Here is a 51,584-nt window from a genome sequence, read left to right as displayed (position 1 = left end):
CTTTTATTATTTTAAAACTACAAAGTGCTCAGAGGGTAGGTGATTATTAAGGGGAATCCCTGAATATATTCTCCAGCAAAGAAGGCAGGGCTGCTGGGGCTGCTCAAGAAGAGAGCCAGCAGCCTCCTATAGCACCACTACAGGCACTGAGAGGACATAACATCAGAGAGCGGCTCCTCTGCCCTCCAAAACAACAACTTTCCTACCATCTTGGAGGTAGTAGCGAGGGAGAGAGGGAGGGGGAAAAAAGTACAGAAGGTTTTTATAAAGTGTCAATTTGGGGGAGGGAGAGAAATGGCCAAAACAAAATATTTTATCATGTGTGTGACTTTTTTTTTTTTAATAAAAATAAAATACAAAGGCTCGTCGCTGAAGAATTTTTTTTTTAATAATCTGTAAAGATCAACTCTCTGGAAAAAAAATTAAAGGAGGTATGGTAAAATATTTTTAGTTACTTCGTTGTTCTTAAAGCTATGTAATTTTTTTCTGTATTTTAATGTTGATAGCTTTTTTGTCATTTTGTGATGGTTCTAAAAATTAGTGTGTAATTGTGAAAGTTTGTGTAACTTTTTTTTGGTATTCTTAGTCTTAGTAAACAGCTGAGATTGATGTCGGATAGTTTGGTGTAATTGTACCATAACGTCCTTCTCTCTCTCAAGGCATTGTAAATAAAATTGGATATACAGGTATGAAAAGCCCGTATTTTTTAATTTTTACTTTTATTTCTTTCTAGAGTAGGCTACATAGAGAAACAATGAGGGATTTAATGTGAGTGAGAGGAACCTATGATAGATATCTGAGGAATTGTGCTGTCATAAATTTAGCATTGTCTGCCCGTCAGGATGGGATGTGAAAAAACAGAACTCATAGCAAGAAATTTGGGGGCAACAGTTGAGTTTTGTTCTTAATATTTTCAAAGCATTTTGCACCCTTCTAAAAATCTGTTTCAGTTCTTTCTAAGTTACTGTTTTGATTTAGGGGCTTTGTTCTTCATATTTATGAATATTATTCCTAACTTATAGTTGAGAAATGCTATAAATTTATACTACAGTGTCTTATAATATAAATTAATATTACTTTTCTTTGTTGCAGATTCTTTTATTAGATTGTAAAAAATATATTAAATGCTGTCAAAACAGTGTCAGATGCTGTGGTGTATCTGTAGGTGAAGACACTGATCACTGTATTCAGCAGATCTGTGATAATGTTTCTTGAAGTGGTATTATGCTCAGCCCTATTCAGAGATGAACTGCAAAGATGCCTTTTTATTTGTCCCGAAGGAAGAGGAAATAATTAGGAAACTAATGAGCTATACATTATGTTTTTTCCATTGTAAAAATTATTCAGGTGGTATAGACTAATTGAACTGCAGTCAGACTAAGGTCATAAGGACGAAGTACTGAATTACTTAGTATATTATAACCCTCCTCCTCTCCCCTGCCAAATCTGAAATATATTGGTTTAGTTCAGTTCTTGTAATCTTAAAAAAAATTCCCATATTTTAGGTACATCCGCATTTCAAAACATACTTTGAGTTTGCCCAGCCTGCATAGTGAGTGTAGCTTGTGTGTTCATAGTGGGTTTTTCATTTAGATAAATAGGTTTCAATTAAAGTACAAGTAAAAGTCAGCTGGTCTTTGTGTCACGCTGTTTTTGTTTAGCAGGGTTTTTTAGATTATTCTTAGTCTACCTAGCTCATTTTTAATAATCTGGAGTGTTGCATTCAATGGAATTATTGCATGGGAGGTGTTTTCCTGTTCTTTGATTTTTTTTCTGTTTTTCAGTTATTAATCTGTCAAATAGATAGTTTTGCTGATGTTAGAAAACAACAACAACAAAAAAACCCAAATATGTTGCTCCCATATTGTATTCCAAAAGAGTTTGTATTTTGTATAGAAGTAGTGCTATAATTGGGGTCCTTCATAATTTTACCAGTCATTATTGTATGCTTTGGAGCATGAAGTATGATTATTCTCTTTGTAAGCTGTTTCAGCAAAAACTACTTTTATATCCCATACCTAGAATTCATTACAGGAATGATAGGGATTACAAACATTGGTCAGGTATAGGATGATTGAAAAACCGCAAACCTTTTGAAATATTGCAAATAAATTATCTTAATTAATTTGGGAATTCAACAAATGCAGCATAAACTAGTATTTCCTTTTCTTTTATTCTAAATAGATAGATAAAGGGCCAAATTCTCAGACCCCACTTTTGCAGATGCTTGCAGGCCTTACTAACGCTTGCTTATTCAGAAGTGCCTGAAGGATCACTGTAGTTCCTGGCATAAAACTCTTCCCAAGTCGGTAGGATTTTGCTCAAATTTAAGTTTCTGTACAAAGTGATTTCTTGTATTAACCATTGTGTTAAACAAGAGAATTGCTACTTTCAACTTAATTCAGTAGTTCAGTATAGTTCAACTACAGTTCAGGTTCTCTTAATTGGAACTATTTAGATGGTTTTTGTGTTTTAGGAAGAGAGGCATACCATGAACAACTAATCTATGCCACATCTCTCTGTGGTACCCTTAAGAATATCTGTACAGCACACTTAGTATCTTGGAACTGTATTTTTTTAATGGGATGCAGGCAATTCAACATTTTAGAGAAATAGCTATGAATGCACTTGAGAAGCTGAGCACAGAAACAATATTAAACCTTTTCTTGGGCTTATGTGTTTGACTTTAATCAGATTACTTGCCTGCCTAAATTTAAACATGTGTCATGGTAGCATTACACATTTTGGTGACATCCTAAGATCTATCTGATGTGTTTTAATTGTGAAGCCAGAAGCTTAATGCCAAGAAAATGAGAAACATTTTGAATCTGGAAGTTTGGAATAGGAAAACTTGAAATGGAATACTTCTGGTATCTTGTACAAAAAAAAAATTAATTCAATCTTTTTAAGGAGGAGAAAGTAAAGAGGAAAAATTTGCCAGATCTTGGTTCTGTGGACTATTATGTAATCATTCAACAGAGAAATTAAAAATTTGTACTTCATGGATGGATAAATTTATTTAACAAAACTTTATTTACCTGAGAGTAATTTGCTTTTCACTAACTTACTAAGAGATAAAAATATTATTTTAATTTGCTGAAAATAAAATGTTACACAGTAACAAGCTAAAGGAGAGTCTGCTAGCTTTAGTAATGTAGAATGAAATTTTTTTTAAAATATTTGCTTATCTTTATGGACAAGACTCTTAGGCTGGGACATACATTATTTTGATGGGTAGAGCAATGCTCTGAAATTACACTGGAGGACAAATTGGACACTGAAACTTCTGTACAAGGACAATGTGTCAACCCCAAGCACAAAAGGTCCCCTGTTCAACATTCAGAATTGTATTCTGGAACTTCTGTTCTTCAGAACGGGTCTGTCTGCCTTGATTTAAATCAGCCTCATCCCTAGACCAACTGCTCCATCCAGTAAACTTATTGTACACTTGAGCACAGAGTGGTCAGAGAACATTAATGTTCTGTAAATCACACGTTCTGGCTAACGAGGCATTCTGTGCTGATGTGTCTCACTTGTGTTAGTAGTGAGACAGGGCAGTGATGCAGTGAATAAGCTTTGTGAGTCTAATAAAGCAATGAAATAGGTGCTTTAACTTGTACACCACTTACTGGAGGAGGCTGCATCAAGAAATGAACCTTGATTCTCTCCCAAGGTCGTTCACACCCTGAGCGCAGACCACAAGAATTTCTGGACCATGCCTTAGACTCTGTGCATGTGATGAAGACTTTCAGGTTCTCCACAAATAGTGTTACAATGTCGGCATCTTGGTATTATTTCTTGAAAGACACATACTGAGGAAACAGTTCCAAGGTCTTCAAATGCTTGCTGAAGGGATTAGCAATTTATTTAAAATGCAAGTAAAAGTTGTGAAGGGGAAGAAGAACTCTAAGTGTATAGCTGTTAATTCAAGATTTTCTTATTTGAAGAGCCACATTTGTATAGAAGATCTTGTCTTTAGGCATTTAAAGACTGAAAAGGGTGAGAAATTAAGTAAAACCCAAAGTTATGATACACTCTTCTAAGCAATATCTTGAGCAGCTGTGATGTGGTATTAGTTTGTGTAATAGTGGCAAGTTCTGGAGTCAAGCTAACCATTAAATCCCAGCATATTAACATTTTTGAAAAATGTTAATTCTTATTTTTCACCAATTCTTTAACATGAAAATTTTATAGCAATGGTTGTCTCTTGCATATCTGGGTTTCAGTTACTCTGCTGCAGTTGTATGTATTTGATAACCAGCATGCTCTTTGCCACTTTTCCAAACCACAGAGTCCTTATGTTAAAAACACTGCCTATGATCTGAGGATTTTTCTCTAGGAAATATACCCAAGTAATGCCGTAAATTGAACTTCTTACACCAGCTGCTAAACTCCTTCAAACCCATGCTTTAGTGCACTCCTGTGTGGCAGATAGCACAGCTGAAACTATAGGACAAGCCCTATATACAACAGAGTGACTTTGCTTTACTTAGTTTAAAGCCCCAAATGCTAGCAAAGCAACATGATGTATACATGACTAACCTTGTTTTCCTGAGTGTTAGGAGCTTCATTAAAGCTTTTTTCAGCAATGGGAATTTTCCTGTGGGTTTCAGTAGGAGTATAGCTGAAGAAGTATTTAACCAATTGGGAACAGATGTATGCTAGCTATTACATGATAATATAATTAATTGATAGTAAACTGTACTGAAAATAGTAATTAACTAAGACTTCACTAATCTGTTCTTCATTATCAATGTGTATTTTAATCTGCATTAAATAAATGGTATTGTCCCCTAAAGCTCAGCAAAGACAAAACAGTAAGACTGTTAATTGTGGGAAGGTTGTCCAGGGTATGTTGGGCATCTGTGGAGACCTCTTTAAATAGAGGACAAATTAATGGAATAAGCTGTCCCAGCAGAATGCTGTAATACCATCCCATTTTACTGGGAAGCCCTTCGTTAATTCAAAGTATACTATTGTATTTTACCTATCTGCTTCTGTCTATGGATATTTCATTAACTGCAATTGTAGTGGTAAAGAAGCTCCACACTTTGTCAGCAGTCCTCTCTGCTATTAGTCCAACCTTATTCATTTACATTCAGGTTGCAGAGGGTCTTGGTCACCACTGCAGGATGGAAAGATGAGAATTCCCGCTCTGGACCAAATCAACGGTCTCTTAAGTCTTCTGAGAGTAGCTTCCAACAAAGGTGTGAAATATCCTGTGATGGGTAATTGAGAAGTAAAGGGCATGCAGGACAAGAATTTTCTAAAATAGTTGGAGCAGAGCTAACATCAAAGCAAAGGCTTAATTAGTGTCTAGGGTCATGGGATTCCAGTGGATTTTGAAAGTTTTTTGTCACATAGGAAGTTTTTTGCTCTCAGTATGTTTCTTTTTGACACATGGTTCTCATCTCTGATCCATTTCAAACATAAACACAGGTGTACAGATGATGACAAGAAGAAATAAAACTATTTCTTTAAAATATTAGTTAATTATATTCGAAATTCAGCATTGGCTGAGTGAGAAGATGTCTCTGCTACCTCTTCTGCCTCTAAATCTCAGTAGGCTTCTCAGCATTAGGCACTGTGAATAAATGTGTACACGTAGCTGGAGGAAAACATAATTATTAACAGTGTTTAGCATAGTAAGGCTTTGCTGATTATGGAATCACTAATTTTGTTTGAATTACAAGGCTTTATATATGTTATTTATGTCTTTCTGGGCCATTTTTCTGTGAGCTATGGAGAGTTGGAGCCACCTGGGTACTTTGGGACAGTTCACTGACATCATTCCATCAACTAATATGTGTTACTGTAAAGTGTCTTTTGGATAAAACCTTACACACAGAAAGGGCCATGACTTGTGTAAGCCCACATGCACAGTGAAGGATTTGGTGTTCATTTCTGAACTGAGTTTTCTTTGTGACTCTGTAAACTTCAGTATTTTGTTCGCAAAACTACTTGTGCCCATTTGGCATTTTATGAAAAATAATAATAATCTATTAATGTCTATAAATAAATTGAAAATTGTGTGTTGTGTATGGCTTTGGTATTTTTTGTTGTTTTTAAATCAGAATTTTAAAACTTCTCAGGTAATTCTAGGAGAACTTACACATTTTGACATTTTGTGGGGTTCTTGTATTCTTTATAAAAAGCTTACTGCTGTTGTCAGGGAAGTCCTTAGCTTTTAGCCACTCTCCAGAGTTCCCCATTTACTTATTACTTTTTTTCCATTCTGGTAGTCACCATGAAGTCCTCTTCTATTTGCTTCTCTTGCTTTCTCTGTTTGTCCTGTCAGTGCCTTGAGAGAGTCATCTTCTAACCCTTCAGCACTAAAGGTGGTTTCATTTTACTGCATATTCGAAGAACACAACAAATTATTAGGAGACTGTCTTGTTTTGGAGAGGACATTTTGGCTTAGCCATTGTTTGGAGTGTTTTATGAGGAGTGGGGTTGTGGGGACAGAGATGAAGTTATATTACCTTTCCCCTTTGGATTAAGGCTGATGCCAGTCTGCCATGCTACTTTTCCTTTACATCTATGACCCTAAGCTATTTTTCTGTTGGTTTCACATTAAAATACAGCATATCCCCCAATCAAGCATGCAGCAGACTGTCTTGCAAGAATCTCATCAGCTTCAGAAGAGGCAGTGATCCAAAATCTTGTACTTCTTGGGGAAATGCTACAGACACCTTTTCTGCTTTGAGCTGTGCTTCAAAATACATTAAAAAATAAGTCTGTTCCAGCTATTTTTATGACTGGCCTAATTTTGCTGGACATGTCAGAGTCTTGCTGAGGACATACCTGTTTGACTTGAATTCTGTTATGTTTCTTTTTATTGAAGCAGCTCACTACACTGCCCAGGGTTTTAAGCACTCTCCCTTTGGAAGTACAGAGATGCACCCATGGGATTCTGGTGCTTTCAGTAAGGTGGCTATTAAACAGGGTTTGAGTTTTGTTTTTTGGGGTTATTGTTTGGTTGGTTTTTGTTTTTGTTGGGTTTAAAGTCACAGCATTAGACCTCGATGCTTAAATCTGTCTGCAGTTATAGTTTCTCTTTAATCTGAATGCACCTGGCCTAAACTTGCTTGAAAGTGTAACTGCATAGTATGGTCTTACCTTGAATTAACACACCCTTTGCCTTCTCTACTCTCCACGTGCACCTGCTGAAGACAAGACTACAAAAATGCAAGGTTTAATCCGTCATGCTTGGGGTTAACGGTTTGCACACAAGAGTCTCGTTTACACCGGGCTGTGCTCAGAGACGAAGATACTTATTGACCACCCCCATCCATCTCTCCCCAGACACACTGCTGTTCTTGGCAGGCTGTACAGGCAGGAGTGCACAGGAGCAGCGAGATGAAGGCTACTGCACCTGAAGGAGACTAGCAATGCACCCGCTGAGAAGTTCTGCCAGTTGGCCACCAGGTGGAAGCAGGGCTGCACTTGGGGAATTGCAGGAATTGCAGCGCCTCCCGGGCTGCGCTCAGCTCCAAAACAAAGCCTAACAAAGCCCCTGCCCACCCCAGCAGAGTCGGGATAACGGCACCCACCAGCCTCACATGTGGAGTGAGCTGCATCAGCACGCTGACGGCTCAGGCAGTGTGAGCACCTGCCTGCTCAGCCCTTACCGTAACACCAGGAACAATACTCAGAGCGTGGTTATCTCCACATCCCACTTTTTCATAATTCTCTAACCTGCGGTTGCAGCTTCAAGTAGCAGCACTGACTGTGAACTTTTTCTCTTAAATGAACAGAGGTAAGTTGTGTGAATAGCCCTGTTTCTGTAATTTTTGTTCAAATATTTTGCCCAGCCTATGTCACTTCCCTGCCTTTGCAGACCCCTATTATGCTTTTGTCACTAGCTGGGTAAAAGTCTTCATATGCACCAACTGTTCAGCCACCAGAGCAAACAGAAGGAATAAGGGGTGGGCTATGCTCTGAACTCAGTGGTTAAGAATGCTAATTTAGATTTCTCTTTCCTATCTAGTTTCCAACAGTCAAATTTATAGAGAGAGCCTTGTTGCTTCTACCAAGTTTGGCTGAAAAATTTTGTACTTGACTAGTTAGATGGGAGAGTAGAAACAGGACAGAGAGCACCACATGTACTTCTTCCCCTTCTTGCCTTTTTTGATAAAGGCTGGACAGTTTTTGAACAGAAACAACACTCTACTATAAATATTAATTGAAGGACATAGAACTGTCAAAAAACATGCCAGAGCTCCCAAAGTAATGCTACAACATTTAAGGGGAAAATAATCTAAAGCTTTTGAACCTTTATAAATTTTGAAGTGATAACTGACTTGTTGCACAGCTGAAGTTGCTCCTCTGTGTTTGTACAACATGGGGGGGGGTGAGAAAAGGGTTTTCATCTTAGGAGCCTGAGAACCAAATGTTTTTCTGAATACAGGATTCAGCTACACCCTTTCTTCCTATTTTTGGCATACATCACACACATTTTTATTTTGCTATGTGCCAATAAACCCCTGCTCCTGCTAAAGAAGTAACATTCCACAAGGACAGGAGGAAGGTTTCACGCTGCACTTGGGCCTGTGAACTGACACATTAAAACCAGATTGCATTGCAGTCTCCCTCGCTGCCTCACTAACATGCATAGCAGTACCTCAGCAAAATGAACAGTTAGCCTTTGCTGTACCACCATGAGAACTGTCCCTATCCCTGTTGGTAACTGGAGATGGCAGGCTGAGTAAAACCAAGTCTAACACTGAAGACTTAACTCGTGTGAGGACACTGTGATATACCAGGATAACCAGGAAGAGTCTTCTTCCTGGGCAAAAGGAAAACAATGTTTTAAAAAGTTATGTGTTTGTTACTGAAAAATTTTAAGCATGGAAGAAAAAAGGAATTTTATAAAACTAAAGACTTCTACAGCAGCACACCCATACACTATTATTCTACACTGAAAAGTATACCTTCTCCTCATGCAAAATTAACACTTTTTTTTTTTCCAAATAATACAGTTGGAAGTGATGGCTTTATGGTAGTGTTCCCATTTTCACAATTCCTGGAAGAATTATACTGAACTTTAGTAGCCAGTTGAAAAGGAAGTTATCCTCCTTCCAAATTTATGTTAACCAGCATAATACAGAGGAGACAGTCACTGTTCTGAAGTTATTCTAGAGCATAAAAAACTCCCAATCACCCAACCAAAAAATACCACATACAACCCTTTCCCCCACTTTGCTATATAAAGATCAATGCACAGAGAAACTATTCTGAGAATTTTTTTCTGCATTTGAACTGGTATAAAAGCCCTTAGTCTTTCTGCTAATTTTTTAAAGCAGTTCAGTATGAGAAAGCTGTGTGAAGGCTGCTTTTTTTTTCCACAACATCAAAATTATTTGTATTTCCTCCAAGAGTAGTCTCAACTGAAACTAAATGAAGAAACATATAAGTATCCAGAGCAGAGATGGGTCTGAACATTGGCACAAACCAGGTATGAGGGACAACTTGCTTTAAAAGTACATTACAAAAATAGCATGATCACATTCTGACCAGGGTTTAATATTAACATACCTGGATACTCTGGAAGGAAGTGCCAATCTAGTATTTTTGCCATGTAAACCCCTTCCTAGAAAAATCAAGATTTACTGAGTTGCTTACTGAATTCTTTTTATGGAAGAAGCATGAGCTACATGAATTACACAGGTAATGGGGTGGCTTGGTATTTATAATTTATTTGTATACAATCATCATGTACCCTGCCTCTGGGTATAATAAGTTGAGTGCTGCATGTTCCCTCAGACACAACAGTCCTACAGTATGATGGGGCTATTTGAAGCGATGAAAATGTGAATGAAGGAAGAAAAAAAATACAACAGCCTGTCAAATAGATTTTGGAAAAAATGTATCAGTCACAGCAGTTAACTGCAGCAAAAACCTAGAAGAAGGTGGTGGAAGTCTGATTAGTCTTTAGCAGATGGATGGCTCTTCTACTGCATGGGCTCCTTCAACAACAGCTTTCACACACTTGGCCATTGTCTGCGATGCTCTACTGATGGAATCTGTAAAAAAAAAATCCAAATATTCAGTGCACAGACACAATACAAAATAAATTTAGTACAAGACAGGATACAAAGAGGATAAATAAAATCACCTAGTTGAAAATACAGTCTGTGCTTTATGAAAATTCCAAGTAATTTTACTGAAAAATTTTGTTTCTTCAAAAGACTCAAATCCTATGTATCTTAGTGGAAAGCTTTAAACTAATCATAAGAACCTTACTGTAAAGCTAAGTAAAATGTTCTGATTTCAGAATGGAAAGACCACACTATACATACCTGTCATATAGAAGTCTTTTATTGTGAGCTGAGGTGGAACAAGAGGATCAGCAAGAAGCTGTTGCTTTGCTAACTGTTGTAAGAAAGGAAAAGAAAGTCACCTGTATAATAGGAGCTTGTTACCAAAGCATTTGTTTAGTAAATTCTGCATTCAGTGCATTCAGCGTAGGTCAAAAAATGCAAGATAGGAAGATTTTTCAAAGAGGCATTATGCTATATAACAGCACTAAATCATGCCAAGGTGCTTTAGTTTTGCTTACCTTTGCCAACTCATTTGCCTGGATGAAGTAGTTTGCTTCTTCCACGTCATCGTATCGAACCAGATTGGGCGATACTTCTTCTAAACGCTTCCGTATTTCATCGAGGTTCTCGTAAGGCAAGGTCAGACCAGCCAACTGAGAGATTCACAGAAAGAAATGCCATCAGCTCTAGGGATTTAACTCACAGTGGTTTAGATTACCAATCCATAAACATCTCCAAAGTAAAATAAGGAAAAGTCTACACTCCTGAAAATACAGGCAGTTAGAATGCACAAACTGAAGCAAAGTCAGTGCTCTGTTGGACTCTGATGCCTACACAGCCAACACTTCCCCCTGCTAAAAACCAGGCTGTCCTGTTTGCATACAAAGGATAAAAACAAAAGGAAGTACTTGTCTCCTTCCATACGTCCATTTTCCTTAGCTTACCACCAAATGAGACAAAAGTTAATGCAATTATCAATGCATCTTGCTCCTTTTAAGTAGTGAGGACATATTCAACCTCATCTAACAATACCAGATCCTGGCCTCAGAGTCTATGTTGTTTTCTTTCTAAAAAGCAAGAAACTGCATGCTCCCACCAGCTTCCCCTAAAGCACTTCACAAAGACCTGCAAAATTTGCAAAGCTTCACCCATTATGCATTCCAGCAGTATACAGAAACTGCAACATTAGAACAATCTTCAAAAGGGAAACAGTATGATTTAACTCACAGAATTAACCTAAGATTCAATACAGAACATTACTTCTTAAAACTGTGTGTTTTCCTGAAAATCTACCTCTTTTTACATTGGAACATGTTTACAAAAAGGAACTTAACCTCTCAGTATACTTTTATTAGAAGCAACTTATAACAGCAACAGTACCTCAGAGACAGCTCTAATAATTTTCCAGTCTTCCCTTGCCATCCCAGGAGGTGTTACTGCTACTCTTGTCTGCTGGGCCCGACCTTCAGTATTCACATATGTGGCTGCTTTCTCTGTATATGCTGCTCCTGGGAGAATAATATCAGCCATGGGAGCTCCCACATCCCCATGATGCCCTAAATACATAGAAAGAGGAAACAGTACACAACCATGAGACAGAAGTAAGTCAAAATAAAAAGAAATGCTTTACTAAGACAGAATTTGTGTGTTCCCAGAAAAAAAAGGATTTTGTAAGCTTTGCTCAGCCAGTAATCTGAAGTCCATGAGGCTGGCTGCTCTGAGGTCTTACTTGGCTAATACTCTGGGGAGAATGAATGGACTACAAGCAGGAGTAAATGGTAATTCAGTCACTACAGTCACTCAGATTTGGGAGGTTCTTGGAACAAGGATTCTTAGATTAACATAAGATCATATTTTGGTATGACAGAAGAGCTGGAAACTAATGCTGTTTTGTCTGCCAGGCCTGAACCTATGTTTCAGAAGCCCTATACTGGTTTATATTCCCTTATTACTCATCAATAGTTTCCCATCTTTACCTAAGAAATAGGTAACCAGTGTCTCAGTTATGTGTTAGAAGTTCCCTTTCCTGGCTGAAAACAAAAATTCCTCAAAGGGATTTATGCCACTGTTTATGCTTTTTCTCCAACTATTAAGATAGCAACATTTCTTAATTTACATCTACTGATTACCTTGATAGATGATAAAACAGTACTCTGGCAAGTCTTGACGTGTTATAGCACCTGCATCTGCTCCCAAGAGATACAACACTTTGGGAGCACTTTTCCTAATTGCCTCCACTCCTGGTTTGAAACCCAGGTCCAAAGCAGCAACTTGGCTTGCAACCCTGTAGGAACAAATACATCATGACTTTAAGTAATTTCAGAATTCTCTCCCTCCCATCAGAACAGACCTAACTTCTTTTTCTGACTAAATATTTTGAAACGATACAAGAGGTTCCTAATAGTAACAAGACAAACATGAAGCTCAAAGGCAGGTGAAATTTTTCACAGAGTATTGAGTTAGTTTTGCATTTTGACAAGCTGACACTATTTAAAGTTTTCACAAGGAATCTCACCTATTTAAGATGGGATAGCAAAAATAAAGGCAGATATTGAAAATCAGGACCTAGTGGCAGGCAGCTCACTGGTGAAGCTCCAGATGACATTTCAGCTATGAATGGAACTCATCAGGCCTTTAATTTAGGGCACTCATTTGGAACATGAAAGACTGGGGCCATCACCTACTCAAAATCATCCAAGACTTAAGGCCACTATTTCATCACTATTCATTTATTCATACATAAAAATACTTTTAAAAGAATGAACTAATAATTGCATTTTCTGGCAATCTTCCTTTTCCAAAGCAACAGTTTTGCATAATCCTCCATAATCAGGTGCCAGTCTTATTTAAAAGAAAAAAGATTCTCTCTAGAGTACAGACCTTCCAATTTTGTCTGATACAGTCAGACATAGAGGTTTCAGTAAGTTAGGTTGCTTTTTACACTTAAGGTTGAACGGATGGTGCACCAGAAGTATGGAAGTCAATATGAAAGACTGCCAAACCACATGGGTGTTCTTTAACTCATCATTATTTTGGTACTAAATATTTCAGTTTCAGCAGCAAAATGTTATATTCGAGTTTCCTTCAGAGGCCCAAGCCCTGCTCTAACTATCCTATTTTTACATCAGTGAGGCTGCTTTTGGCAGAAGAAATTTTTTGAGTCTCCAGAATTGAGAGCCATTACATTTGGTAAAATAATTTTTCCTTTACAGAGATGATCAATTTCACAGAATTTTAGAAAGGGAGTGGTGAAGGACTGTTTAAAGAGAAGTTGTCTATTAAGAGGAGTAATATCCTGACAAACTGAATAGCTAAGATTAAAAGCTCTCAAATGGAAATCTTTGAAGCATTTCTGTTAACTATTCAGTTGAGAAGCAGCACAGTAAAAGGAATATTAGAAAAACCCCAACAAAGAAACCATATTATTTAAATACTCTTGCCATTTTGTTTTTCTTCCTCTAGATAAAATGCAGTCATTTAGCAAGCGACACTGGTTCGCTGTGCATCCTACTGTGGTAGATGTTATTAAGCCCTCTTGTATTCCATGTCTAAATCTAGAAATTGAAATTCTATTGATTTATGATATTCAAATGTAGAATTTAAACATTCCATGTTTAAATTCTACATTTGAATATCATAAATCAATAAAAACTCATAGAGAGCCAGGTCAAGGAACCCACTTTTATTAAGAAGTTTTTGCTAGCTTGTATTTCTGGTTTTTACATTCCCTTCAGGTTTTAACCCAAAAGGCTGCTTATGTGTACACGAAGCAATCTGTACACATACATTGTGGTAACCTGTGTAGCCCAATGTGCAAGCAAGCTGCTCCCAAAGAAGTTTTTAAGCAAACCTGTGTAGGATGTTCATGACTTTCCAATCAGCACCAGCACCGCTCGTGGCCCTGCTGTTCTGTGCAATGGCGGAAACAGCGGCGAGGATGGCAGCGCCGTCACTGCGCTGCAGGGCTGTGCTGCCCACCACCACCATGGGCTTTTTGGCATTGTCGAGGACCTGTGCAAGCCAACAACCAGACATTCATTCCACAGCCACAAAGACAACTCTTGGGACAGATAATGTAATACATCCCTGATTTCTCCATAAGTCTTTCATGTAAACCTACGGTTCCAAAATGGCCATTACTTCACTAAGAGATAAAGCCAAGAGAAACTGCTGTAAGCAGGAAACTATGTTGTCAGTACACAACTGTACACTCAATAACCACACATTTAAGTGGAAACAGCAGCACCTGGAACAGCCTGTTTTATGTCAAGAAATATCCCAGGAGCTTCCTGCACTGCAAAGTTTTACACACCTGAATATATTATACAGTTTATACACACTTGGTGCACACTAATCATTACTTCATCTCTGCATTTGATGAAAAGCAAATAACCCCATCTACAAGATAGTACTTTTCTTCAAATCTGTCTCTGGGGAATTCAGATTATTACTCAATACCTGTGGAATTTACCAGTCACACTCTTAAGTTCTGTGTACCTTGGAGAAGGAATGCTTGCCAGAAGCAATCTCCTGAAGTATCTGTGGGGACTCTCCCAGATGTTCATATCTGTAGGTCAAATCCACAGGAGAGCCAACAAGGGCCACTTGCAAGTCATTGTGAAGCCAGCTGAAATTACAACAGACATTTTATAAAAATTAAAGAAATGCAAAGTTTTACCCAACTAAACCAGTAATTAGAACTTCAGCAGTAACTTAAAAGAGCATTGCAAAGGAATTTAAATGGCATTTAAAGGAATTTAAATGGCAATTTCATTGGTAAGATGCATGGTAAGATGCAGTTTAGTTTTATTCTGGCAGTTACGCAAGCCTCTAGGTTTTTTAGAAAGATTATTTCTCTAGATATATTCCAGAAACAGTACAACAACACACCTTACGTGACAAGTTCATAACTCAATTCCCTCCTCCCTCCAAGCTTCTGCCAAGTCAGTTTTAGAAATCCACTTATTTCTTAGATAAACAAAAAATTTAGCTGGTAAGAATTTTTTTCTTTTTGCAGCTTCTCATGGCACAGACGTATAAAAATAAATGAAAACGCACATTCAAAAGTCTCATTGCATTTTCTCCTTTCAAAATTTCAACGCCATTACTGTTTAAAATAATGTCTTTTCAAAAATCCCAGCATTAAGGACAGGGCTTTTATAGACCTCATTTGCCTTGTACTGACATATCTTATGAAAATTGAAATAGCTATGTTCAAAAGTTTGGGAAAGCCACACTACTTGGCAAAGAAAATGTTAAACTGGAATGATTGCTTCTAAACTCAGCACATCTGATTTGTTACAGGGCAAAAAGCAATAAACTGATGCTGAAAATAAATCTTTAAGGAATATGCTTTAACAGACTTCTATAAAACAGAAAATCTGAGGTGTCTGTGTAATGTAACAAAGGAATAAATGTCTGAGTAGATGAACCTAATGCAAAATGTCAAAGTGAGAATGAACTAGCTCTACACCACAAGGTACTACCATTTTTCCACACATAAATCACCATTCCCTTTACTAAAAGGTGAACTAAATCAAATGATCCCATCTGAATGAATGCTCTCAAGTTACTGCCTGCAGCTCCAGCAGAGCACCATATGAAATCCAGATGGATTCACGTGCTTATTCACCCCCAAGGAACACGAACCTCTTCCGAATCCTAGCATTAAAGAGCGGTGCCTCAAAGCGTGGGTTGGTGCCAACCAGAAGGAGGACATCTGCCTCCTCCACCCCGGCAATCTTGGTGTTCAGCAGGTAGTTAGAGCGTAAATCTGTGCTGTAACAAAAAGATGTAAGAAAGAGAATAAGAATTCAGTAGAGGGAAGGAAAGAAGTAAAGACTGTAAATGCTGAAAATACTTTTTCATCTCAGGAAAAGATAAAGAAGAGATTTCTCAATCCAAATTACTAATCATAAATGTACTAAAGTTTTCACACTACAAATAGAAACAGAATAACTTATCCAGCTCGCAACAGAGTGTAACTGGCTTTCAGTGACTGACTCTTAAAGTGCAGCAGCTGTACATTCAGTAGAACATGGGGTAAGTGTGCAACCCCTGCTGGAGTAGAGTCTACAAATCAACTCACAATCCATAAATACTCTCTGTATGTGAGGACTGTAAATTCAAATAAATCCTGCTAATGCATTAACAATTGTTATTCCTGCTATTTCAGAACATTGCCATGAGATGATCCGCAGACTGGAAAGTTTATTAACATACTAATTATAGACAGACATTGCCTGTCCTCTTACCCAGCTCCAGCAGTAGGAAAGATCTCTTCAGTGCAGAGCATATCACAATTCAGTCTATTCAGTAGGTCTTTCAGAGCTATTAGTGCTTCTGCATCCACCAGCCCTCCTACAACTGCTGCTATATCCTTACCTTCCACTGACTGGAGCTGCAGAGAAAGGAAGCATAAACATAAATGAAAGAAACCGCTGAAACAAATTCTTATTTAGCGCAGGTAAATATTTGTTAAATTAGGGCATGCCAAAACCAACAGTGCTACTGCTGGCCTGGAGTAGCACAAACTGATCAGTGATGTCTGATTCCTGCCAGGCAGCAGCTCCAGCTGCTTCAGAAGCCATGATAAGCAAAGAAGAGCTCTCTGCATTCTGTGCAGGTCTCTCCCACTTGAGTTATCACTTAGATGTAGCTAATTCTCATTTGGTGTGGTGAGAGAGGAAGGCTGGTGAATGTTTTTATTTTAAAGACACCACAGTGCAGACAGAATACAAACTTCCGTAACACAAGCTCTGGTAGTAAACTTAAAGGTATTATCTGAGAAGAAATAGCTTTTGTAACAAACTCTGCTACTGTACTATGGGCAAAAACATCCTTGAGGAAAGTTCAATTACAGTTATTCAATTCTACTTCACCCACATAAAATTTTTAATCAAAATCCAGAGCAGTCATGCAGCACTTCATTTGAGCTGCAGAATCAATCACCACACAGAGAAAGCACTGAGGAAAGCACAATTCAGATATAAGTAATATAGACTTAATGTCTTTAATAGCACAGTTTAAATAAATTTAAAGATGTCTTCAGATAAGTCAGAGTATTGGGAAAATTGCTTCCTCCTAAATTTCTGAAGAAACAGTTTACTTTCCTATTTAAATAAAAGTAATTTCTCTCCCAATGCTCCAAATGAAATCATAAGAAAAAAGTTCTTTAAAAGGTCCAATCCATGAAACAGGAAATATTAGTCAAAATAAGACATTTACATGGAAACACAATGGTTCCCCTCTAACATTAAAGAAAAAATCCTTTTAAATAGAATTAATTTGATATTAGTATTTGTAATACATCCAGGTTTAGAAATTAATTTTAGACTACTTATATTGAAAACTGCTCTTACCAAACCAGCAACACGAGGTAATACATCCTCCCATGAGGTATACATAAATACTCCTTTCTCATTTTTCACCATTGGCTGAGTAAGTCTCTGACGCTTCAGACCATCATAAGCAAACCTAAGTGAAACACCAAAAATATCATTAAAGAGCAAAGCCAATGATAATTGTGTATAATTCTGTGAGTGAGTTTTCCAATTGCAGGCTTTTAGAAAAGAGAAAACCAAGAACTATTTCCCCTGAAAGTTTAACTTTTCCTTCTCAAAAACGATCAATAGAGTGAAAAAATGTTACAAAAATCAGAAAACTTAGCAACTTCAATTACAGAATTAAAAAACATATTTTACAATTATTCTTCTTCACTGCAGCTTTACAATGCTACCAGCTGAATACCAAAGTTGGTGCTACTGTGCACATTCCTGGTTCTCCACACCGTGCCTTTAATGCATGCGTGAACACACGTGGGCACAAGCACATCCACACACCTGGTTTTGTCAGATATCCACTCCTCATTGATATCTTCATGCAGCCTTGGCAAAATCCTCATCACTTCTCCGGTTCTCGTGCTCACTACAATGTTACTTCCAACTGCATCAAGAACATCAATTGACTCTACCTTCCTGTTCAGAAGAACAAATAAACCACTTTCAGTTTTTCATATATAAGCAGTCAGTGTCTTATTTTTGGCCTCAATAGAGACAATTTTCTTCCTAGTAACTGGTATAGAGATGTATTTTGGATTTAGGGTGAGAGTTGTGTGATAACACAGGGATGTTCTAGTTGTTGCTAAGCAACATTTACGCCACATCAAGGACTTTTCAGCTTCTCCCACCAGTAAGGAGGCTGGGGGCACAAGAAGCTGTGGGGGCACAGGCAGGACAGCTGACCCCAATGGGACAATGGGATGTTAAGCACCACACAGCAGCAAGCTCAGCATGTGAATGAGGGGGAAAGCTGGCTGGGGGCTGCTGCTGGGCAATTGCAGTGTGCACCACTTGTTTTGTACACTCTAATTCTTTTATCATTATTGTAATTTTCTTCTTCTGTCCTATTAAACTGTCTTTATTTCAGCCCACAAATTTTACACTTTCCCTCCCCAATTTTCTCTCTCCTATCCCACATGAGAAGCTGAAATGAGCAACTGGCTATGTGGTACTTTGCTGCCTGCTGAGTTAAATCACAACAGTCTTTTAAAGCATCCAGTGTGGGGCACAAAGAGTTGAGGTAATCTGCTGTTACCTCAACAATCTGTTGTTGAGAGAACAACAGATCTGACCAGAGTGTGTGAAAACAGATTTGTTATAAACGCTCATTGTATTTAGTTTAACAGGTGCTGCTCTCAGAGTCGCTGCGCACGTTCTCAGAGCTGTGTTATGTAACACCCTGCTGTCTACACGTGCTCCTTGTTTGCTGTTTATCACCTCTTGAAGGGGGGTTCAGGATGTCATTCTGTCACGGAGTGCCACTGGTCTATGACAGGACGGAATCGCTGCTGGAGGGACCGAGCCGGGGCTCGCCTCAGCACCGCCGCCGCTCCGCGCTTCGGGCGCCGTCCAGCGGACACGGCTGGTAACGACACCCTCCGCCTTCCCGGAGAGCCGTCTGCGGGGAGAGGCCTTCCTGCGCCTTCCCCTGCTCCTCCACACTACCTACAACAGCTCTCGGGATTTTGAGTATCACTGGGATGGTCAAACCAGCCTGTTCCTATGTTCGAGGCCAGGCTGGATAAAGTCTTGACCAACCTGATCTAGTGAGGGCATCCCTGCCCATGGCAGGGGTGGATGTGACTAGATGATCTTCAAGGTCCACTCTAATCCTTAATGTTCTGTGATTCTGTCGCCTGAATGTGTTTCAGGTCTTGTTTAGGGTTAGACAACTACTTAAGAAAATCCCACAGAGATCTGCTCTTCTGCTCTGAGGCTGAAGAGCTTAGTTGCACAAGATATTTTAAATAATATCCTCAACAATTAGTGAGCAAATGAATTTGTGTTTTCCTTTATATGCATCTCTTACTAAGCAATCAGCGCAACCTACAAGTCCAAAACATTTTAGGGTAAAATTAAGGGAAGAACAGTCTGCAAACTATAATGTTCTTACTTTTCTTAAATAAGCTGTAAGTAACAAAATTTGTGTTAGATTCAGTCTATGGAAAAGTCTACAACAAAAATGCAAAAAATAAAAACCAGAGAAAACCCTTGGTATCACAGATGGACATATTCTAAGATAAAGTGTACAACAAACAGAGAAAGCTGTGTCTTCAGCAGAAGTAAAGACACCTACCTTGTCTCCCATGGGCGTGCAGTAAAGGCATATGGCTTGGAGGTAAGAGCACCAACTGGGCAGATGTCAATAATATTTCCTGATAACTCAGACATAAACATTTTCTCAACGTAAGTACCAACTTGCATTTCATTTCCTCTTCCGGTTGTTCCCAAGTCATCTACCCCTGCAACCTCACTGGCAAACCTGGTGGGTGCACAGAGAAGGAGAAACACGTCTGGCATGTACAACTGCAACACAACATTTTTCAGCCCTCATCTCATTTTCTTAAGATAAAACATTAGTTCATACACCTGAAAGAAGAAAACAATTGTTTAGGTGCATTGTCAGCACCATCACATACAGGACCATCTGCAGAATTTCCTTCAGAAAGGGCTACAAAAACTATGGGGAGGTATATCAAAACCACAGCAGTTCAATACTCACTGTACTACACTGAGTCCAAGATTAGTCCTAAGTAACAAGTTCTTTCTAGAACTAGTTGGGTACATAGTACTGTTTTCCACCTGGCTGAAGTTGGCCACTACAGCATCTCAGGGCTACAGAACAACATAAATATAGCTACCAGAGGCTATCAAAAATAAATAAATCTTACAACTGTGGCTGAGGAAGTCACATATCCTTTCTGGCACCAACACCACAGGACCAGTTCTGCCTTGCAGAACTCTGATTTCACTTTCATGCAGTGCCCATCTTTCTCTATTTCCTGTCTGGTAGCTCCAGGAAACCAGCTATCAGTCACTAACAGAAATAAAATTTTTAAGTACAATCAGAAAATAACTTTTTAAAATACCCCTCATGGAGTTTCTTTCACTAGTAAGAAACTGTCACAAGTATGCCTGTTTAGTACTCTCCTGAGTGAAAGTAAAGGACTTTACCTGATGCATCGAGTGCACTGTATACACCGAGTCATGATGGTTTTCACCAAGGGGCCGATGTTCTTGTCCTCCACAGCACGTTTGCTCTCCCTAAATCTGCTCCTATCACTGCCAAACATCATTGACTGGTCCTACAACAGACAACAGAATACACACATATCCAGGCTGCTGAAAAGCACAACTGCACCTAAGATAAGAGCATCATATGTAAGTCTACATAATTTAATTGGATGTTGTACCTGCAGATCACATTCTCCACCCTGATCACAGATAGGACAGTCCAGTGGGTGATTTGCCAGCAGAAACTCCATTACACCCTCTCTGTTAGGTTCAGAGAATGAAGTTAATGTCAACATCATATAGCAGATAGTACAACTAATCAGTCAAAGGAGGCTAAAAGAAAGGTACCTTGCTTTCCGGGACTTCTCAGAGTTTGTCAGTATATTCCAGCCCTTCATAACTGGCATGGCACAAGCAGCAACTGGCTGCAATCACCATAAAAAGCAAGCATGAACACAATATATTTCTTCTCAGCATGGGCACAAACCCCCATCTCCTCCCCCCACAATTCTAACATAGCTATCTGTTATAAATAAATAGAAATAAAGAGGTCTGCATGGAAAAAAAAAAAAGAGTCTAACTGATAAAGTCACTAGAAGCCATATTTATTAATAATCTGCTATATAAAAAGGTAAAATGAGTTATGATTTATTCAAAAGATAAAATTCTACAATTTCCAGTCCCCATTTGAGCAATTGCAGCATTAAGAATATCAGTTGTAATAGATACAATGCAAATGAAAGAGCTTCAGCAGACATCTAGAAAACCTCTAGAACTGAAATTCAGAATAAGAATCATTTACAAGACATTTATTTACACAAAGCCTGTATAAAGTCTTGGAATAAAATTCTTCTCCAGATTACTGCAAGAGTAACAAAACCTCCCACTCTGTAAATAAATCCCTCTTACTTTTCAATCACATAATGACTTCCACCTTTAGTGATAACCCAACATATCCAGGGACACAAAGCTCAAACTATGGAATTGAAGTTGGGGTGAGTTAAAAAATTTTATGAGTGAGTATAAATGTGTAATCCAAGACTGAACTCCAAAAGAATGTGCATAGATTTCTTAGCACTGCTCAAGAAAGTGTTCACTCCTGAAATCAACTATTTCACAACAGTGAAAATATAAACTACTAACTAACTGCAATCTTTACTTAGAATGAACCTGCATGTACTAATCCTACAACTAAATTAATACACTGAGGTTTATTATTTATGTAGTTTCAGCTAAAAATGTGTGGCTGAAGCTTGAACTACAAAGCATGAAATGCATCTAACAGCAAACACACACCTATCAAATGCTCATGTCCAAGATAATGACAACAATTACTTACAAGATTTAAACTAGGCCCAAGCACAGCAAAAAATTCCTACTGAGCTCTGCATTGCATATTCCATATTGCAATTTCCTATGAAACACAAACAATACCTTTGGAGCTTTCTCTATTTCCACAAGACACATCCTACAGTTTCCAGCAACAGAGAGACGATCATGGTAACAGAAACGAGGGATCTGAACTCCAGCCTTTTCACAGGCCTACCAAAAAATAAGAAACAAAGGAAAATTAAATCTAAGTTAGACTTTTCAGTTCCATCTCAGAAAACACTATACAGCTTCTCAAAGAGTAACACTGTCAGTGCTCAAGAACAGAGTGCACTTGACCTTTCATCTTAAGAAGTGACCATAAATAAAAAATTGTGACAAAGCAAAAAAATGTCAGGATATCAACTACAAATATAGTTTTTCTAACCTTTAGAAAGGTTAGAAAAACTAACTGACCTCTGTTTCATTCTTTCCTCCAATAATAGAGAGAATTCTCTGCAACAGGGCACTAGCAATACAAATTACATTTTAAGAACACATACATTCTTTACAGAAAAGTGCATCAAAACAAAAATTGAAAAACATAAAAAGAGCACCATAATCATAATGATTTCTGATAATGCAACAACACAGATCCTCTGTATAAAGGTACTCCAGCACAGCCAATCTTCAACAGACCCTAAACTCAAAGACAACGTGACAGAAGAAGAGACGGGGGACAGAGCCAACTGATTTTGAGACCAGATGAAGACAGCTAATGGGATCTGTGCAACAGCATTATAGCTATGCCTGCCAGAAGAAATACCACTGTATTGTGTATTTTAATGCTCTAACCCATTATACCACATCTTCATTTAATGGCTTCTTAAAGAAAGCTTTACTTGAAATTTTAGCCTGAAAAGTAACAACGTACTGAGGTACAGGCTGGGAGATCCAGGTTCCCTTACTTCCCACACGAAGAATAATAAAAGCAGCTAAGGACGAGCATTCTGGATCATAACAGCTAATAACTAAAAGTAGACAATCCCTCATTTACCCAAGACACATTGTAATAAGATACAAAATGTACAGGTTCTGAAAGACTACAACGTCACTTAGTGTTCAGAGACAGAAGTTCAACCAGAATTTATTGAAGTCTGTTATTGCATTAATAAAGTTTTGCAGCTGGGATTGATGCTGCATGCATCTTCTTTCAAGCAACCATGGCATATTTTCCTTTTTCAAACACTGAATTCCTCCAAGGATTTCTGTCACTTGAAATTGCATCACAGTCAGTCAAAATACCCCTAAAGAATTGCAAGAAACAATGTAAAGACAGGCGGCTTTTTGCTGTATGGAACAGAAAATGCTGCCAAGAAGCAAGATGGGAAGTTGCAGAAAATTGAGAATGCCATTCCCCAGACCTGCAGGACAGTGGTTCCGGGGTTCACCAGTACAGGATGGCCATCCACAAACACCTCTATTTGGTTGCTGGCTGCTGTTGCAGTTGCACGCCCTTGAGGACACGGAAGAGAAAACAAAAACAACTTTCACTTACTGCTAGATGGAAACCATCAGACCCCCCCACTTCTGATTTTCTTTATAGAGTGCTGTCAGAATCCCAATTCTACCAAGAGTGCAACACAGAATCCCTTAGCCTGAAAAGCACGCGTGCCTATGTGCCCTTCAATAAACGAACTGCACATACATTTATCACCAGAGACCCAGATATAAACTACAGACACTTACCACATACTCTGGAGGACTGGGTGACCCCAGCTAAGGTCCTGGGGACAGCAAGCAGCCGGAACATGATGCTTTGGTGAGAGAGAAAACAACGCTGTTGTTATCAGGTCAGATGTTTGCTGGCGAGTTTTAAACCGGCCGAGTAAAAACTTCTACCCCAGTTGCACAGGAGCACATATGGTCATATAGGAACACCTATATGTACAGCTACGGGACAGTGAGTTACTCCTCCAAACGCAAGATACGATTCTCTACCAATCTATACACCACACATAAGGTGTCACTGAGCGGCCTCTCCGCCTGCAGCGGAGCGCCGGCCGGGCCCCGCTCCCCCACGGGCCGGACAGCGCGGCTCGGCGGCGGCGGGCCCAGTGCCGCCGTTCCCGGGGCCGAGGGCACGGCGGGCGACAGCGCTCCCGGCGCGGGGGTCACCTTGGAGGCGCCGCCGCCCGCCGGGCAGCCCCCGGCCCGCCGCCCGGCCCGTCAAGGACACCGGGAGTGGCGGCGGCGGCGGCGCCCGGAGCAGCGGCACCCGCGCGCACCGAGCCGCCCGCGGCGGCACCGCCGTTACCTGGCGCGGGACGGGCGGCGGCGCCGCGGGACGGCTGCGCTCCGCCTCGGTCTCTGCGGCGGCGGCCTCGGGCCTTTCCGCCGCTGACCTCAGCCTCCTTCGGCTGTCTCCGGCGCCTTCTTCGGCAATCTCCGTAAAGGGCAGTCCGCGCTCGGCAACCTCCGGAGCGAACAGCTTCGGGTATTTCCGGCAAGCTAAAGGCGAACGATGACGCGCGTAATTTCCGCCACTAGCCCAGAGCCTTTTCGGCCACCGTCATACGCACTGGCCTCCCTCGGCAGTTTCCGTCCCCTTCCGCCTCTTTCTTCGCTCAACTCCGGCAACTTCCGCTTGGCCAGCAGGGCTGGGTGTGGCGACAGTACAATGTTACAAAGTCCGTGCGACGCCGCAAACCTTCCTAGGGTTTATAGTCAGCCTCACGTTTATTACTTCGACCCCTTCCCGCACCCCTGGTGTCCCGTCCGCTGTCCGCCCTGCGCTGCAGCAGTCGACCCTTGAGGAGCTACCTCGCGGCTCGCTCTCGCGGAGGAATACATCTACGTGCAGCACCGCGGAGGGATACCAGCCCTATATAAGGCCGGCGCAGGCGCGCCGAGGCCCTTTCCCGCGGCGGTGGCGGTCGGGGCGGGCGCAGCGTGTGGGCCGCGCGCCGCCGCCATGGGCTTCGGGGACCTGAAGTCCGCCGCGGGCCTCCGCGTCCTCAATGACTTCCTGGCCGACAAGAGCTACATCGAGGGGTGAGAGGCGGCGGAGGGGGTGCCGGGATGCGGGGAACATGAGTCGGGCCTGGCGGAGCCAAGCGGTGGGGACGCGGGAGGGCCCGAGTTCCCCCGGCAGCTGCACGGGCGGCGCTGCTCGGCGACCGCCGCCGCTCCACGTGTTCCTTGAGCGAGGGCGGTAATCTGGCTCGTTCTCCGCAGGTACGTCCCTTCCCAGGCTGACATAGCAGTCTTCGAAGCGATCGCTGGCCCGCCGCCTGCAGAGTTGTTCCATGCTCTCCGGTGGTACAATCACATTAAGTCGTATGAAAAGCAGAAGGCAAGGTACGGTAAAACTCCGAAGCTGCAATATTTCCCCGAACTAGCCTACAAATTGTTGAATTTGTTTCTTCGACTTTGAGGAAAACTGGTTTCCGGTGGCACCACGTGGCATTTTGTGTTGTTGGAGCACAAATAGCCCCAGAAACAGGGCAGACCTCTTGTCAGCATGGAGGACTAGATTAATGCTTTGCAGTACCGAAGGACATGAAAACAAAAGGAGATATGAAAGGATTTAGTATCGCTTTTCTCTTTTAAGGGTTTTACGTGTTCATGAAAGGTGCTGTATTGACATCCGTGGAGACTGCAGGCCTCTCTCAAAAGGTACAGCATAGGGAGGGTCAGTGCCGGTTCACTGCTTCCTCTGAACCTCAGTCCTCCTCGAAGGAGACACTTCCAAAAATGGGTGGCTCAGTCTCCAGTACATTTCTGAAGCTTTTGTAATGCTAAAGGAGACTGAAATTCTGAAGTGGTTTTACAAAGTATCTGGAAACTATTTATGGTTCCTGAAATCCAAAACTAATTTTATGACTTCAGTAACAGCCATTCATGTTAGCAATACAGTTATGAGCTTAATGTAAGATAACAGGTCTATGTGAGCTGCAAGAGAAGGTAAATTCAGGGAGTTCGGGTCATTTGTCTTGTTGAGAGTAAGAGTTTAGGGTAAAGTGTTCATTAAAACATAAGAAAATAGCAGCTACCTTGCAGTAATGTGTTTTTAGTAACTTACTAAGTTTTGAACAAGTGAAAGTAGTTCTAGGGACCTATGAACAAGTAGTTGGCAATTTCTCCTGGGCAGAACATCATGCAGATAAAGGATTTCAATAAGAAAGCTTTTCCTATCCATGTACTTAGCTGGGCAGGATCATACCAGCTTTGATAAGCTACAGCAGATCCCATATTCACAGATTGCTTGGCTGGCATGTCAGAAGCATTAGGGGCTGTCTTCCATGAGGTTCTAATTTCAAGCAGCAGAATTGGTTTTTTGCTCTTTTCAGCACAAGTTTTTCATTATAGATGTATTTTTAGGTGCATTGATAAACTGGCAGTGATTGTATTGACATTTGAGGAGGTTCCTAATTGCCTGCATTCTTCTTTCAGCTTGCCAGGAGTAAAGAAGGCTTTGGGAAAATACGGTCCTGCTGATGTTGAGGATACCACAGGTGCGGCCACAGATAGCAAAGATGATGATGACATTGACCTTTTTGGATCTGATGATGAGGAGGTACTTGTGACCTTTTTGTATTATTATTGCTTATTGCTTTTCAGAAATAACCACATAGGCAGATCTTCACCTTGACCTAGTTGAAATTACTTATATTTCTGACCTTGCAATTCTCAACTGTAGCTATCTTTGCAGAATTGGAAAGCTTGGAAGGTAAAAACTCAAAAGTTAGAAAGTAATGGGCTGGAGTGGGGTGAGCTGTCCAACTTTGACTGGTTACATGATGAGTAAAACAAAAATCACCATCTTTCGGCTGACAGGTGTGATGATTTGTTTTTATCTGAGTAGATGCCAGTCAGTTTAGTAGTGCTTTGGAGATGTGGAGGTTTAATGCTTTTCTGTAACTGTAAATTTCTCTTTCAGGAAAGTGAAGAAGCAAAGAAACTGAGGGAAGAACGTCTGGCCCAGTATGAATCAAAGAAATCCAAAAGTATGTGTGCCAAGAGCTTTCTAATCTTTATGCCCGAGTTAATTTTAATGCATTTGGACAGGATGGCTAGAAAGGCTAATTAACTGTAATAATAGATCAGCTTGACTGGAATGAGACAGGAGTAATTAGCTTCACTTGGATTGCCCGTGAGCTCAGCCTTCCCATAGCAAATAGGAATGTTAACATGCTTTTTGTTCTGGTTCATGCCCTCCTGCTTGTTCTTTCCAGAGACTGGGCTTTGTACATACATGGAGATAAAAGTTTAGAAACTGCTGCAGTACACAAGTTACTCCACAGCTACTGGTCTGGAACTGTTCAGAACTGTAGCAGTTGCAGTATTCCCTCTGTGGAAAATAAACTGTTACACAGCATTAGGCTCCTTCTCAGATGATCTGAGAAGGACTTTCTGTGTAACAAACACTGTCATCTACTTAAATCTGTGTATACATAATGTATCTGCATATTGAACCTTTGGATGTATACAGCTGCAGTACTTAAGAAATCTGTGTGGGTACCAGAGGCTTGTCACAGCAATGTGAGCAAGTTCTTGTTCATGAAATTAGATAAGTTGCTCTAGTAAAACCAGTTTGCAAATACATTCATGAGTTTTTGGAAGATGCCTATCTTTTCATGGTGATTTTCTTCCCCCAGAACCAGCTGTTATTGCCAAGTCATCAATCCTGCTTGATGTGAAACCTTGGGATGATGAGACAGACATGGCCAAGCTGGAGGAGTGTGTGCGAAGCATTCAAGCAGATGGCTTGGTCTGGGGGTCTTGTAAGTATGGGCAGATTTCAGAGCAGGGAGAGGGAGAGTGCAGGCCCTTGGGATAGAGTATGAGTAGTGGGACTTGGGGTCACTGCTGATCTGTGAAATGTAGGCAGCTGTTCGGGGAACTGCAGTACTTCGTGTCATCACACGGTCAGAAAAGGTGTGTTAGTGCAGTGGCTGGTTAAGATTCAAATACAGGTTTTAAAAGCTATAGGACTTAAGCTCTGCTCTCCTGCATCTCCTTGTACAATTCCTGATGCAGCAAACAAACACCTTTACCCGCCCACATCACTGGTTTGGAAAGGGGTGGAGGTCCACAGAAAGAAGCTTTTTCAATCAGTTGTAATGAATGCTGGTTGTTAATTAGATGGTCCATAATGTGGACCAAAGACTGTTTCCTACAAAGACTGTTTTTATATATTCCTGCTTTAAGAGATTCCACCAATAAAGGAGTACTAAATGTTATTTTTTTTGTTTTGCAGCCAAGCTAGTACCTGTTGGCTATGGTATCAAAAAGCTTCAGATCCAGTGTGTTGTTGAAGATGATAAAGTTGGAACAGATATGCTGGAAGAGAGAATAACAGCTTTTGAAGATTATGTACAATCAATGGATGTAGCTGCTTTCAATAAGATTTAAGTCTTGATATACCTAGAATAAATGTTGTTGCAAAAAACGTGCAGTGTCTGTGCTTGTTTCAGAGTCTTAAAGTAATCCAGCTCACAAATGTAAGGTTTTCTTAATGGATAAAGTAAAAGCCAAAACTGAATTTCAAGGTTGCTCTGACGCCGCACTGTAGTATCCAGGAGCACAAGCAGAGCATCACTTCGTGATGCTTCATAACACATGACCATGGCTTTAAAATACTGAAATGCTCTTCTTCCATCTGCAGAGGAAATTGCTTCTTTGGAAATGTCTGGGATTCCTCTGGAGGGAGTGATGGTTTCAAGGGAAAGGAGCAGGGCTCAGCCAAAGTGCGTGTTTTAGTGGGTAAACAGTATAAATTCCTTTTGTTTAGTAAGGATGGTGACTAACCAAATATACCCCAGCCTTTATTGACAGCTAAAACCCCAGTGAGAGAGGAACAAAGCTAAGTTCAAAGTGACTTACGGTGCCCTAGAGATAAGGCCTGAGACTACGCTGCTGCCTTCTCACCTGTTCTGTGACTTGGAACTTTTTTTTATCTTAGGAAACATTTGCAATGAAATGACGTGCAGTTTTGTGTGTTAATGAACAGCCCAGAACGCAGCCGAGGCGCCGCCGCCGGGGGGCGCTGCGAGCCCGGCGGTGCCGCGGGTGCGGAGCCGGGAGCGGTGCGCGGGCTGCAGCCGCTGCCGCCTCCGTCTGACCCACGCGAGAAACTTGTGCTCGTGACTTAAACCAGAAAATAGCTGCTGAAAATGCAAACACATTAAAGGATATAAAAAGTCGTGAAATTAACGGCAGTTTGAGCTGTTTACTCAGCTCCAGATTGGTTTCTAGATTGATTTGGACATTTCATTTAGTGATTGAAGAACCAGCAGGAATAAATCCCAAAAACTGTCCATAGGAATGATACAAATGTAGAAGCTGTCAAAGTTGTGAAGCTTCTAAACAAATTCATAATTCTGTGCCCTGCATTGGACTGACAGGATTTATTGTGACCATGAAATGGAATCCTTTTATGTGCCACATTGGTCACTCTGAGATGAAGATGCCCACTGTCAGAGTCTGACAGCTGCATCTTAAGTAACTCTTTTTGTTGTTTTTTTCACAGAGCATCTGTGTGGTTATCTGGCACAGCAGGTCCTCTTTCTCCTTGTTTAAAGGTCTGCCAACTTCAGATTATGTACGAGCTTTGTTTATAATTTGTCTCAGAAAGAAATCTGCCTGCTAGAGGCTTAAAGCACGGTTAAAGATCTGAAAGTGAGTATTGTTACAGGCTCACTTGCCACTTTCCATAAGCCTAATTCCTAAACAGTACCCTTTCTGTGGCAATTCTCTAGCTGTTGCTTTTGCTAAATCATGGAGCTTAGTTTCACCAATTCTGTCGTGGTGCTGTTAAAAGCAAGAAATTGGCAAGCACCATATCAGACAAGCAAGTTATTAAAAATTCTGTCTCAAAAATATAGGTTTTATTATCTTGGCCATCACTTTTTCTGACCTCCCATTCAATGTGCTGCTTACCTTGATACTCTTTCCTTAGCTTTCAAATTAAAGTCCTAAGTGGATAAAATGGTTTGATTTATAGATGATAACTTCGTTAAAATGCAACACTGAGTCATCCGCGTGACCTGCAGACTGGATTTATGTATCTTACATTTATGCTAAGCATACACACACAAACTCTTTGGTTCTTAAGATTTCTTGTGTGTGTTGGGTTTTGGCAGGGTTTTTTTTATCCTAATACTAAAAAGAAAGTTGCACAGAAAAAAAAGAAACAAAAAACCCTAGAGAGCACAGTGTTCCCAGTGAAAATATAGGTAGGTGTTGTGGGCAAGAGTATTCTGCTCAATCCACATATATTTGTGTTAGGTGGTTTTGGGTGGTGTTTGGGTATGTGTTGGTATATTACTGTGTCATTGTGCCTGTGAAAAAACAGCACCCTGGATTAAATAAGGCAAGTATCCCAAGTGCACCCCATAACAGAGGGATCAGTAGAAAATTCCATTACTTCAGTATGTTCTATACAGGTATACTGGGAAAACAGTTTGAACAAAACTAATCTACATAAAAACCTTCAGAAACACAAAGTGTCTAGGAAGAAGATAAAAGTAACTAGAACCTGTCCATTATGAAATGTGTCAATTACTATTTCTGTAGTATCTCTTTGCATGATGACACAGGTTCCTTTCCTTTTCCTGGCCTTTTTTTTTTCCATTGTGGTGAATCAAATGAGCATTCCTCAGCCCAAGCAGCATAGAATTGTTTGTGGTGTTTTGGAGACTCTTTGGAAATAGAAACTTAGAGCATTATCTGTTTTGTTTAGATATCTTGAATTACTCTTGAAGAAATGATTGAGATAATTCTGTAACTGATCTTGGTGTGAACAGTAGCAGTTACACTGCACAATTGTTAATCCACCTAATGCCATAGATCAAGGCTAATTTTGGCTTTTTTTCAGTTCTATCCTCCTGTCTGCTTCAGGCCACACTTTCTGATCCTTTATGGAAGATGGGACATATATGCTCCCCCATTTGAAAATCAGTCTCTGTGCTGTGCATAGGAACATGTGTGTGCACACAGCTGAAGAAACCTGACATGAACCTTAAATCCCATAGCAGAAAGGGCCAGGGCTTGATTTCACCTTCCAAAATCTTTGGGAAGGAGCTGTTATAAGAAAAGCCAGTCACCACACATTGCTGCTAAGAAAAGCAAATGAACATGCTCTTTGGAAACAAGAAAATTTTATTGCTTCACTTGGAATACAGCCAGGAGAGTACATCATTCTTAGAAAGATGTCAGGGAACATGTGAAGAAAAACTGCAAAATGTTTGATTTAGGCACATACAACAGCACGGTGCCAAAATATTATGATGAGGAACTATGTACCAGGCAGCAAATGACTCAAAGGAAGAATACTGCTTACCAGCTTTTCAGCCCAAAGGGAAATACACTGAAATATCACTGATCCTGCCTGACTCTCAGACTCTGAAACCAGAGCCCAGAGAAATAGTTACAGACCACAGTCAGGCTGTTTCTATTTGTGCAGCTACCAATATTGGATGTGCTCATGCATATATATATATATTTTATACAAAAGCAAATCTATTTACATATAAGGCCTCGATTATAGCATAAATGCTACTGTGTTGGCAGGCCATATAAACTAGGTAAATTATCTGAAAGGCAGTTTTATTCGATATGCCTAGGCCAATAGCTAGGAAAAAACAATTCAAATTTACCCAAAGCTCTATGCTTTTACTTGCAGTAGAGTTTTGTCCCACATTCAACTTTTTAATTAAGTGGTATTCCATCAGAAATTGGTTCACTCCACATAGCATTTATATATTTGCATTGGTGCATGCATGATTCTGCAGCAAGCAACAAGTTGTAACAGAATACAGCATAACTGGGACTACTTCATCTTTCTTATGGGAGTGGACTCCATTTCCTGGATAAACTGTCTTGCCTCTAATTTGGAAAAAAAGCCCGAATTTGACGACAGACTTGTAACAGAATACTAACGACTTCACTCATTTGTTAAGCTTGACATTGAGGCAAACAAAATGTTATATTATTTCTTTACCTTTGTTTGAAAGAGGAATAAAGAGCAATCAATAGTTGTAAACCTCTCTAGGATTAAACTTTTAAACACAGAAAGAGAGGTGTGGCACATAAACTGTAAGAAATATTTTCACTGATTCTTTGCACATTTTGAATGAGCCTAATACCTATATGAAACATCTGCTCAGTATTTTGTACCCAGCTAGTGCTAAAAATACAGTAAGTGACCACAAAACACAGGGTCTCCTGTCTTAGTTTTGAGTGTAAAATAAAGAGCAGTGTGAGAAGACAGGTTTTATTTCCATATTTTTCTTTTTTGACAATAGAAGGCAGCTATTAAGTGTCTTCCATCTTGGGATTCTTCTCCAGCTGCAGGCTGGAGCCACTGATAGCTTCATTTAGGTGGGATGTAGCCAGGGGATTCCTCCTTGGGGCAGTAGTAGGCAGTGAGGAGACTCATGACCCAGTGATGTACAGCCACAGCCTCTTGGATGAGAGTGCCTCAACCAAGAGTTGTATCAGCAATGGCAAGGAGGAATATTTTTATTATGTGCTCTTTTGATATCAGTGAGGTATGGAGCCACAGCAAACCAACAGGATCACAACAACATTCCTCAGCAAAAGCCCAGTTAGAGTAATTCCACCTACGCTGATAACTTTCAGTTCAGGCTGTATGTGCATTGCAAGGGCACACATCCAAATCACGCATCCCTTAAAAACCTTTCCATTAAAGCAGCAAGTGCAACGAAGCCAGCTGTTTACAGAAAACTGTCTATGCAAAGATGCACACCTGACTGGCAGATGTGAAGCCAAGAACACCTCCAAATCTCCTGTCAGCTCCTCTGGGGAGAGCTGCTGGCACGAGCAGTCACTGGGCAGTCTCACAGCAGCGCGCGGGCGCGTTGTCCGAGCTCCAGAGCTGCTCGCTGACGGTGCCCGAGCGGCTCACCTCCCACAGGGCCAGCTTCAGCACCTCCGACACCGTGCTCCTCACCTGCGCCTGGAACTTCTTGCTGATCAGAACGTACAGGATTGGGTTGAGGCAGCTGTTGATGAAACCAAGGCCGGTGGAGAGGGGAATGCCATCCTGCAGTAAGTCGTGCAGGTTTTCATCGTGGTGAGCAGACAGCTCCACAATGCTGAATATATGATACGGTGTCCAGCAGACAAAAAAAGCTACAACTACAGCAGTGATGGTCCAGAAAAGCCTGCTGGAAGTCAGTACAGTTCTCCTCTTCACTTTGACAATCAGCAGCGAGTAGCAAATGACCATGGTCACTAAAGGAAAGAGGTAACCAAATGCAAGCCTCACCCAAATGAGGATGTGATGTGTCAGCAAAATAAGTTCTCTGTCATGCACATGGAAGTTGTTGTAGCAAATGGTGACATTGTTGAGAACTGTAGCTGTGTCTCTAAAGTACAAGGCAGGGCCACCAATAATTGCAGCTGACATCCAAATGACCCCACTGAGAAGGAGGGTGTTCTTCACAGTCCTGTACTTGTAGGAAAAGACGGGGTGGACAAGGCGGATGTAGCGGTCGAGGCTGATGAATGTCAGGAAGAAAACACTGGCAAACATATTAAGCAGTGCAATGAATGAGTTCATTTTGCAGAGCCACTTCCCAAAAGGCCAGTGGAAGCCCATTGCCACATATGTAATATAGAGGGGCAGGAAGAGAACAAAAATGAAATCTGCAATGGCCAGATTCAGGAACCAGAGTGTGGAAACAGATTTATCCCATTTAAAGCCCATAAACCAGATGACAATGGCATTACCTGGCACTCCCAGCAGAAATGCCACACTGTAAAAGAAAAGGGAAATAATATGGGCAATGCTGAGGGAGGACTGGGGTGACTCATCTTCCTCAGACAGATCGTAGAAGTAAGAGTAGTTCTCAAAATCTTCAAATGTCATGTTGCAGAGTGGCTTTCTGGGGAAGAAAAGAAATTAAATGGTCAAAGGAGAAATGTTTTACTGCATTGTAAATAGTGAACTGCAATTCTTTCATGTTTTTGGCCATAAACCAAAAACATTGCCCTAGTTTGACATATCTGTCACCTTTTATCTGTCAGTTGCAAGCACAAAACTCCTGAAGAAATTTGGTCACAGGCATTTCAAGAAATGTTCAATTCAAAACAGACCTTTAAATCTTCAATAACTCTTGTGTTTTCTTTACATTCATTTCTTAACAGACAGCACAGAGCACAGTATCACTGATAAATTTCTGGGAGACCAGATGCAAAGTTTTATTGAAGTATGATTGTGCTGTTCTTTTCTGGTCAGGTTTTGTACTTTACTGCTCTGTCCCTACGTGAAGCAAGTTTTATGCATTATATCTATCTAAAATCAGAAGAGCATTAGACATCTATGTAGGGGGAAAAAAATCATTTAAAATGCCAGGAAGACATCTTCTGTAAAATTTCACCCACCACCCTGCCTCAAATTATAGTTAACAAAATGACAGCAATTTCTCCAGCAACTAAAAGTTCATGGCTTTATTAATCTCTTTCATGTATGTCTTTGTATCAAGAAATGATGACTTGCAGGCCCATTTAACATCTTGGATTTCCTTAATACAGCAAAGAATGTAGAGAAAGAAATATATAGAACATATTGCAGGTATAATACACACTATGGTGTTCTTCCACTAGTGAGCTGAGAAACAGGTAATAGATGACAGAAAGTAAGGTTTCCCATGAACAAAAAATGCACTGTAAGAGCTCAAAATGAAAATATTTGTGTGTCCTTTTTTTTAAAGACAGAATTATAGGATTTTCTCAGTTTTCTTCTCTTGCAAAAGCTTCTGGAACTTGCAAGTACAACATGATTTTTTCACATAGAAACTCTTTCTGTGGGTGGGAAGGAAGGTGAGGGGGAGGAAAAGAGGAATATAAACCAAAACAGAGGGAAAAAAAGAAATTAATGGGAAAACACACAGGAAACAGAGTTTGAACAACAGAAAGAAAAGCAGTCAGAAGTTATTTCACAGTATTATTTCACTGTGTTTAGTTTGCAGTTTAGACAAAGTTGCAGCACATCACAGGTAGCCACAGTCAGACAAAAGTCTCTGCAATGATCAAAACAACTATTCTTCAAAACTCTGTTATCATTTAAAGCTGAATAGTTTGGCTGGGCTCAGCTGCACTTAAGACCTGTGCCTGAGAGCAGTCATTAGTTCTGCTATGATTTATCTTACTGCTGAATTTCTGAGCGCTATCTCCATTCCTGAACCAAAATTCAGCCCGTGCATCTGGAACTCAGCCCTGCATTCCTGCAATGCCATTAATTACAGCATGCTAGGGACAGCAGGAGAGGGGTCTCCAGAGCACACTGCCTGCACAGCCACATCTGCAAACTCGTATTCCTGTGCTTACCTTTGCTCCAAAAAGTAGCTCACCCAGTTTGAAAGGATCACTCACACCAGCAAAGCTACGCATGTGCACACGCATTAGCAGGATTAGACTTCTCATTTGTAGATGGATAGACAGGGAAGGGGAAAAAAAGCTTGTGTAATTTTATAACTCTTGATTAAAAAAATATGTAGTAAGAGTCAGCACAGCCTGTTCTGTCAAGAGGCTGTGTTAGCATTTGTGATTTACATCAGGCTGAAAGAATGTTATTTGGTTTGCTGTCCTGATAAATGATACTTATTGGGCTGCATTTATGTAATTACATGCCCCTTGGGGGTAGATTCTGCATCAAATACCACTACCACCCATCTGAGTAATTTTTTCAAACAGCTTAACAGCTGCTGAGAGAAGAGTATAAACATGGAGCAGTACCATTAACATCTGGAACATTACATTTGGACAGTTTCAGAGGACAGTCAGGTTAACAACTGGATTTTTAAGTGGGTTTGCCTATACAAAAAACTATGCCTTCAAATCAAATTTATGCAACTAAACAAAACAATGACAAACATTTGCCTAATGCCCAACAATGTTAATTTTATATTTAACATTTTAAAGATGATGTATCGCGGGAGAAAAAACACATACCCAAATAAATGCCAAATATTTCCCAAGCCTCCTATAGTTTAAAACACCAATGAAAGAGCACACCTTTAGAATGCAATTATTTTTCCAGGCTTATATTTTTCCTCCTCTCTAACTCTAGTCTTCAATGCAGGGAGTCTTCTTTAGCAGTAGGAGTAAAAAAGCAGAAGGAACATTGTTTACCACTGCTGCCAGTGCACAGATGCTGCAATTAGACTCTGTGGCTAGGGCTCAGCAAAGACTGCCAATTACGTTTGCAAAGCCCAGAAACTTTTGATTCTGACACTGACATATATGAAGCACTTCTATAGTCAGACTCGTGGTGTTAAACCCTGTCCTGAAAAAGATAAGCAGTGGGTGATCGTCAGTGGAGTTATAATGGATTACATCAGTGAGGACACAGATTTTTTTCATTAACCATAATTCAGCAGGGATGTTTCTCTGTGGTCCTGAAACACATTATCTCTTAATACATGACTCTGAAATTAATAAATTTCCAGAGTCAAAACTGTCTTGCAGTTCAAGTCTAGGTCTTGTGAAGAAATCTAGTTGTACTCCTTATTCTGTCACTAATTTCCTGTATGATCTTTGACAAATGGCTTACTTTCCAAGCTGGAAAATTCTCATTAATGTGTTTGCAAACTGAGGCTCAGTAGAGAAAACAATACTGTCAGAGAGCAGTTTCTGCTTGGCTTTAAGGCAAGTGCTAGTAAGGGTAAGGGAGGCTTGGTGCAGTTCACTGGCTCAGTGTCCCCAGTCTGGGGAGCCAGTGCGTGGAAAACATTTTTTAATAAACAGGAAAGTGTGGTTAGAGGCCTGCCAATACGCCTTGGGAGCAGCCACAGGTTACAGAACAGTGTTCTATTGCATATGGATTCATATATCCAAGTTTAGATTTAATCCTGTCCCTTTTTTTTAACTTTATTTTAAATAGTAAACACCCTGTGTAAAGTGTACACTTAGCAGTTGTTTGACGAGTCCATTCCTGTTTGCTGAGCCACAAGCAGCTCTGAAAACTGAACCTCCTTGATTCAGTTGCTTAATTATGAAAATAGTTTACCAGGAAGTTTCATTTCCTGTCCTCTTCTGTAGAACAGAAGTTAATTTCTAAATGACTTTATAGGAATATAACAGGATGGCTCTTGGCACTTTTAGAACTTAGGACAGAAAGCAGAATTATCAAGAAATACAGATCATCAGGAAATATTTCTAAAATACAAAGCCACAGAACTGCTGGGAAGAGACTTCACCACGTGTTGCATGAACAGTCTTTCTCTGAATTTCAGCAGGGAATTACAGACTTGGATCTCAGTTGTCATATTCACAGCTTTCTACTAAAAGTACCTAGAGTTCATGTCCTCTGCCACTATTATAGCTAAGCCATAATGACAACTTGAACAAATGGTTGGATCTGCCTAAAATAGAACAGCTCTTGTCACACTAAGAATGGCCTTAGAGTTATGACAGGGGACAGTCCTTTGGAACCTATTCATGGCAATGCCACAAGCATCCTGTTTGGCCAGGGGAAGTAGCTTGACCCCTCCACACCTCAGCCCTGAGTTCTCTGCAACGGCATTGGAATTAAATTACATTGGGCTTTCAGTTTAAAATAGAAGAAAACAAACAAAAAAGTTGCAATTTCCATCCACTTCACTTGAAGCAAAGTCCTCCTGGGGGTTCAGAGTTCCCTGGGCACCACACAAGTTAGGACCTAACTGAATTACACTGGCAGCCTTTACCACAAATTGAAGCTCAGCCCACACAACCTCTGTCTCTCACATTTGGTCCTCATCACTTTTGAATTTTACAGAAAGGTCAAAGGGAAGAGTTTATTCATTGTGTCTGTTAGTTAAAGGTAACACAAATATTTGAGTGGTAACCCCCAAATCTATTTTTTTAGTGTGACAAACAGTGTTAGAGCCTTTGGCCAGCTAAATTGGTTTCAGAGGTCACAGCAATGGGTCCTGACTTACCAGAAAAATTATGGTTTGGAGGGTTGGCTGTCTCAACAGTTCAGTTCATAGAGGGAAGATATTACACAAACCCTCCTATCAATGTCTTTTTGAACAATTGTGAGCACATCACATTCCATGTCTATTATCTGTGGCTAAAGGAAAGCTTATTTGATTGCATCACTTCAACTTCTGTCATTTGCAAGAGTCAAAAGCTGGAGAACAACTAGTTTCCCAAAAGGTCACTTAGGGCTGCTTGTCATATTGTGGCAGCAAGTTTATCCAGGTAATGAATTCAGTTGCAAGCCCTCATAATTTTTTCTTGGAACTTTTGGGATGACAAATTTTGAATTTATCTAGCTTCAAAAACATAAACATGAAATCTACCTGGTAGTTTATCTGTAAAGTTCAAAACTCAGAAGGCTGAGCAAATTCATTAGAGGTACACATGTATTTATGGCAAGCATTTTACAAAGACATAGGATAGATTTGAAAACGCACAAGGAATACTGATGAAATTACAGACTGTCACAGATTCACATTTCTCCCTCAAAAGGACAAAGCCAAGATAACCGCTTATCTTTATGCAGAAACATTCCTATAGCAGGAGGTGCCTGAAACACTCATACTACAAAATTAAATCGGAGCTATACTACAGATTAAGCCTAAAATTGTCACTGCAGACAGAGCAACTAGGAAAGGAGCGTTTTAAGCTGGTAAACACAAAAGCAGAACCAAGGCTTGTGTCTATGTTTTCTCTTTCACAGACACGTACACACACAATTGTCTTTTGACCATCCTTCTAATGGTGATTAGATATATGGTACCCTAATTACTTCATATGTCATCCTGAATTCAATAGTGGGTCACAACAGATATGACACATGACTGGAAATGTTGTTTTTGAGCCACAATACAGATGTATTTGTTCTAGCAGATAAGAAAGGAATGCAAATAACAATCATTCTCCATTATGTCTCTCAGCAAAGCAGTGTTAGAAATGTATTTGCAATGTACTAGCTAGACATGTCCTAGAACTTAGGCCAAAACCAACTTTCTTCAAGCAAGGCCAAACACGACCCTGTTAGTCATAACACACCACCTCATCTGTGGGATTGAAGTCCTTAGACCAGATAAGAGCCTGAAAACACTTCACACAAAGTGAGTGCTACAGGATTAACAAACTCTGATAGCACAGACTCAGTTAATACTGGGTAAATCTGCAATTTCAGACCAGCGGTTTTGCCAACACAGAAATGTCAAACAAAAATGGAAAATCCAACTTTATATCTAAATAAGGCTGCTGTAGTAGGAAAAGTATCACAGTAGTTCTGGCCTGAATATAAAATATCTTCCAGACAACGGCTGCAATTGAGCAGTGTCCCGTTTCCACAGTCCGAGACCTGATAAATGTCTGCAACCAGCAATTGCATCTCATCAAAACCGATTATTTTCAAGCTGATCCCAAGCACCAAGTCTTCCATTCCCAAAAATGACAAAGAAACCCAGATGTCCCCAGGATATGCACTGGTGAAGGGGAGGACACTTGATAACTCCATAGATAGCACTTGTTTCTGCTCTTATTCCCTTCTAAAAGTAAGCTATAAGTAAGAATATAAGCTAAAAGTAAGAATATAATTTTTACTATTTCTTTGGAATGTAAGGAGTTGCTGTAGCCACTGCAAATCACATAACCACAAAATCTGTACATCAGAGTCAGGAAAATGACTGGTCATATCTGTGAAACACTTAAAAGTGGCACCATTTTTAGAGAAAAAAAAATCTAATATTCTTACAAAAAGATATAGACATTTAGCTAAACAGTGACACTTGAGATTTAAAAATTGCCTGATGTATTGTATGTGTCAGCACTGCCAAAGTATTTACATAACCAGTCATAATGCTTCATATTCATAACCCTTACTGAAATGAGGTTCAAGTGAGAAGTAGCATTAGTCTGGTTGACTGTAGAATGCTGAGAATGACCTACAGGAAGTCTCTGATCAAACCAAGTGCTAAATCTAGAGTCCCTGCCTAGTGGCTCAAGCACAGCCTGTCCTCCCTTCTCAAACTCAGCACTGTCCCTTCTCTCATGGTGAAGGGCAGAAACCACAGCCTCACCTCTGGGAGACCTTTCCCTTCCTGAAGGGAGGCTCCCTTTGTGCCATCATGCTCAGTGTGGTGGAGGAAGGCAGCACTTACCTGGGCAGCCCCTACTGCTCCTGGTCTGTTTTCTCTGCCGGGAAGAGAAAAGCAGCCTGGCTTTGCCCCCTTTGCTTGCCATCCCCCAGAGTGCTGCATCTCAGCAGTGCCAGGACACACCTCAGAGCCAGCAGGCACACCAGGAATCCTACTGGCTGAGAGCTAACACACTGATCAAGTGCTGTTCCATGGAAGCTTCAGGTCTTTTCCAGTCCTCCTCAAGTGCCAGCAGGATTTTCTTTGGCTAAAAGCCACCATAATAACTACATACCTAGAGCAACAGAGATATCTGATTTAAAAAATTCAAGTGCTTCAGCTTCGCAGTGGCTGGACTGATGGGATAATGAATGCTTGCATTTCTAATTAATTATGGTTTTTTAAGGTTTTCATGCAAAAATTACTTGGAATTTTTACTTTGCAACTGTTTCACGTATTTGTGATGAAAGAATATTTTGACTAGCATTCATGTGATCATTACATGATCATGCAGCTCCGAGCATGTTTTTTAAATGCTTGTACTCTTTGAACAAACACATGCTTTAACCACAACTCCCTCCAACCAAAAACTTATAAAGTGAGAGTAGAGGATACAGAGTAAATGAAGAGATTTTTCTCTGCAGCTGACTCGGCAGACTAATTAAGGCCAATTAAACATATGTTAGACAACAGCCATTCAAAAGGCTTTGCAGGGTAACAACAGGTCATTACAGAAAAAATCCTTAGTAACACTCTCTCCAGCAAGATACAAAATATCTATTGAACAACAGATAAAAAATAGGTTACAATCTGCTATATTTACAGTCCTTTTAAAAAGAAGAGTTAAGAAATAACCCCAGAGAACCACAATTCATACCTCTAATAGGCCCTCTTACAGCCTATTCAATTTCACAGATTAATTTCCTAGTCACTTATTGCAGTGTGCTTGGTTGTGTACTGCCCTCTAAATTGATCTCTGTTTTCCTAGGTTTATTCTACCCTTCCTTTATATAACTCAGCAGTTTCTTCTAGCATAAATGTAATATTGCTGTGCTTATATTACTCTTGACACATACTCTTGCATGAGCGTATCAGAACATCCAATTCCAAAATACTCCTAGTACATATCAGCTGGAATGTTTTGGATAACATGATAACATACTTTATTATGTCCTCACAGTTAATATACTGGGATCACTGTGTACAGTAGATTAAGGATGTCTACTCTTGTATCAGTGTAATTCTAATTTTCCTACTCATACAAAGCCAAGTATGTTTTTACTTCAAGATCAAGTCTATAGTAAGTACTGGCGTTATTCCTGCAAAACTGAAAAATTCAAATTGTTAAACACAGTTTCAGGAGGACTGGCCATTTATCCATTTCCCTAACATGGTATTGGGAACACTCCCCAGCACTGATAGGAATAGATAGCACCTACGATTAAGGTGTTAAATGAGAAGCTTGGAAATACTGGTTTTACAGGCTTCCCATATTACCTTTACAAATCACTTCTCACTTGACTCTGCCAGATATGGTACACCACCCTCAGTTAACACTACTCAGGTTTCTTAAATGGGCAATGGTTCTTAACATAGCCAAAATATCTCATTAAAGTAATGTGGGGCTGAAACACATTAAAAGGGCACCACTAGAAAGAAGAGATGGGAGTGTAGAAAGTGGCAGTACATTGACTGTACAGGACGTACTACACATCACTTTCTCTGTCTCCTCTAGAACGCCTCAGAAGGGAACAAAACTTGTGTGCCAGGCTCACACTTGCTGGAAGAAGCAGGTATTTTATGTTGTGAAAGTACCCAAAGGTCCTAGTCCTTGAGATCAAAGCCTCACAGGATCCAGGCACTACAGCATGTAATGAAAGACAATTCCTGCTTTGTTTATAATTAAACAGAATAAACACATACATGAGTAGTGAAAGGAAGAGGCATATCTTGCCCAAAGCCAAACAGTAAATTTGAAGGTAAAGTTGGGAGCAGAATAACTTGCCAAAAGAATAAAGAGGCAAATATTCAGTGGATAGAGGGAAAATATGCTGGTTCTTCATACTTGTGCCTTTTGATTCTTGAAATATGTCCTTCAAGAAGTATCAAAAAGGGACAAGAGAGCCTGGGTAGGGGAAGAGAAGTAGGAGCAACAAGCCAGCAGAATTCCTCTTGGGAAAAAGCAGCCATGGGCTAATTTGTGGATTTTTGCTCCTTCTTTAGGGCCCTCAACCCCTGGACATACTGAAGATATAGAGTACAGAAGTAGCTGAGCTCCCCTGGAAGTACTATATGCTACCTTTGAGGAAGAACACATAACTTTTTCTTCTTGTCTAGGAGCCCCAAGCACACTGTAAAAGCAAAAGCAATTGTGAGAGAGCTCATGACCACATAATGACATCTCCCCTGTAGAAGCAATGTCTCTTGGACACTGCCTGCCCCTGTCACAGCAATCCCTTTCTTCTGCTCAGAGACCACAAGGAACTTCTCCTCACAGTCAGCTCTCTTGAGCAAAGCCAGCCACAACAGAGCCCAGCACTGTGGGGAAATTGCTAGCTTCAGACTGAATGAACACAAATTAAACCATTATCAGAAATAATGAGTGCAAATTAGCCAGACAAGCAGCCACCACAGTAAGAGAGACAGCTGAACTGCTGGCACATTCCATAAGACAAAATAAATAAATAAGCAAATAATAAGACCATTCAATAGATTACAATCCCCTGGAAACCTAGCTGCTGCTTAGTGCTTGGAATAGCAGAGTTATTATACAAAATTAATACTGAATAACAGATCACAAACTTCAAGTGTCTGTTAAAAATTACAAGGAGAAGAAAATTCTTTAAGGCACCTGGCTTTATTAGGAAACAGATCTAAGTTTTCCTCTTGAATCAATCTATCAGAAATGAACAAAAATGGAAGTATTTCAGAAGTTGCTCATTTGGTTGTCAGCAGAAAAAGAAATTCCTAAAATTAAAAGAAAGAATGTATAATGCGCAGGACATAGAAATTGCATTATTTTGATCAACACTTTTCCTCTGCCTTCACCCATACAGTAAAAATCTGTAATCAGATCCTGCCTAGGAATCCTTAGACAGAGCTTCTCTGACTTTTCCACAAAGGCAATTAGAGAATCCAAACCATAATTCATTCTCCAGAGTCAAATAACTTCCACTGTGCCACAATCAAAGAGATTCTCAGTTCAAGAGAAGTGGACTCACTTATGGCACATAAAAAATCCCTAGGATTGAAGTAAAGTTGATGGAACCTCTATCCTGTCTGCCTGGCATAAATTGCTGATAATGCTTTAAATTTGGCCAGAAGTTACAGTGACATCAAACAAAATTAAATTGGGTTATCAAAATATTTGCATTTCCCAGTTCTGAGGCAGAACAATAACATTATGATTGTGAAAGTAAGCTAACCTATCATAAGTAAAATAATCCTGAAATCAGTTTCTAAAAATCTGCTCTGCCAAACTACTTTACCTTGACACAGTCTAGTCACTCTCTTCTCCTTAGCTATGAATTAATAAGCATTTTATATTATTCAGTGATACAATTTCATTCAGCTAGAAATCAAATGTGCTTTAATTCACAGACAATGTTCAATGTATACATGTTTTCTAAGTCCACAAAACCAGGTCTGGGATATTGTTGGGCTTGCCAGATCACATCTAGAAAGGCAACAAGTGACAATGACACTGTTATCACTAAGTGTGAAGAGCAGGTAGAACCTATTCCTGTCTCATTGTGTGGTAGCATAGAAGGCTTCAAATCCTATTGTCACTTCCAATACACTTACTGAAAGCTAGATCCATGTCCTACCTTATTCCACAATGGTTTGGGAAAACACACACACTTTCCAGCTGAGATCACAGAAACCTTATTCAATTCTGCAGAATTGTAATTCTTCAGAAGTACTCTGTTAATCTCCTATTTAAGTTGAAATTATTTCCAGTTTCTGTTCAATAATCTGTTCAGATCAGAACTGACATATTTTTAACTAACAATACTGGAAATTGCTGTAGCTATAGAAGACACACTATACCTGAGCAAATAAAAAAATTAAACCAAACACACTAGGGAACACAGAAGGGAGAGTCAGGGTCACTTACCATTCTCTGTCAGGGTAAAACTTCTTGGAGTGTGTATTAACATATTCAAAAGTAATTAAAAATTAAATTCACACACATTTTCGTACCTTTTCTTGGTGCTGGGTGGTTCAAAGTAACCTTTGAAGTAAATGAGTATCACATTCTTTCTTCCAAGGAGCTCTTTTAGCCAGTATATGCTACTCCACCTTACAACATTTGCCTGCAAGTGTTGCTGCAGCGGTAGAGACTCACTATTTAGAAGGGAAGGGAGAAAAAGATCTTAAATTTTAGAGAGTTTGACCTACCTTGCTTAGTTCTTTGAAACAAAATGCACTGTAAATCAGGGATCTGAGCTCTGTAGCAGAGGGAAGAATGAAATGATCTGCAGAGTTCACAGTCACTTCAGTGCGATTCCAGCTGCTTCACTTGGCCACTGCCTTCCCTCTAATAAAGCTGCAGAATGATATAACGCTGTGTTTGTTTTCAGCTGAGGAAGTTGTTTCCAACTTCCCTTGGTTTTCTAGACCCATTTTTGAAATATTGCCACGCTGTATAATCCCAGTATTTCACCAAAAATAAATGTTAGACATTTGAATGAATCATTTTGGTCAGTGTCCAAGCAAGCAACAGATGTGGTGGCTGATGAATGGAAAGAGACCTTGCAGTTGTGGGCTGCTTTTTGTTCTGCAGAGGAGAGGTTGAACAGTATTTCTTTGTAAGCACTCTGGTTTATAGAAAATAATGTTGAATGAGCTGAAAGATGTTTAAAAAGTCACACTGAAAGCATCATTTTGTAGCTGTACAGTGTGATACATTCATTTGGTATTTAGGATTCGTAGATTAACCTCCTTTTGTATGTAAGAGAGAAGTAAGATCTTCAAAACACTAATTAGTGACTCTCTCTGTCAGATAGTGTAACACTGGCCAGGAATTTGAACTGGATTTTAGGTGACTGGGCCTGACTCCCAGTTCTGTAAAGAGCCTGATGAGGTTTTATGACCAGGCCTCGTGATCTCCATGTTGCTAAATTTCTCAGTCTGTAAAATGGAAATATTATTCCCCTGGTATCTACCTACCACAGCTTACCTGACTCTGATGGTACCACACTAATCATACCATTTGAAATCAGCTAAGCCAGTCTACCCTGCCAGTGGAAACAATAATTTAATAGTGGTATTCTGCTGTCACTAATGCAAAACATGTAACACGTTCAACACTGATTGAATCTAGTAAAGGCCAAATTTCCCAGATATCAAATCTATTGATTCCAGTGAAAAATTAGAAAGAAAAATCTCCAACAAGCCAACCAAGCATAAAAAACAACAACACAGAAGAGTGAAGTGCTTAGTGAGATCAGCTAAACTGGGATTTCAGCATCTGGTTAACAAGGCTATCAGCTCTTAAGCAACTCTCTTTAGGTTCACAGACCACAGATTGTTTTAATAGGAACCAAAAACTCCTTCTAGCACAACTAGTCTTCTTTGTCTTTCCTCCATGACAGTTCTTCCTGTTCTGCCATTATAACTTTAAACACTGAAAGTTATATGTGTATATTAAAGGTTTACATGTACATTGTACATGAGAGGGAAAGCCTCTGATTCCATTAAAGGAGGATGGGGATTATGCACAGAGCCCCTGGACCATAAGGAAAGGACAGGGGAGCAGGACTCCTGCGAATATATGGAGACAAACAGAGGGGAGTTGCCTGAGGAAAGCACCTCACTTGTTTATTTCTTGTATTTTAAAGATTTCCTGTTTTCTCTAGCTACTGATTGGTGAATCTTCACTAATAAAATCTCTTTTAACAGTAATTATCTTCTTTTGTAAATGTTGGGATAGGGTAAATACAAGCACCGTTTAACAGCAGATATGCTGGGGATTTTTTCTTATAATGGCACATGAGTCTGTGTCTCTCTAGGCATTGTGCCAAATCTAATTATTGTAAGGCAGTCAATTCAAAGGTTTGCTCAGTACTATTTCAGCAGGACAAAAGTGGAAATTAAGAGGTAGATAACCCCCAGACATGACCCACAAAAAAGATAAAACTCCCAGCAAACAGTCACAACTTGCCAAATGCTCTTCACCTTCTTGGTGAAGGGAGCATTCTGGAGAGTGCAAAAGATTCTTGCAGTTTGGGGTAGTGAGGTCCTTAAGGCATTGTTCCCTTCACCATAAATTAAAAACAAGTTTGTGACTACTGAAACATATACTGGTGTTGATACCTCAGATCTTCCATCCTTCAGAATCAAGGGAGGATTAAAGTCCATGTATCAATTTTCCTCACCCTTCCTTACCACTGCACCAAATACAAAATACCAAATGCTAAGGGCCCAGAGGTCACTTTGCAGAGGAAGTTAGAATGAATGGATGAATGAATTCCTAATTTCACAGGAAATTAGGGTTTTTTCCAAGAACAGTAGATTACTACCTCTCTGTCCTACTGACATTTTCCCCTTTTCCATGGAAAGGGACTTTTTTTTTGATGAGAAATTACCCAACTTGCACACAATAACCAGCATAGTAACATACCTGGCAGAAAAAAAAAAAAGAAACCAGATTTTTACAGACAAAATTGCATTCAATCTGAAAGGGTTTAGTTTTGCTTGTTTTCTGTTTAGACCTAACTGCAGCATTTTAGTCATATATAGTTTTGATTAACCACAGTGGAAATCTTAAACCTCTAAACAATGTAAGCTTAGGCTCTAAATCTTTCAGTGTTTTAGTTCTTTCTATGCTCAGACACAGTGAAACTGGAATGGTGAGTCACAAATTACATGGCTTTTTAATATACATTTTTTTTTGCAGCCCATTAACCACTGACATCATTTGAGTGTGATCTTTGCAGATAATTATGTGAAAGCTACATGCTTGAAAGAAAATTAGTGAATAAAAAAGAATACCTTGTTTATTTTCATGTCTTCTTTTCTATTTGGAAGTTATATTCGTATTTTGCAGTGTTATTTGTGCTTTTTCAATGGGATAAGTTATCAAAGCAAATATGCCAGAGAGCTCTGAAGAGGGATGTGCATTCATGAGCATACAGTGCACCTGGACCTTGCAGAGCAGGGAAATACTACTTTCTACCTGATGGAAAAAGACAAAGAAGAGGATTTACATCCAGCTGTGAATAAACTGGGTCTAGTGAAAAGCAAGTTAATTTTAAAAGCACTTCTGAATCTTTGGAGGCTTTCTTAACCCTATAAAACTAAACAGAAGCACAGGATGTATGGAAAAAATATACAGAGGACAAACTTCCAGAAATGCTTTACTGGTATTGACCAAAGTACAAATTACAAAGCAATAAAAAAAATAAAAGTAACTTTTAATTTATCTGGACTGCCAACAACTGCCTGATAGTTCTGACAATTATCCCCACTCCTGGGACCACCGGATCTTATCAAGTTACCTATTAGTGTGTGCAGATAATCTCAGCACTAATCAGCATCCCAGCAATGTTCCTTAATTCAGTTAAATTATACAAACCACGAATTTGCAAATTAGTTCAAACAAAAGATATTTAGTTTTTTTCAGGGTTAATTTAAGCTGAACAACACAAGAAAGCAACTACTTACTGTTGTTTACAGCTAGGTCTTTTTTCTTTTTTTAGAAAAGTAATTCTTCACTGTTCCTTTGTCCTCACTTTTTGAATACCTCATGGACTAAAATCCACTCTGGAAAGACCACGTTTAACTACCTGACAATCAGGAAAGGGGTAATTTCCTTCCTTCCTGTGAAACTAATGGCTATTCATGCCTATCCTTTAGGTAGAGCTGTTTACTTGTGGCTTAGCTACCCACTATATACCAGAGTCAGCAACTGTGACAAAATTCTCCAGCGACACATTTGAACAAACCACACGATGACGGAAGGTTTGGCTCATTTAGGCAGGTCTGCAGCTCCTTCTATGCTGACATTAACGATTTGAAAGATTCTCATGTATAACACATTGAAGAAATTCAATAATTCTGCAGAAGGAAAAAACTCTTTCCTCATTACTTCAGTCAAGTCAAAACACACAAGCATGTATTGCTATACATATATACGTGACTGTATGTACATACCAGTTTAAGCTGCAGCACTTTGTGTAACTCCCACAAACACAGTCAGCAGAGGTTACATTCTATGAAATAATGAATATTAGAGACTAATTTATTATAGTATATATTTATGTGATGTATGTATTATATGTTATTATATAATGTATGTAAGGTATTATTATATAATGCATTTTTATATGATACCTGGGAAAAAATACCATTAGAAATAGCCTTTTTCCTCCATAGATTTTGCTTTTATATGTGCATTTTTTCTCATTTTCTACAAGTAAGTAGGAATTATTTTCTACATAACTTTCAGACCACAGGTATTCAAGTTATAAATTCATATGACAATAATATAAGAGATTGTATGTGCCACTCAGATAACACTTGAAATCCATGGGATTTTCAGAGTGTGTCTTGACAACCAAACTTCTGATATATGTCATTGAATGCTAAAGACTATATTAATTGGATAGCTAACCAGCCAACTCAACAACAGTATTTTTCCATTTTAGCAAAAGTGCCGTCTCCTCCCATGGAAAGGAATGTCAGTGTTTGGAAAAATTATTTCAGAGATTAGAGACACAAAAATAAGGCTATGCAAACCACAGTTATTTCACCACGTATTTCACAAAATATTTTCATATCTTCAGGACTGGTTGTATCGATTAACCAATTGGCTCTTTTTCACCTCACATAAATTGCCTGGAACTACAGAGTTACCTCTGTAGACAGGTCTGAGGAGTGAAGCCAGAATTTACTGCACCTTGGATTGAGTCAGATGTCTCAAAATCTGCCCAAAGCCTAGCCAGTCTGGGCTCAAAGAAACCCCAAGCACAGGGGTGAGCTTTAACCACACCTCTTAGGGATTGGGGCTGCTCTACCTACACGGCTTGCAAGTCTCAGCATAATTGTTTACAACTATGCTTACAACAGAGGTCTTATTTTCCATTTAAAGTGCAAAGACTCAGCTTTCACCTTTTATATATTGTGTCTTTGCATTAAAATGCACAAATCCCCAAATCCACGGTTCAAATAGGGTTACATTATGAGGCTACAATGGGCAAACCTCCCAACCCAAGAGGTGCTTCTGTTTCACTTTCTGCAGTCAGCTATTAACAATTCACAGCCAAGTTGCTGAAGACTATTATGACGAATAACAATGCAAAAAGCAAGCAGATTTGCATGAAGGAAACAATCACCAGTTCCTGTCCCTCACTATTCTATTGCTCTTGGCTACTGTGATCACTGAGACACAGCTGGTCTTAAACAAAATGGGGACAGGGAAACTGAAAAGGATTCATTTCATTGTATAAGTCAACCTTCTCTCTTTCCTGGCCTTCAACAAAAGCAAACATAACACCATCTCTAATCAATCTTTAGCGGGCTCTGGGGATGAGGCATAAGACACCAATCTAAGCAAAGACTCAGCTAACACCCCCAATATTTATCTGTCCATTCTAGTTCTGATTCTTAAGCTCTATCAAGACACATAAAGATTAATTTGAAATCCTCCGCACTTTGCAATCTATTTTTAAAGAAGACTATATGACCCAAATTCAGCACTTAGCATGAACTTCAATATGGAATTTACATTAATTAGAAGCCCATATCCTTTACATAAAAGGCTAAATCCATGAGATTGGATTTAGCCTTTTATGTAAAGGATATTTAAGTTGCTACTTGTATTTTAAAGACAAATAGGCTCCAGAAGAGAAGAGAAGAGAAGAGAAGAGAAGAGAAGAGAAGAGAAGAGAAGAGAAGAGAAGAGAAGAGAAGAGAAGAGAAGAGAAGAGAAGAGAAGAGAAAACAGCCATTTCTACATTTCAGGTTGAGAGACTAGGCAAAGGGAAATTACACTAATTCTATGAACCTTGGGTGCAAACCAGAAACTGAACTCCAATTACTTCAGTATTATAAAAACAGACAATCTTACAACATGGAACAGATCAGAAAAAGAGAGAGGCCAAACTCTGATCCAAAGTAATAGTATGTGAAATGCTGAAGAAACACGAATCAAATGAAAGGCTTTTTGTTTAAAAGTTCTTTTTCTCCCTTTAAAAATTTTTCTATGAAAACCTCTGTGTTTTCAAACTATAAGAGAAAGAGACTTTTTTCAAAGGCTAATGTTTTTGCATACCAGCATTCTTAGCCTAAAATTAGGTTTTGTCCTTGGGAAAAAAACCCAGGACTTGTCTTGTTTAACTTTCTACTTGCTTCCTGAATAGGATAAAGAAAACTTTCTTTAAATTATTCCCATGGTAAAGCAAAGTAGACAGTCCACTTTTTCTCAGATGTAAGAGAATATCTTATGTGGTTTATTGCAGGAACATTAAAAAAGTTTAACATTATTTAGAACAGGCAGAGCAGAGAAAAACAGCACTTACTTAACTTCCTTGGGAATACATTTTGACCCCACCTTAAACTGCAGAGCATCCACTGACTCAACATAATAGCATATATTTGGAACTCCTCAACTCCTAAAGATTGCTCCACAGACAAGGAACTTGCAGAAGCATTTTACATTCCAGATTACCTTAAATTCATATCCATCCATTTAAAATCAGAAAAGTTCCATTAAAATGGATATATATAAACATTTAATTCAGAAAATGACCGGGGTAAAAGCTGGTTTGAAACTTATGGAAGCTTGAAAATTCTTGATAAACAGAATTAATAACCTTCCAAGAAGCTTTGACAAAATTATCTCTTTGTATCAGAAAGACATTATTGACTTCTGGGGTAATGGGAATTAATATTTACTTATGCAAAAATGCCTTGAGTTCCTACTGTGACAAAATGTGAGGTAGGCTATAAGGGAGTATTAGTCATCTACTATACTTATTTAAAATATTTCAATACTCACATTGGCATTTGATTTAAAAGCCACATTCATTTGTTATCTTTTCTGTTAATAAAATGGATGGTTTAAAACAGGCTAAAGCAAACATTGTGCTATGCAGACCAGATTAACTCAGTGCTGAGTATAAGTGTATTTCCATCATGTTATCTGACTGTGGTTAGCACAAAAACCTCTGGTGTTTCTGTTCCCTTCAGAGCTGAAGGCTCTCAGCCTGCAGAGTCCCCTTCAGCATGGAGGAAATTGAGTCATTTTATGACTTTCCATTGCATCTTCCAGCAAATATATGTCAGAAATTATCATATTTTTCCAAGTAATTTGGTAATCAAAATAATACTTGAGAAAATCTTGCAGTTCTCAAGGGTCAATCTGACTACATCAATCAGACAATTTTAAAATTGGTGTTATATTTGGAAGTAAATATGAAACAATGGAAAACAGAATAGAGAAATTCTAAGGAACATTTTTTTTTTTTAAGCTATAAAAAACTCCATGCACAACATGAAGGCCAAAGAATATCCTGCAATTCATGAGCAGACACCTACAGCCTAAT

At 39.6% G+C, this 51,584-nt stretch overlaps 3 protein-coding genes and 2 non-coding genes across 7 annotated transcripts; 3 read left to right on the top strand and 2 right to left on the bottom strand.

Moving 5' to 3' along the window:
* Positions 1-9,673: 9,673 nt before the first annotated feature.
* On the bottom strand, positions 9,674-24,520 carry NDUFS1 (NADH:ubiquinone oxidoreductase core subunit S1). Its single transcript, XM_058809903.1, has 19 exons — positions 24,243-24,520; positions 23,675-23,742; positions 23,350-23,441; positions 22,052-22,159; positions 20,966-21,042; positions 20,797-20,878; positions 20,558-20,688; positions 19,680-19,865; positions 17,885-18,019; positions 17,405-17,519; positions 16,298-16,443; positions 15,693-15,821; positions 14,541-14,670; positions 13,894-14,054; positions 12,173-12,327; positions 11,424-11,599; positions 10,562-10,696; positions 10,302-10,374; positions 9,674-10,025 (listed from the first exon to the last, which is right to left on the bottom strand). The coding sequence occupies exons 2-19, from the start codon at positions 23,736-23,738 to the stop codon at positions 9,934-9,936; spliced, it is 2,187 nt and encodes a 728-aa protein (XP_058665886.1). The 5' UTR covers positions 23,739-23,742; positions 24,243-24,520; the 3' UTR covers positions 9,674-9,933.
* A 208-nt stretch (positions 24,521-24,728) lies between these two features.
* On the top strand, positions 24,729-28,379 carry EEF1B2 (eukaryotic translation elongation factor 1 beta 2). The gene is made up of 6 exons (XM_058809904.1): positions 24,729-24,979; positions 25,163-25,285; positions 26,381-26,504; positions 26,868-26,934; positions 27,586-27,711; positions 28,188-28,379. Exons 1-6 carry the CDS (start codon positions 24,900-24,902, stop codon positions 28,340-28,342), a joined length of 675 nt encoding a protein of 224 aa, XP_058665887.1. The 5' UTR covers positions 24,729-24,899; the 3' UTR covers positions 28,343-28,379.
* On the top strand, positions 26,717-26,795 carry LOC131560984 (small nucleolar RNA SNORD51). Its single transcript, XR_009275036.1, has one exon. It is a non-coding gene; the product is annotated as a small nucleolar RNA SNORD51 (small nucleolar RNA).
* LOC131560987 (small nucleolar RNA SNORA41) lies at positions 27,224-27,357 on the top strand. The gene has a single exon (XR_009275039.1). It is a non-coding gene; the product is annotated as a small nucleolar RNA SNORA41 (small nucleolar RNA).
* Positions 28,380-31,099: 2,720 nt separating the features above from the next.
* Positions 31,100-47,138, bottom strand: CMKLR2 (chemerin chemokine-like receptor 2). 3 transcript variants are annotated; one of them, XM_058809486.1, is made up of 3 exons: positions 47,032-47,138; positions 44,437-44,584; positions 31,100-33,840 (listed from the first exon to the last, which is right to left on the bottom strand). In XM_058809486.1, exon 3 carries the CDS (start codon positions 33,822-33,824, stop codon positions 32,778-32,780), a length of 1,047 nt encoding a protein of 348 aa, XP_058665469.1. In that variant the 5' UTR covers positions 33,825-33,840; positions 44,437-44,584; positions 47,032-47,138; the 3' UTR covers positions 31,100-32,777. The 3 variants fall into 3 exon arrangements, with proteins under 3 accessions (XP_058665469.1, XP_058665470.1, XP_058665471.1); XM_058809487.1 differs by lacking the exon at positions 47,032-47,138 and having other exon boundaries at positions 44,437-44,597; XM_058809488.1 differs by lacking the exons at positions 44,437-44,584; positions 47,032-47,138 and adding an exon at positions 40,060-40,195.
* Between the last annotated feature and the right edge of the window lie 4,446 nt (positions 47,139-51,584).

The sequence above is a fragment of the Ammospiza caudacuta genome, chromosome 8 (assembly GCF_027887145.1).
Source record: "Ammospiza caudacuta isolate bAmmCau1 chromosome 8, bAmmCau1.pri, whole genome shotgun sequence".
Taxonomy (NCBI): domain Eukaryota; kingdom Metazoa; phylum Chordata; class Aves; order Passeriformes; family Passerellidae; genus Ammospiza; species Ammospiza caudacuta.
Note: the sequence above shows the minus strand (reverse complement) of the source record. Positions and strands in the feature narration are given on the sequence as shown.

Coding starts and splice junctions, on each gene's coding strand:
- NDUFS1 (XM_058809903.1), bottom strand. CDS start 23,738: ATGTTCCGGCTGCTTGCTGTCCCCAGGACCTTAGCTGGGGTCACCCAG. Junction 10,375..10,561: donor AGGCAAATGAGTTGGCAAAG/GTAAGCAAAACT, acceptor TTCTTACAACAG/TTAGCAAAGCAACAGCTTCT. Junction 10,026..10,301: donor AAAAGACTTCTATATGACAG/GTATGTATAGTG, acceptor TTTTTTTTACAG/ATTCCATCAGTAGAGCATCG.
- EEF1B2 (XM_058809904.1), top strand. CDS start 24,900: ATGGGCTTCGGGGACCTGAAGTCCGCCGCGGGCCTCCGCGTCCTCAAT. Junction 26,935..27,585: donor TGAATCAAAGAAATCCAAAA/GTATGTGTGCCA, acceptor TTCTTCCCCCAG/AACCAGCTGTTATTGCCAAG. Junction 27,712..28,187: donor TGGCTTGGTCTGGGGGTCTT/GTAAGTATGGGC, acceptor TTTGTTTTGCAG/CCAAGCTAGTACCTGTTGGC.
- CMKLR2 (XM_058809486.1), bottom strand. CDS start 33,824: ATGACATTTGAAGATTTTGAGAACTACTCTTACTTCTACGATCTGTCT.